Raw genomic sequence first — 72,089 nt, 5'->3', positions numbered from 1 at the left:
CACGCGGCCTGTGGGAAAGCACCTAAAAGGCCTTGGAAAGCCCCTGACAGACTAAATGACTAATAGAGCCCTTTTTTTTGGGTTGAACACCTGCTAGTTCAACCAGAGGACATACAGTTCGGATCAGGACACTTGATAGTTCATCACAGTTCAAATATGGACCTAAAAATTCTTCTACACCCCCCCTCAACGGGCGCCTCCTGGCGCCCGAACAGGTTTATCCGGGTGTCGGCGGTAGAAATCGGCCAGGAGGGCCGGGTCCAGGATGAAGCTCTTCTTCACCCAGGAGCGTTCTTCGGGGCCATACCCCTCCCAGTCCACCAAATACTGGAACCCCCGGCCCATTCGACGGACGTCCAGGAGCCGGCACACTGTCCAAGCCGGCTCCCCGTCAGTGATCCGGGCAGGAGGTGGCACCAGACCGGGAGCACAGAGGGGTGAGGTGTGGTGTGGTTTCAGTCTGGACACATGGAAAACAGGATGGATCCGCAGTGAAACTGGGAGTTGGAGCTTCACTGCGGCAGGGCTGAGGATCTTGAGGATTTTGAATGGTCCGATGAACCTGTCCTTCAACTTAGGGGAGTCCACTTGGAGGGGGATGTCCTTCGTTGATAACCACATCTCCTGCCCGGGCTGGTATGCAGGGGCCGGGGACTGCCGGCGGTCTGCATGGGCCTTAGCCCTCGTCCGGACCTTTAGCAAGGCAGAACGGGCGGTACGCCACACCCGACGGCACCTCCGCAGGTGGGCCTGGACCGAGGGCACACCGACCTCTCCCTGCACCACGGGAAACAATGGGGGTTGGTACCCTAGACACACCTCAAATGGGGAGAGGCCGGTGGCAGAAGACACCTGGCTGTTATGTGCATACTCGATCCAGGCCAGATGGGTACTCCAGGCCGTCGGGTGCGCGGATGTCACACAGCGGAGGGTCTGTTCCAACTCTTGGTTGGCCCGTTCTGCCTGTCCGTTCGTCTGTGGGTGGTACCCAGACGAGAGGCTCACGGTGGCCCCCAGTTCTCTGCAGAAACTCCTCCAGACTTGAGAGGAAAACTGGGGACCACGATCCGAGACTACGTCAGTTGGTATCCCATGCAGTCGGACGACGTGGTGGACCAGGAGGTCTGCTGTCTCCTGGGCCGTTGGGAGCTTCGGGAGGGCCACGAAGTGGGCCGCCTTGGAAAATCGGTCCACTATCGTGAGGATGGTGGTGTTGCCCTGGGACGGCGGGAGGTCCATGACGAAATCCAGGCTGATATGGGACCAGGGGCAATGAGGCACAGGAAGCAGCTGGAGAAGTCCTTGGGATCTTTTGTGGTCTGCCTTGCCCCTGGCACAGGTGGTGCAGGCCTGGATATACTCCCGGACGTCGGCCTCCATAGACGCCCACCAGAAGCGCTGCCGGACAACTGCCACGGTCCTTCACACCCCTGGATGACAGGAGAGCTTGGAACCGTGACAGAAATCCAACACTGCAGCTCTGGCCTCTGGTGGGACGTAAAGTCAGTTCTTCGGCCCAGTTCGGGGATCCGGGCTCCGTGCCAGGGCCTCCCGGACGGTCTTCTCCACGTCCCAGGTGAGGGTGGCCACGATAGTGGACTCCGGAATGATGGGCTCCGGTGGATCCGACAGCTCAGTTTTGACTTCGTCTTCGTGTACCCGGGACAAGGCATCCGATCTCTGGTTCTTGGTCCCGGGGCGATAGGTGATCCGGAAGTCAAAACGTCCGAAGAACAGTGACTAGCGGGCTTGCCTGGGGTTCAGCTGCTTGGCGGTCCTGATATACTCCAGGTTCCGATGGTCAGTGAAAACCGTGAATGGCACAGACACTCCCTCCAACAGATGTCTCCACTCCTCAAGAGCCTCTTTCACCGCAAGGAGTTCTCGGTTGCCAACGTCATAGTTCCGTTCAGCCGGGGTCAACCTGCGGGAAAAGTAGGCACACGGGTGAAGAACCTTATCGGTCTCTCCACTCTGGGATAGCACGGCTCCTATCCCTGAGTCAGAGGCGTCCACTTCAACCACAAACTGGCGGCTAGGGTCGGGCTGCACCAGAACTGGTGCAGTCGAGAACCGTCGTTTCAACTCCTTGAATGCGGCTTCGCACCGATCCGACCAGGTGAAGGGGACTTTTGGAGAGGTCAGGGCTGTCAGGGGGCTAACTACCTGACTGTAGCCCTTAATGAACCTCCTGTAGAAATTAGCAAAGCCAAGGAACTGTTGCAGCTTCCTACGGCTTGTTGGTTGGGGCCAGTCTCTCACCGCCGCAACCTTGGCCGGATCAGGGGTGACGGAGTTGGAGGAGATGATGAACCCCAGGAAGGACAAAGAAGTGCGTTGGAACTCGCACTTCTCGCCCTTCACAAACAGCCGGTTCTCCAACAACCGCTGCAGGACCTGACGTACATGCTGGACATGAGTCTCAGGATCCGGAGAAAAGATGAGTATATCGTCCAGATATACGAAGACAAATAGGTGCAGGAAGTCCCGCAAGACGTCATTAACCAAACCTTGGAACGTCGCGGGGGCGTTAGTGAGGCCGAATGGCATGACCAGGTACTCAAAATGACCTAATGGGGTGTTAAATGCCGTCTTCCACTCGTCTCCCTTCCGGACCCGAACCAGGTGATACGCATTCCTGAGATCCAACTTTGTAAAGATTTTGGCTCCATGCAGGGGGGTGAACACGGAATCTAACAAGGGCAACGGGTATCGATTGTGAACCGTAATCTCATTCAGCCCCCTGTAATCAATGCATGGACGGAGTCTGCCATCTTTCTTGCCCACAAAAAAGAAACCTGCACCCATCGGGGAGGTGGAATTCCGGATCAGCCCGGCAGCTAATGAGTTCCGGATGTAGGTCTCCATTGATTCGCGCTCAGGTCGTGAGAGGTTGTACAGCCTGCTGGACGGGAACTCCACGCCTGGAATCAAAGCAATGGCACAATCGTACGGACGGTGCGGGGGAAGGGTGAGTGCCAGATCCTTGCTGAAGACGTCAGCAAGATCGTGGTACTCAACCGGCACCACCGTCAGATTGGGAGGGACTTTGACCTCCTCTTTAGCCTGTAAACCGGGAGGAACCGAGGAACCTAAACACATCCGATGGCAGGTTTCGCTCCACTGAACCACCACCCCAGACGGCCAATCAATCCGGGGATTGTGTTTCAACATCCAGGGGAAGCCCAAAATCACTCGGGAGGTAGATGGAGTCACAAAAAACTTGATCTCCTCCCGATGATTTCCAGACACCACCAGAGTTACAGGTTGTGTCTTGTGCGTGATTAAAGGGAGAAGGGTGCCATCTAGTGCCCGCACCTGCAATGGCGAAGGGAGCGCCACCAGAGGGAGCCCTACCTCCCTAGCCCATCTGCTGTCTAGCAGATTCCCTTCTGACCCCATGTCCACCAGTGCTGGGGCTTGAAGGGTTAAATCCCCGCTCAGGATTGTAACTGGGAGTCATGTGGAAATATGTGTGTGTCCCACGTGAATGTCTTGGCCCACCCTAAGCCCAGTTTCTAGGGGCGGGCGTTGTTGTTTAAACCGCTTGGGGCAGTCTCTCTGCGGGTGCTCACTCGAGCCGCAGACAAAGCACTCCCCGCGGGCCAGCCTCCTCTGTCTGTTAAATGTGGCCCTGTTTGTGTCCATAGCTTCATCAGCAGGGGGAGCTGTTGCCACACGGAGCGCTGAGGCTGTGGAGAGTGGGGAGGGCGGAACCTTTTCGGACCCGGAAGGGAGAGGGATGGCGCGTGCCCGGCCACGTCCTTCGTCTCGCTCCCGACGGCGTTCCTCCAACCGATTGTCTAACCGTATAACGAGATCAATAAGCCCATCTAAATCCCGCGGTTCGTCCTTCGCTACCAGGTGCTCCTTCAGGACCGACCGCACCCTGCTCTTCCATTGGCTGTTCAACAGATGGGTGACGCCCCTCGGGATCCATGACGCTGGCCGAGATATCCTGTTGGGAAAGTGTAGTGACACGGACCCACAACAGGGGGCGTAAATGAACGGACAATGAAAGAGTCGAATATGAACACTTTACTGTTGTGAATGAGCACAACCACAATACAGAGGAATACAGAATTTTGCAAACAGTCAATCCACAACGGTGACGTGTGGGCAGGCTCGAGGATAGAAGACGTCTGTCCTGAGAAGAACCGGAACCACACGATTTCCTCCGCCACTGAACCTGGAGAATACTGGAGCCGCCAAGTCCCGAGTCCCCAGGTGGCCACCGTCTCCGAATGTCGGATCTGGTACTGCTGGCGAGGAGCAGAAACAATAAGAAGTGGGTGTGTGTACACCCAGTAACGACAATGGTGGAGATTCCACCTCCACCTCTCACACACACTCGTGCAGCTCCTGTCTCAACACTTATCTGGCTGGGGTGTGAAGCGAAGCCGTCGCTGATTACACCAACCTCACTGATAAGGCACGCCACAGGAAAGCAGCTGCAAAATGAATTCAGACTAAGACACAATTAGCTTCTGGCTGAGGATATTACCTTCACATGTAGATGATATCTCGGCAACGAGGTGGAGATGACGTCTGGGTTTTATGGAGTAGTATGATGAAGTGTAGATGGGTGACAGCTGTCATGAGATAATGAGTGACAGCTGTCACCCCCGGCTGTGTCCATGGCGGCAGCGCCCTCTCGTACCTGAAGCCTGCACTTCAGGCAGGGCGCCCTGTGGTGGTGGGCCAGCAGTACCTCCTCTTCTGGTGGCCCACGCAACAGTTTGCACTGATATCATGGATTTTACCAATAAAAAAGGACCACAAGTTCAGTGGGTTTTAAAGGGTGTGGTTTTAATACACAAACACATTAACGCACAGGTGTGGTAATCACAGGTAATTGGAAACGAGTGAAATCAGAGTTGGCTGCAACAAGTAGTAATAAAAGAACAAATCACAACAGGGCAACAGAGAAGAACTAACATTCAGGGTTTTCACGTATCCCATAATCCCTTTCACGCCAGAGAGTCGCTGCAGTCAAAACAACAGAGAGAATCCACATGATGACAATTGTAAATGAATATTATACTACTATTATACTACTACTTATACTACTATTATACTACTATTTTTATGCTTTTCATCACATTCATAAGAGACTGCTGCATGATACCCTGAAAACTTGCGAAAACAATTATAACAAATAATCCATGTCTGCTACGTTTAATCTGCGTGGAATTTAATGAAACCGAATTTCAGACATATTATATATATTAGTCTGGAACAAAGAGGACAAACAGTGTTGTAAAGAACAATAATCAAGATGTTAAAAAGCAAACTTCACTTTACCCCAGAATGACATGATCAGGACGCGAGCATAGCTCACAGCAGCTCCCATTGAAAATAATGGAGAGACAGCCTGTGATTCTCACATGTTTACATAAAACAAATGCAATAACAACATCTATAAACTCAGAGAATATATTCATGAGAGTTTTAGGCACAATATAAAAATAGTTTTAATGTTGTGATGTTAATGCTGTTGTCCATGTGCAGCGGTTAAAGTGCAGCGTGATCAGAGCATCTCAATGCAGTTCTCAATGTTACTGAGATCTCACAGCGCGGCGACCTCTGAAGTTTTGCGGGATTTGAAACCTGAAAAGGGTGGATAAGCAAAGGTGACTGAAGCATGAACTGCACAAATGACTAGTGAATCTACAACATAAAAACTCATTCTGAATTGAAGACCTAAACAGGAAGGTTATCAAACTGAGAGACAAAAGAAATAACCACAAACAACAGACTCAACACAAAAATTCAAATACATGATCACAGAAAAGACAGTGTGACAAACGCTGCAAAACTAGAAAGCAACTGGGTGTTATATCACAAATGAAGGAGACAGACAAAAGAGACATCACATGCAACAGACTGGGGAGACTTTAAATGACAACTGACAGAACAGACCTAACAACAACTTGGCACACCAGGGGCCTGTACTATGAAGCGGGGTTAACTTACTCAGATGTAACCCAGGGTTAACTCCTTAAACCGGGGTTGACAAAACCTGGTGTTCTCAAGTGGTGTTAATCGGTACTACGACGCTGATTAAGATGTTGATTTGTTGAACCTGTGTTAACCTAATTGGAGTTTGTGCGCGTTCACTTAAAATGGGCAGGTTGCAGCGCACGTCAGCATGTTTCAATGATGGCACGGTCACCTTACTTTACCGTAGAAGAATGCACGATTATTATTCGGAGCTACGAGCAATTTAAATTAACGTTAAGGGGGAAATCGAACACATCGTCTGCCAATAAAGCAAGACAGGCTTGTTGGCAACGTATTGCTGATCGGGTAAATGCGTAAGTACAATTCAATTGTTCTCCAAATCTGTTACAGATGATTAACCTATGGAATGTCTGATATGTGTAAAATAATGACCTTCTTTCATTAATTACGCCCAGATGCAACACGATTCAGAAGTGGGCATAGGCCTACTAATAGATGTTAGGTTAATTTAATGTTTCCTAAATAGGCTACCTATCTAAGGATTTAAAGCCATTAATGGTCATTCTGTTAACATAGTTACATATATATCACTTTGGCATGAAGGTTATCCAACAGGACAGCCCCATGTGGAGAGAAAAAGAATGTGAAATATGTAATTATAGTAATTGTATATTAGAATATTTAGAAAAATCACCCAAACCAAAGCAACCCTTATGTGGCTGAAATAAGTGAAAAGAAGGTGAGCTTAGAGTGGACTACACGATAATGGGTATATGAAACAGGCTGAATAGAACGGCTATACCTGCACATTGATACTGTGAAAAGATTTGCGATTGACATAATCGCCCTCGTGCTCTCCCAGGGGTGCACTGATTGGGATTTGCGTGCCATCAATGGCTCCTATTACTCTTGGGAAACCTAGGAGAAATTGTTATTGATAAGCCCCCTTCGCCTAATTAATGGACATGCATTAGACCTATTTTGATATTAGTAATTACCCGCGATTGCATAAAACCCTGCTTTGATTTGCACTGCGGATAAATGGCCAGGGAAAACGACAAATGCATCCAACAGTTTAGATAGAGCAAGTACTACCTTGCGAATCATACGACATACAGTATTCTTGCTCAGATGTTCAGCATCACCGATGGAATACATAAATTGTCCACTGGCAAAATATCTAAGCGCAAGGCACATTATCTGCTCGATCGTCAGGGCATTGCTACGATGGGTGATGTTACAGACGTCTGGCCCGATCAGCTGACAAAGATAACGAATTCCCTCGGCTGAGAATCTGTATCTTTCATGGAGAATATCGTCCAGGTATGTCAGCGGATTCTGGCGGTCTTTAAAAACCCTCACCCTGCGACGAGAGCCCCTCACAATTTGTACCCCAATATCAAACGGATCATCCAGGTAGGCCGGCATTGTCTTTGAAGTGATTGACGGTGGATGGGCGGTACTTATAAAGGGAGTGGTTAAGCGAAAACCTCAAGCTAACCTAGAACATAACCTGCTCGGAGCAGGTTTGGCACGCAGCGTAAATTGCCATGGCAGCATACCTTGATCAAAACCTATCCACCTTCCGTAGTACGGGTTAACCGGGAAGTTACTCCACACGTCATCAACTTACTCCCGAAGTTACCCTGATAAGCCAGTAACCCCGCTTCGTAGTACAGGCCCCAGATATGGTTAAGAGCAGCAACAACATGCACAGCACACAAGCTCAATAACAACTTGACACACCAGATATGGTTAAGGGTGGAGACAACGTGTACAACACAGACAACACAGCAGGAAGGTGAAAGCAAACAAGGGAGGATACCTGACAACAGTGGTGGGCACAGATAACCAAAAAATTAACTTCGATAACAGATAATCACAAGTTATCTTTTATAAAGCTAAACTGATAAACCACCCAAAAATGTATCGGGAGCAGTGATGCCGGTAACGCGTTACTTACTAACGCGTTACTCTAATCTGACCACTTTTTTTTAGTAACGAGTAATCTAACACGTTAATCTTTCCAAATCAGTAATCAGATTAAAGTTACTTCTCCATGTCACTGTGCGTTACTATTATTTTTCATTGTGGGTCGATATCAGCATTAAACTTGGTCTGTGGACAGGAGGTCGGGGTTCGACTGAACTGCCCACTTTCAGTGAGCTGTGAGCTTTTCATCCACGGTTTTTTGCAGCTGCTCGACTCGTCCTCACCTGTTAAAGCGCGGTGATCAGCACACCTGCACTGAGCTTTACAAAGACATGTTTATACTTTTTTTCCTCCTTTATTTAGAATTCTGAGCTGAGCCACTCCGTATCGTCTCGTTAAAAACAGCTGATACTCCGCGACGCGTCGACAACTAACACTATTTTCCACTTAAATGCACCTAAACTCTCTTTCTGAGGACCACATGATGTGAAAACGCAATAAAACTTTCTTACCTGTAAATCTGGTCATGTTTTCTGCATAAATAAATGTTATCCATTCCTTGTGCTCAAACGCCAAAGCAGGGGCGAATCCAGATGGAATGGGGGCGTGGGGCAAGGATGTGCCCCCCTCCCCCACAACATCCCTAGATTAAAGGTCCAGTTTTGAAGCCGTTTTTTACTACAACTACTAATATTGCTTAAAATAATAATAATTTCAACAAGTAAAATGTTTAGAGAGTTAGAATTTAATAGTTACATTTCTAAACAATGTAGGTTTGAAATTGCAAGTTTTACTGTTACAGTGCTGTCAACAGTTAAATATGAGGTCAAGAAAGAGGTCTTTATTTTACTTTTTATAAAACAAGTATTTATTTTCATTGAAGTCAAGAAAGGGTGACTATAAAGTGAGTTGTTGTCGGCAGCTGTGGAAAGTAACTAAAAAAGTAACTAGTAATCTAACTTAGTTACTTTTACAATTGAGTAATCAGTAAAGTAACTAAGTTACTTTTTCAAGGAGTAATCAGTAATCAGTAATTGGATTACTTTTTCAAAGTAACTGTGGCAACACTGATCGGGAGTTACAGATAACCGATAAATTCCAATATTGTCTCTGGTACACTTGCAACTACTAACAAGCTGATTTTGAGTTTTAACACCACAATCGCTTCTGGTAGCATCAAAAGCGACAACAGACCCAAACAATGAGCCAGCACTTCTGTCTTTGAACATCTTGCCCCCTGCTGGAAGCTCCTGTTTACTGCATGGTAAAAACGTGGTGTAGAGCTGCTCAACTCGGCGTAGACAGTACGTCACAATACACAGCTCTACGTTTGCACCAGTGTGAAAGGGGCTTAATACGGTCATTCATCCAGGGGGAGGAGTAACTGAAAGGGACATGTCTGTTTTTAAAAGGAGTCACTCTGTCCAAAATAGACAGGCAATGATCATTAAAAGAATTAACTAAAATATTTACGTCATCTGAAGCAAAAGTCTCATTGAGACTAAAAGCAGCAGAAAATGCAGCCGCAGAAAGATGATTATAAATGTGAGAGCAGATCACACATGGAGCAGACAGACACAATACAAACATGATCAGAAATAAGAAAGTGCCCTCAGAATAAATAGAGTCAATATTTAGGCCAGGAGTAAAAACAAGATCTAAAACGTGATCTTTGCTGTGTGTGGGACCAGACATGTTGGATCAGATTAAAAGATTCCATCAGACTGATGAATTTAGCATCACGACCATCTCCTGATCAGCGATCATATGGTCAGATGAAAATCAAACCTGTTTGATATTCTGGTCGGCTGTCGTGATGGTATCCCGCATCTCATACTGTGCCTGTGCAAAAACCGCAGACCTGTCTTGTAATGGTTTTTTTTTTTGTTTTGTTTTTTAACTTTGATGTCTCCCATGGAGAGTTTTTGTAAATTAAGTTTGAAAAACAAAAGCTTCTGTTTACGTTTTGCTTCTGGAAACACGAGTCTGACGTGGTTTTTGAATGTACAATGTGTGTGAGAGCATAAATCGTGCGCTCTGAACTTTTACACCATGCAGTTCTGTGGTACAGTTTGAGCTGGAACCGAGCACAGTGATTGAAAAGATTGTACGGTGTCTGCCCAGCTTCAGTTTGAATACTGCCATGAACACCATGTGGGATAAACTGTTACACCGGTACAACAGCAAAACACACCCCAGGACTCAGACTTGGCAGGTGCACAGAAGGCAGGCAACAAAACAACAGTCTCATTGTTTTTCATACTTTAAGGTGACACTTTAATGAGGAGCTCTTTATTTTATATGGATATATGGTTTTACTGTGGGCTTAATTGTGTATTTGGTTAAACAGTATATATATAATTAAGCACTGAAAAGACATCTCTAGCAATGTTTCTTTGACACCCACTTTCACATCAAAATGGGAATTGTGACACTGTGGCCATCTCTCCCAAGATGAAAGTCTGAGTAGAGAAAGAGTGCATCACTTTTTTGGTTGCTCGCTTCCATGTAGGCTACTGTGCTTTATTTACATTTTTGAAACAACACAATGTGCACATGTATCCTTTGGTATCACGCCTTCACATATTGTGTATAAATAATCATGGTGGGCCACCATCGCCAGTTTTTGGTCCCAGTCCTGCCCTGACTACAGCACTGAGATTAGAAAAAGATACTATTATATCATTACTGGGATTTCTTATTTCAGTAAATCTGAATAAAGTCTCAGTTACTTTTGATTTATTATTATATAATTTCAGAGATTTTTTTTTATTCCAATAAGTTTGAATTAAGTCTTAATAACTTTTTTATTTATAGTTTGTAGTGCCACCAAAACCACCTCACACATCAGTGACCTCCCTTTGGTTGTACTACAACACTTAGATCAGAAAAATTATATATATATTATATATTTGCCTCTACTGGTGGTTGGCTCTCACTGCGGTATTGTATCACTTCCTGTTCTGGAGCACAGCGGTGTTTTGCTGTATCTGTTAGCTGTTTAATCTGCGCAGTTAGGTTGATCTAGATAACAATTTGTTTCACAGTGTAATCTTCACGTGCCTTAACTAAAGCACTCCCTCTGCCGAATCACCTCTAAATTATTTACACATTATTCACTTTGTGTGTTTTTAGGAATCCGCTAGCTTAGCGCAGCTACTACCTCTTAGCCGGTTTAGCATGGCGGCTTCTCCTGTCTCTCCCGCACTTTTCTACTCTGGGTGTGAAATGTTTAGTTATTCCTCGGCCTCCTTTAGCAGTAATGGTACTTGTAATAAGTGTAGCTTATTCGTAGCTTTGGAGGCCAGGCTGGGCAAACTGGAGACTCGGCTCCGCACCGTGGAAAATTCTACAGCTAGCCAGGCCCCTGTAGTCGGTGCGGACCAAGGTAGCTTAGCCGCCGTTAGTTCCCTTCCAGCAGATCCCGAGCAGCCGGGAAAGCAGGCCGACTGGGTGACTGTGAGGAGGAAGCGTAGCCCTAAACAGAAGCCCCGTGTACACCGCCAACCCGTTCACATTTCTAACCATTTTTCCCCATTCGGCGACACACCCGCCGAGGATCAAACTCTGGTTATTGACGACTCTGTTTTGAGAAATGTGAAGTTAGCGACACCATCAACCATAGTCAATTGTCTTCCGGGGGCCAGAGCAGGCGACATTGAAGGAAATTTGAAACTGCTGGCTAAGGCTAAGCGTAAATTTGGTAAGATTGTAATTCACGTTGGCAGTAATGACACCCGGTTACGCCAATCGGAGGTCACTAAAATTAACATTGAATCGGTGTGTAACTTTGCAAAAACAATGTCGGACTCTGTAGTTTTCTCTGGGCCCCTCCCCAATCGGACCGGGAGTGACATGTTTAGCCGCATGTTCTCCTTGAATTGCTGGCTGTCTGAGTGGTGTCCAAAAAATGAGGTGGGCTTCATAGATAATTGGCAAAGCTTCTGGGGAAAACCTGGTCTTATTAGGAGAGACGGCATCCATCCCACTTTGGATGGAGCAGCTCTCATTTCTAGAAATCTGGCCAATTTTCTTAAATCCTTCAAACCGTAACTATCCAGGGTTGGGACCAGGAAGCAGAGTTGCAGTCTTACACACCTCTCTGTAGCTTCTCTCCCCCTGCCATCCCCTCATTACCCCATCCCCGTAGAGACGGTGCCTGCTCCCAGACCACCAATAACCAGCAAAAATCTATTTAAGCATAAAAATTCAAAAAGAAAAAATAATATAGCACCTTCAACTGCACCACAGACTAAAACAGTTAAATGTGGTCTATTAAACATTAGGTCTCTCTCTTCTAAGTCCCTGTTAGTAAATGATATAATAATTGATCAACATATTTATTTATTCTGCCTTACAGAAACCTGGTTACAGCAGGATGAATATGTTAGTTTAAATGAGTCAACACCCCCTAGTCACACTAACTGCCAGAACGCTCGTAGCACGGGCCGAGGCGGAGGATTAGCAGCAATCTTCCATTCCAGTTTATTAATTAATCCAAAACCCAGACAGAGCTTTAATTCATTTGAAAGCTTGACTCTTAGTCTTGTCCATCCAAATTGGAAGTCCCAAAAACCAGTTTTATTTGTTATTATCTATCATCCACCTGGTCGTTACTGTGAGTTTCTTTGTGAATTTTCAGACCTTTTGTCTGACTTAGTGCTTAGCTCAGATAAGATAATTATAGTGGGCGATTTTAACATCCACACAGATGCTGAGAATGACAGCCTCAACACTGCATTTAATCTATTATTAGACTCAATTGGCTTTGCTCAAAATGTAAATGAGTCCACCCACCACTTTAATCATATCTTAGATCTTGTTCTGACTTATGGTATGGAAACTGAAGACTTAACAGTATTCCCTGAAAACTCCCTTCTGTCTGATCATTTTTTAATAACATTTACATTTACTCTGATGGACTACCCAGCAGTGGGGAATAAGTTTCATTACACTAGAAGTCTTTCAGAAAGTGCTGTAACTAGGTTTAAGGATATGATTCCTTCTTTATGTTCTCTAATGCCATATACCAACACAGTGCAGAGTAGCTACCTAAACTCTGTGAGTGAGATAGAGTATCTCGTCAATAGTTTTACATCCTCATTGAAGACAACTTTGGATGCTGTAGCTCCTCTGAAAAAGAGAGCCTTAAATCAGAAGTGCCTGACTCTGTGGTATAACTCACAAACTCGCAGCTTAAAGCAGATAACGCGTAAGTTGGAGAGGAAATGGCATCTCACTAATTTAGAAGATCTTCACTTAGCCTGAAAAAAGAGTCTGTTGCTCTATAAAAAAGCCCTCAGTAAAGCTAGGACATCTTACTACTCATCACTAATTGAAGAAAATAAGAACAACCCCAGGTTTCTTTTCAGCACTGTAGCCAGGCTGACAAAGAGTCAGAGCTCTATTGAGCCGAGTATTCCTTTAACTTTAACAAGTAATGACTTCATGACTTTCTTTGCTAATAAAATTTTAACTATTAGAGAAAAAATTACTCATAACCATCCCAAAGACATATCGTTATCTTTGGCTGCTTTCAGTGATGCCGGTATTTGGTTAGACTCTTTCTCTCCGATTGTTCTGTCTGAGTCTTACAGAGATTAGAGCATGCCATAGGTATTAAAGGCACTGCACTGCGGTGGTTTGAATCATATTTATCTAATAGATTACAATTTGTTCATGTAAATGGGGAATCTTCTTCACAGACTAAGGTTAATTATGGAGTTCCACAAGGTTCTGTGCTAGGACCAATTTTATTCACTTTATACATGTTTCCCTTAGGCAGCATTATTAGACAGCATTGCTTAAATTTTCATTGTTTGTTGGGGAAAGTGTAGTGACACGGACCCACAACAGGGGGCGCAAATGAACGGTCAATAGATGAGCCAAAAGGTAACAATTTAATGTTGTGAATGTGCACAACGATTATACAGACAATCACAGAATCTGATAGCAGTCAATACACAAAGGTGACGTGTGGGCAGGCTCGAGGATAGAAGACGTCTGTCCTGAGAAGAGCCGGAACCACACGATTTCCACCGCCACCAAACCTGGTGAATACTGGAGCTGCCAAGTCCCGAATTCCCAGGTGATCACCGTCCCCGACTGTCGGATCTGGTACTGCTGGCGAGGAGCACAAACAGTGAGATGTGGGTGTGTGCACACCCAGTAACAAAACAGTCAGTAGGTGGAAAGTCACCTCCACCTCTAATCACACACTCGTGCAGCTCCTGTTAAATCACTTATCTGGCTGGAGTGTGAAGCGAAGCCGTCGCTGATCACACTTTACGCCAATCCCACAGATAAGGAAACGCCACAGGAATACGGCTGCAAAGAAGTTCAGATTATTACTCAATGTTTAAGTCAGCAGAGACAATTACCTTCACAGGTAGATGATATCTCAGCAGCGTGGTGGAGATGACGTCCGGCTTTTATGGAGTGGATTGATGAAGTGGAGATGGGTGACAGCTGTCATGAGTTGATGAGTGACAGCTGTCAACCCCGGCTGTGTCCGTGGCGGCAGCGCCCTCTCGTGCCTGAAGCCTGCACTTCAGGCAGGGCGCCCTCTGGTGGTGGGCCAGAAGTACCTCCTCTTCTGGCGGCCCACACAACATTGTTACGCAGATGATACCCAGCTTTATCTATCCATGAAGCCAGAGGACACACACCAATTAGCTAAACTGCAGGATTGTCTTACAGACATAAAGACATGGATGACCTCTAATTTCCTGCTTTTAAACTCAGATAAAACTGAAGTTATTGTACTTGGCCCCACAAATCTTAGAAACATGGTGTCTAACCAGATCCTTACTCTTGATGGCATTACCCTGACCTCTAGTAATACTGTGAGAAATCTTGGAGTCATTTTTGATCAGGATATGTCATTCAATGCGCATATTAAACAAATATGTAGGACTGCTTTTTTGCATTTGCACAATATCTCTAAAATTAGAAAGGTCTTGTCTCAGAGTGATGCTGAAAAACTAATTCATGCATTTATTTCCTCTAGGCTGGACTAAAGTTCCCTAAAAAGCCTTCAGTTAATTCAAAATGCTGCAGCTAGAGTACTGACAGGGACTAGAAGGAGAGAGCATATTTCACCCATATTGGCTTCTCTTCATTGGCTTCCTGTTAATTCTAGAATAGAATTTAAAATTCTTCTTCTTACTTATAAGGTTTTGAATAATCAGGTCCCATCTTATCTTAGGGACCTCAGAGTACCATATCACCCCAATAGAGCTCTTCGCTCTCAGACTGCAGGCTTACTTGTAGTTCCTAGGGTTTGTAAGAGTAGAATGGGAGGCAGAGCCTTCAGCTTTCAGGCTCCTCTCCTCTGGAACCAGCTCCCAATTTGGATCAGGGAGACAGACACCCTCTCTACTTTTAAGATTAGGCTTAAAACTTTCCTTTTTGCTAAAGCTTATAGTTAGGGCTGGATCAGGTGACCCTGAACCATTGAATAAAATCTCAATAACGTTTTATTTAAAGCTTGTAGTGCAACTAAACTCACATCACACATCAATGAGTTCTCTCAGTTTGGACAAATGTGATTGTGAAAAATTTTGGAGAATTTTTCATTGTTTAAAATGTCAAGAGTGTCATTGTTATAGTGTCATTGTTATGAAGTGTTTTGACACGAAATCCACAACACACATAAATGGTCTCCTGTTGGTTATACAACGGCACTCAGTTTGAAAAAACATCAGTGTGAAAAAGTTTGGAGAATTTTTCATTGTTTAAATATTCAGTTGCATCAATGCTCTGAGGTGCAGTGACACAAAGTGTACACAGTAAATTTTGAAAAAAAAAAAAAAAAAATCAGACTGAATTCAGACTGACAGTGTACATATGGTCCTACACTGACCCAGTGTGGGACCATATGTACACTGTCAGTTAGTTTAACATGGATGATGTTGCTGTGTACACATCAGTGGTCTCCTGCTAGTAGTACTTACAGCACTCAGTTTGGAAAAATTGTCGTGAAAAATTTTGGAGAATTTTTTATTGTTTAAATATTCAGTGTAACAAAATTTTATGTCAAAGCTTTATTCCAGAATGGAGAAAATTTATTTTTTTCCCTCAAAATTCCACTCACAGCACCATAATGACAACACGAAAAAGTTTTTTTTTTATTTTAGCAAATTTACTAAAAAAAAAAAAAAAACAAACAAACAAAAAACTATGAAATCACATGAATGTAAGTATATTCACACCTTTTGCTAAAGACTTTGCTGATGCACCTTTGGCAGCAATTACAATTAGAAGTCATCTTGAATATGATATCACAGGCTTGGCGCATCTATCTTTGGGTAATTTTGTCCATTCCTCTTTGTACCTCCTCTCAAACTCCATCAGGTTGGATGGGGAGTGTCGATGTTCAATTGGGTTCAAGTCTGGGCTCTGGCTGGGCCACTCAAGGACATTCACAGAGTTGTCCTGAATCCACTCCTTTGATATCTTGGCTGTGTTTAGGGTCATCGTCCTGCTGAAAGATGAAAAATTTTGAGGGGGGGAAAATAAATGTCATCCATTTTAGAATAATAATATAACAAAATGTGGAAATAGTGAATACTGTGAATACTTTCTGGATGCACTGTACATTGTGAGTGACTGGAGCAGTGGTGGGCACAGCTAACCAAAAAGTTAGCTTTGATAACCGTTAATCCGCTAACTGAAAATGAACTTTTAAAAGCTAAACTGATAAACCACAATCCAACTTTAATTAAATGCACATATAAAAGAATGTATAAACAGGCTGGCGTACCTTGGTGTGTGGCTCTTGTCGCATTGCAGGGTCACACACACACACACACACACACACACACACACACACACACACACACACACACACACACACACACACACACACACACACACACACACACACACACACACACACACACACACACACACACACACACACACAGAATTGTAGAATTCAATGTAGAATTCATCACAAAACATGCCAAAAGCAAAGTGCCTGAATTTGAAATGGAAAAACAATCAGGATTTTTTTTTCCACATCAGAAACACTTTGAGCTTCTGATGCAGATGGAAAAGTGCTACAGTATATAAATGCAGTCCATCACTGGCAGTTCTACACTGAATTACTCCACAGGCGAGAACCCCTCTGAGTGCCCCCTCCCCCAAGAACTAAAAGTTTCACAAACAGCCATTTTTATTTTTATTATTATCTTTTAATATTTAAGTGTCCCTGAAATTGGAGTTGACATCGACATCAACAGACTACAAGTTACAATATAACTCTTATACAAAACATCCATGAATTTCAAATTTGAATAAAGATGTCCTTACATGCTAAATGTTTGTCATTAGATGCGATACTAATCTTTCAGGGAGGAACAATTAGCTCCTTGGTTACTGTCTCAAATTCTGTGCTTGGGACACTTTTAGTTATGACTGGTTAAATTATGCTTTGTCACAAAATAGAGTTGTAGCAAATGGCAAATGTTTGTCTTTGAAACTACTTACAGATGTAAAAATTCTGTTGGCTAATTGCAGGGCCCAGTGTTACCCCAAATGATGGATATAAATAATAAATGAACTTTTAACAGTTTTGTTGCTGTTGTGAAGGTGTAGTGACACGGACCCACAACAGGGGGCGTTAATGAACGGACAATGGATAAGCCAAAAAAGTAACAATTTAATGTTGTGAATTGCACAACGGAATACAGACAATAACAATAGAGGAGTACAGTCAATCATACACAAGGTGACGTGTGGGCAGGCTCGAGGATAGAAGACGTCTGTCCAGAGAAGAGCCGGATCCCACACGGCTTCCATCGCCAGCGGATCTGAAGAACACCGGAGCCGCCAAGTCCTGAGTCCCAGGTGGCCACCGTTTCCAGCTGTCAGACCTGGTACTGCTGGCAGAAACAGAAACAGTTAATGGTGGGTGTGTGAAGACACACCCAGTAATCTCTTCTTGCTCAGTTCCTCCGGGAGGTTCCTCCAGAAACAGCTTCACCCGTGCAGCTCCTGTCAGTCTCTTCCCTGGAAGGAGTGAGAGGCGAAAAACGTCGCACTCCCACTATCCGCCAATTCAGCTTCAGACTGTGTCCACAGGAAAACGGCACACAGAACAATGTTTAGATACAACAAAATCACCGCAGAGAAGGTTACCTTGAGTGGTAGCTGATTTCTCGGCGAGGAGGTGGAGTTGCAGTCCGGCCTTTATAGTGATGGTGATGAGTTGGATGAGTGACAGCTGGTGCTGATAAGTGACAGCTGTCACTTCCAGCGGCTCCGACGCCCTCTCGTGCTTGAAGCCCGCACTCCAAGCAGGGCGCCATCTGGTGGTGGTGGGCCAGCAGTACCTCCTCTTCAGCGGCCCACACAACAGGACCCCCCCCCCCCCCCTCAACGGGCGCCTCCTGGCACCCGACCAGGCTTGTCCGGGTGCCGGGTGTAGAAGTCGGCCGGGTCCAGGATGAAGCTCCTCTTCACCCAGGAGCGTTCTTTGGGTCCGTATCCCTCCCAGTCCACTAAGTACTGGAACCCCCGGCCCTTCCGACGGACGTCCAGGAGCCGGCGCACAGTCCAAGACGGCTCCCCGTCAATCCCCGTCGATCCAGGCAGGTGGCGGCGCCGGTCCAGGGGTACAGAGCGGATAGGTATGGCAGGGTTTGAGGCGTGACACATGAAGCTTCAGCTTCACTGCTGGACTGAGGACTTTAGTGATGGTGAAGGGTCCTATGAATCTGTCCTTTAGTTTCTGGGATTCCACTTGCAGGGGAATGTCCTTTGTAGACAGCCAAACCACCTGCCCAGGCTGATACGTAGGGGCCGGGGCACGCCGGCGGTCTGCATGGGCCTTAGCCCTCATCCGGGCTTTGAGCAGGGCAGAGCGGGCGGTACGCCACACCCGACGGCACCTCCTCAGATGGGCCTGGACCAAGGGCACCCTGACCTCTCCCTCCACTAGCAGAAACAATGGGGGCTGGTACCCCAAACATACCTCAAACGGGGAGAGGCCGGTGGCAGATGAAACTTGGCTATTATGAGCGTACTTGATCCAGGCCAGATGGTTGCTCCAGGCCGTCGGGTGCGCGGAGGTCACGCAGCGGAGGGCCTGCTCCAGTTCCTGGTTCGTCCGCTCTGCCTGCCCGTTCGTCTGGGGGTGGTACCCAGACGAGAGACTTACGGTGGCCCCCAGTTCCCTGCAGAAACTCCTCCAGACCTGGGAGGAGAACTGAGGACCACGATCTGAGACAATGTCCGATGGAATCCCATGCAGACGCACGACGTGGTGGACCAGGAGGTCTGCAGTCTCCTGGGCCGTCGGGAGCTTCGGGAGGGCCACGAAGTGGTCCACCTTGGAGAACCGGTCCACTATCGTGAAGATGGCAGTCATGCCCTGGGACGGCGGGAGGCCCGTGACGAAGTCCAGGCCAATGTGAGACCAGGGGCGATGAGGCACGGGCAGAGGCTGGAGGAGGCCTTGGGTCTTGTGGTGGTCGGCTTTGCCCCTGGTGCAGGTGGTGCAGGCCTGGACGTACTCCCAGACGTCGGCTTCCAGAGATGCCCACCAGAAGCGCTGCCAGACCACTGCCACGGTTCTTCGCACCCCCGGGTGGCAGGAGAGCTTGGAACCGTGACAGAAGTCAAGGACTGCAGCCCTGGCCTCTGGTGGGACGTACATCCTGTTCTTCGGTCCAGTCCCCGGGTCCGGGTTCCGTGTCAGGGCCTCCCAGATGGTCTTCTCCACGTCACAGGTGAAGGTGGCCACGACAGTGGACTTGGGGATGATGGTTTCTGTAGGGTCTGACAGCTCGGTCCTGACTTCCTCCGCGTGCACCCGGGACAGGGCGTCAGACCGTTGGTTCTTCATCCCGGGGCGGTATGTGATCTGAAAGTCAAAACGCCCGAAGAACAGTGACCAGCGGGCTTGCCTGGGGTTCAGACGCTTGGCGGTCCGGATGTACTCCAGGTTCCGATGGTCAGTGAAAACCGTGAATGGTACCGAAGCTCCCTCCAACAGGTGTCTCCACTCCTCCAGAGCCTCCTTCACCGCAAGAAGTTCCCGATTGCCGACGTCATAGTTCCTTTCAGCCGGGGTCAACCTGCGGGAAAAGTAGGCACATGGGTGGAGAACCTTGTCGGACTCCCCGCTCTGGGATAGCACGGCTCCTATCCCTGAGTCAGAGGCATCCACTTCAACTATAAACTGGCGATTTGGATCGGGCTGCACCAGGACTGGCGCAGTCGAGAACCGGCATTTCAACTCCCTAAACGCCGCTTCGCACCGATCTGACCAGGTGAAGGGGACTTTTGTGGAGGTCAGGGCTGTCAGGGGGCTAACTACCTGACTGTAGCCTTTGATGAACCTCCGGTAAAAATTAGCAAAACCGAGGAACTGCTGTAGTTTCCTACAGTTTGTTGGTTGGGGCCAATCTCTCACCGCCGCAACCTTGGCCGGATCAGGGGCAACGGAGTTGGAGGAGATAATAAACCCCAGGAAGGACAAAGAAGTACGGTGGAACTCGCACTTCTCGCCCTTCACAAACAGCCGGTTCTCCAACAACCGCTGCAGGACCTGATGTACTTGCATAACATGAGTCTCAGGATCCGGGGAAAAGATGAGTATATCGTCTAGATATACGAAGACAAACCGATGCAGGAAGTCCCGCAAGACGTCATTAACCAAGGTCTGGAACGTCGCGAGCGCATTGGTGAGGCCGAACGGCATGACCAGGTACTCAAAGTGACCTAACGGGGTGTTTAATGCCGGCTTCCACTCATCTCCCTTCCGGATCCGAACCAGGTGGTTCGCATTCCTAAGATCCAGTTTTGTGAAAATTTGGGCTCCATGCAGGGGCGTGAACACTGAATCCAACAGAGGCAAAGGGTATCGATTGCAAACCGTGATCTCGTTCAGCCCTCTGTAATCAATGCATGGACGGAGTCCGCCGTCTTTCTTGCCCACAAAAAAGAAACCTGCACCCATCGGGGAGGTGGAGTTCCGGATCAGCCCGGCAGCTAATGAGTCCAGGATGTAGGTCTCCATTGATTCTCGCTCAGGACGTGAGAGGTTTTACAGCCTGCTGGACGGGTACTCAATGCCCGGGATCAAATCAATGGCGCAATCGTACGGTCGGTGCGGGGGAAGAGTGAGTGCCAGATCTTTGCTGAAGACATCAGCAAGATCATGGTACTCCTCCGGCACCGCCGTCAGATTGGGGGGAATGTTGACCTCCTCACTAGCTGTCACACCAGGCGGAACCGAGGATCCGAGACATTCCCGGTGCCAGGTTTCGCTCCACTGAGCCACAACCCCAGACGGCCAATCAATCCGGGGATTGTGCTTTATCATCCAAGGATAACCCAAAATCACACGGGAGGTAGAAGGTGTTACGTAAAACACAATCTCCTCCCTGTGATTACCAGACACCGCCAGTGTCACTGGCGGTGTCTGGTGTGTAATTAGTGGAAGAAGGGTGCCATCAAGTGCCCATACCTTCAAAGGTGAAGGTAGAACCACTAGAGGGAGCCGGACCTCCCTTGCCCATCTGCTGTCCAGCAGATTCCCTTCCGACCCCGTGTCTACCAGTGCTAGGACGTGAAGGGTCAGATCCCCACTCAGGATCGTAACTGGGATGCGTGCTGATTTACGGGGTTTCCCCGCATGCGTGTTATGGCCCACCCTTAGCCCAGTTTCTAAGGGCGGGCGTGGTTGTTTAACCGCTTGGGGCAGTTCCTCTGTAGATGCTCACTCGAGCCACAGAAAAAACACTCCCCGCGGTTATTTGATTTAACTTTGGCCCTGCTCATGTCTATAGCTTCGTCAGCAGGGGGAGCTGTTGCCACACAGGAGTCACGGGCTGTGGAGCGTGGGGAAGGCGGCACCCTTTCGGACCTGGAAGGAAGAGGGACGGCTCGTACCCGGCCACGCCCCCCGCCCTGCTCCCGACGGTGTTCCTCTAATCGGTTATCTAATTGTATAACCAGATCAACAAGCCCATCGAAATCCTGCGGTTCGTCCTTAGCCAGTAGATGCTCCTTCAGGACCGGAGACAGTCCATTTACGAAGGCGGCGCGGAGCGCAACGTTGCTCCAGCCGGACCTCGCTGCTGCGATGCGGAAGTCGACTGTGTACTCCGCTGCACTCCGACGCCCCTGTCTGATTGACAGCAGCAAGTTTGACGCAGGTTTGCCTCTATGGGGGTGATCAAAAACCTGTTTGAACTCCCTCACAAACCCAGTATACGTCGTTAGGAGCCGTGAATTCTGCTCCCAGAGCGCCGTAGCCCAGGCGCGTGCCTCTCCTCGAAGCAAATTTATTATGTAAGCCACCCGGCTGGCGTCTGATGTGTACATGACGGGACGCTGTGAAAAGACGAGCGAGCACTGCATTAAGAAGTCCGCACACATCTCGACACGGCCTCCATACGGCTCCGGAGGGCTTATGTATGCTTCAGGGGATGGTGGGGGGGTTCGTTAAAAGACCAGCGGAATGTCTGTCTCAGGCCTCCGGTCACCAGGAGGAGGTGCTGCAGCAGCGCCCTGAGCATGCGCTTCCACCTGGGCGGTGAGAGCCTCCATCCTCCGATTGAGAATAACATTCTGCTCAGTGACTAAGTCCAACCGAGCAGTGAAAGCGGTTAAGATTTGCTGCAGCTCACCTAACACGCCTCCTGCTGACGCCTGTTCACCTCGCTCTTCCATTGGCTGTTCAAGCGATGGTTGACGCCCCTCAGGATCCATGACACTGGCCGAGAAATCCTGTTGTGAAGGTGTAGTGACACGGACCCACAACAGGGGGCGTTAATGAACGGACAATGGATAAGCCAAAAAAGTAACAATTTAATGTTGTGAATTGCACAACGGAATACAGACAATAACAATAGAGGAGTACAGTCAATCATACACAAGGTGATGTGTGGGCAGGCTCAAGGATAGAAGACGTTTGTCCAGAGAAGAGCCGGATCCCACACGGCTTCCACTGCCAGCGGATCTGAAGAACACCGGAGCCGCCAAGTCCCGAGTCCCAGGTGGCCACCGTCTCCAGCTGTCAGACCTGGTACTGCTGGCAGAAACAGAAACAGTTAATGGTGGGTGTGTGAAGACACACCCAGTAATCTCTTCTTGCTCAGTTCCTCCGGGAGGGAGAACCTCCACCTCCAGAAACAGCTTCACCCGTGCAGCTCCTGTCACTCTCTTCCCTGGAAGGAGTGAGAGGCGAAAAACGTCGCACTCCCACTATACACCAATCCAGCTTCAGACTGTGTCCACAGGAATGCGGCTGCACACAGAACAATGTTTAGATACAACAAAATCACCGCAGAGAAGGTTACCTTGAGTGGTAGCTGATTTCTCGGCGAGGAGGTGGAGTTGCAGTCCGGCCTTTATAGTGATGGTGATGAGTTGGATGAGTGACAGCCGGTGTTGATAAGTGACAGCTGTCACTCCCAGCGGCTCTGACGCCCTCTCATGCTTGAAGCCCGCACTCCAAGCAGGGCGCCATCTGGTGGTGGTGGGCCAGCAGTACTTCCTCTTCAGCGGCCCACACAGCAGTTGCAAGTATGAGTCATTCTTCTATTGAAGCATTGTCAGAGTTGTTCAGGGTTGGACCTGAAAAGAACAACTGTTTACACACAGAAATGATCACGCAAGAGACACTGAATTTCTTTGTCCTGTACAGGAGAGGGCCAACAAGAAGCTCCTTCAGAAAGAACTGTCGTCCGTCCTAAAGGTCCCGCCCATTTGCCTCTCCTTTTTATTGAATATCGTTACATACAGCATATAGGAGTGACAGTATTACAAAACAATGGAAAGACACAAAGTCTCACATTGATATGAAAACTGTTGTGGCTTTTGAGCCCTCAGTCTCCTAAGCTTTCCATAACAATGTCCAGCCCTTGAACCGTGTTCCAGTTACAATGCTCTTCTTCAAGGCTGAACCATTAATCAAAAGTACACATCTGCGATTAGCCAAACATGACCCTAGCCAACCAGTCTGACATTCTGGCAAAACAATCTGCACATTGAATGGTCAAAGATCATCTGCTCACTTTTCTTGTTTGACAGTCTTAATGATCACTTGAACCATTCAGCGTATATGATTGCTTTTGACACTAAGTAATTATTTAAAGGAATAATGGTACATGAACTTTCACACATGCATATACGTATATATGAAAAATAGAGAACAGAATCAAAGACATGATAATACATGTATTGATAATACAGATAATAATATTGATAATACATATATTGACAATATAGAGAAAAACCCTGTCAAGCATGTCTTAATTTTACACACATTACAACTTTAATATTTGAGATTTCTCTCCTAATATATCCACCCCAAAATAACAGCAATTTATGTTTGCACTAGTTAAAGGCCTCTTCACACATAACACAAAGTTGGGTGAATGAGGCTGAAAATGGCAGACAAGGCCAAATTGGCTTACCTCAAAAAATTCCAGCTGCTGTCGGGAGGTACAGACGGTCGGATTGCCGTGTACGGATGCCATACAATCCCATAGCAACAGTTTTGTGCACGCTTGTGTGCACACGCACAAACGCAGTGTGACCACGTGAGAGGTGTCAATCAATCAATCAATCATTTTTTTTATATAGCGCCAAATCACAACAAACAGTTGCCCCAAGGCGCTTTATATTGTAAGGCAAGGCCATACAATAATTATGTAAAACCCCAACGGTCAAAACGACCCCCTGTGAGCAAGCACTTGGCTACAGTGGGAAGGAAAAACTCCCTTTTAACAGGAAGAAACCTCCAGCAGAACCAGGCTCAGGGAGGGTCAGTCTTCTGCTGGGACTGGTAGGGGCTGAGGGAGAGAACCAGGAGGTGTGATACCACATTGTACTCATACAGCAGTGGAAGCAATTAAATGTTGTACAAATGTACAGAAATCAAAGAAAATGTGTAAGGACCAAATAATGAGAGAGCACGGAACATCATAAGAATAATGAATGTACTGTTTAAATGTAAGACAATTATGTTACTGGTAATGATGTGTAATTGATGCTTGATGACTTGACGGTCTGTGTTGTAATTGAGGAAACAAATGTATTTAGTTAAAATATTTAATGTTATGTTTGGACGCGGGTTGAGGAGCGAACCAGCGTCTGACAAGGACCCAGCACTAAATAAACAGAGAGCGGTTCCAGAAAACAGATTTATTTTACAAGTGCTATGTATAAACAAAAGGTGAATTAATGGCCTGGCGGGGTGGAGGACGACATGCTCTTCCTAGCGCCCAAGGGATTGGAGCCCGACAGTTCTGGACTCAGAAATTCCCGCCGGCACCCCCCAGGTGGTTAATGAATCGGACAGCGCCTGTTAAGGACGAGAGGTGAGGTAAGTCACTGTTCACACAAATACTGTTTAGGATTCACACCATCAGCAAACACATTCAGGTTCTACTTCAGACTCAAATTAAAGAGACAGCTCTCAGCCTGTGGAGGACCATCAATCCGCACGCCACAGCTGTGAAGAGCGAATTTACACAATTATCAGAGTAGCTCAAATATTGCTGCGTGCAAGACGCCAAATTACTACTGTTAATTACTCAAAGTCATTTAAGCTTTAGTTACCTCTGAGGTGTGCTGATGGAGCGTGTCCCTCACCCATCTCCTTAACAGGCACGGTGCGTCAAACCTGAAGCGATCCTCGGCGTCACAGTGTTGGACAAATGGTCGTCACACAGAAGTGACAAGGTTGAGTCCCCAGCACCTTACACAGAGCAGTCATGGCTTAAATGTAGTACATCATTAGGATATCTACTTCAGCTGGAAGTCCTTTGGAACTGCACGTGAACTGCTGATCAGGATATCCACTTCAGCTGGTAGTCCTTTAGCTCTGCACGTGAACTGCTCATCAGGTGCATCCTCTTCAGCTGGTAGTCCTTTAGATCTGCACATGAACTGCTCATCAGGTGCATGGGTTTGGCGTGATGACAGTGGAGGGTGAGAGACACTTCATCCATCATCACAGCTTCAGACACGCCCCCCACAAACCACACAAACAGTATCTTGGCCAGCCAACCCCCCCCCCCCCCCCCCCCCCCAACACATAACATTTAATTTGTGTTTTAAAGAGCAGACAATACAAGAATCACTGTCCTTCTGTTCTTTTTAGCTCATAAACCATGGCCGTGGGCGCAAACAAGGAATTAATGAACTGACATGAATGAATTCATGCGCTCACATCATGAACACATCAGCCAGCCACACGGGGGCTCTGTGCGTTGAGTTGCCTCTGGCCAATCGGCACGCCAAAGGACACCACGTCATGTGGACTATAACTCATGTGGTGGACGTGAAATTTGCCTCGCCAGCTGGCCGTTCATATGATCATATGGGGTAGCCTGGCTGATGGTGTCCAAAGTGCACACTCAACGCATTCCAAAGGTGATATGTGTTTTTATTTTTCACCATGTCATGAGAGTCTGCCACCACATGTGCTTCGTGGTGGCGTGTTGAGAGGTGATGTTCTTCATGGCACGATATGTGTTCTCCAGCTTTGAGTAGCGATGACACAGTGGTCAGGAGTAACATGATGATCGCCTTGGTGAACGCACATGTGATCATTTGATGGCTTCAGTGCACCAGCATGTGGTGGCATCATCTGATTGCCTCGGTGGGTGCGCCTGGGCTGTGATCATCATCATCAATCACACGTCACGTGATGTGGTTGTCTGGTCGGATGGCGCACTGGTGCTATGACATGCAGATGGAGCACCTGGGTTTTTATTTTTATCTGTGTTGTGGTGGTGTGGGCACACTGCTGGCCAGTGATTCCACCTCCATGGGCATGCTGGATATGCCATGATGGGTGTTTCACAGCTGTCAGCTGTTCCATCATGGACATGCCAACCGCCCAGATGTGCGCGCTACGCTGGACAGCAATCGCACTGCACTCCAGCCACCGTTCGAGCCTTCACCACCTCAGCTGCACCTCGACAATGTTGGATGGGGGGGACAACATGACACACTCCCATGCCATTGGTGTTGCTCGGGGGTGGTGAGGGTGACATGACACACTCGCACAGCATTTGTGTTGCTCAGGGGCAGACACAACACAACCTTTGAGCTTTTGACACCTTGACCGCACCTCCACAGTGGTGTCCTGCACACTACATTTGTGCTGAGTCTGAATCAGAGCTCAGATTTCCTCTAGCACATCACTTTTTTTGCAATCTGCATTTTCCCTATTGATGGATTATGCAAAAATTGCTCATTCACTCACAAGTTGGACACCACTAATCACCCACAAAAGCAGTTTCAAAAGCATAGTTTTACACCAGGTGTTGTGTGGGCTGCTGAAGAGGAGGTACTGCTGGCCCACCAGAGGGCGCCCTGCTTGGAGTGCGGGCTCCAAGCACGAGAGGGCGCCAGACCCAGAAGAAGTGACAGCTGTCACTCATCCTCTGCACCAGCTGTCACTCGTTCATCATCACCACCATAAAAGCCGGACAGCAACTCCACCTCCCCGCCGAGAAATCGACTACCATTACCAAGGTAATTTCTCTGCTGACTAACATTGTGTGTGTAATAACTTGAACTTCTATTGCAGCTGTTTTCCTGGAGTGTTGCCTTATCTAGAGGATTGGCATTTGGTGTGACAGCGACGGCTTCGCCTCACACCCCATCTCAGATAAGTGGTTGACCAGGAGCTGCACGAGTGTGTGTGATTTGGAGGTGGAGGTGCTCCCTCCTAACTGTGTTCGGACTGAGAATTACTGAGTGTGCGGACTCACACTCACTCATCATATTTCTGCCACCTGGGGATTCGGGACTTGGCGGCTCCGGTGTTCTTCAGACCGTTGGTGGTGGAAGCCGTGTGGGACGCGGCTTCTCTCTCGTCGGGGGTCTCCTATCTTCGAGCCTGCCCACACGTCACCTGGAGTTACATTAACTGTGCAAATTACTGTACGTTTCGTTGTGTATTATCACAACATTAAATTGTTACCTTTTTGGCTTATTCATTGTCCGTTCATTTGCGCCCCCTGTTGTGGGTCCGTGCTACGACACCTTCCCAACACCAGGTCCACCAAACGTGAACAAGAACCTTAATGTCATTTATGGTGCAAAAGAGGTGTGCAAGACTGCAGCTTTTGCTTCAATGCATGATACAAAATTATGTTTTCATATCTCAGAAACATGATGTGATTGGCAAAACTAACACTAGATTCAGATTCAGCAGCCCCAAATTACCCCATATCTGTTGAAAAACTCCATGCAAGAAAAATTGTGTTGACGAGTGTTATTTTATTTACCTGTAACTTGGCTTCAGCCAATTTACCTCACAATGTCTCATGAATAATTTACAATAATAATAATAATTATTATTATTATTATTATTATTGTTATTAGTGCATCCCTCTGACAAAATCCAGTTCATGCCATTTAGCAGTGTGTAAAATAATAATTTTAAAAAGCCTGGCAATTTCTCTGACCATTTTGAGTTCAATTTTATTGTTAAATTTGATCTTGTGTTTGTTGACTTTGGACCTTATTCTTGTTATATAAGCATACCAACTTAATAAACATCATAGCAAGAAGGCCAACAAACGTGTTCCACCACCAATTAACTTTAGCCCTTCATTCCTGACATGGATGCTGTAATCATACAGACAGAACACGAACACTGTTACATACCTTTATTCTTTGCTTGTTTTCTTTTTTTTCTAAATTGGGCACCTGATGGCTTTGACCATTTTCTGCTGTCACTGTGGTGGAGGTGTATTCAGTTCTACAAACAGTCTGCTTGCAGCAACAGGACAAGTAGACAGGTTGAACAGTCCAGAGAGAACAGAGGTGTTAAGACTCTGACTGCTGGTGTCAAGGGTGTTTTGGGCTCTGGTTCAGTACCTGGCCAGCTGAACGTAGAGCAGCAGATACAGAGCATGCCTGCTGTGTGATGTCATGAGGAGGCTGAAACCCATCTTCTGCTGGTACTGTTGCTGCTGTTTGTGTTGCATGTACAGGTCCACATGCCCAGCTGACTGTGAACCCCAGACTGATGATGCAGAGCATGCATTGTGTCTCCACATGTGGAGAGGTGGCTGGTACATCTCTGTGGGGGTGTAGGCAGCTGGTGCAGGAGCAGGAACTGTGGTGAATCTAGTAAGTTCTTCCTCTTCACTCTCCTTGTCCATCAGCTCACTGAGGATGATGTTTATGCGTGACCATACCTTCTGGAGCTTTGACATGCTGACCAGGCTGTCACACACGTTATTGGCAAAGACTGCAGTGGCTGTGATGAGCTGAGGCTGTATGAGACCTTTGAGGATCTCCCCAGACTTGTACATCCTCTTCTGCAGTGACTGTATCAACTGGTCATCTTCCTGACCACACTTGCCCTTGGGCAGTGATGAGTATAAGGAGGGGATAGGGGTGTGTGTGCTGTCATAAGCTACCATGACGTCTGCACAGGCAGCCTCAAGGTCCCCGCTATGTGAAGCAATGGTTTCCTTCAACTGCAATTATGAGAATTGTTTAACCTCCTAAGACCCGGAGGTTCTCATGAAACAAAACTTAGTATTATGGTCTAGACAACCAAAAATGTCATGTACACATATGTGGATGCCAGGCCCTAGGAGGTTAAAATACAAGGCAAATTCAATGATTTGTCTTCACAATAAAATTATTATAAAGGGAGTGCCTATTCGCAAGTAGGGATGGGTATTGATAAGATTTTATCGATATCAATGCCATTATTGATTCCGCTTATCAATCCGATTCCTTATCAATTCCCTTATCGATACGGCCTGTGAATTTTCTGTGTACTAAAAGCAGGCTTTACAGGTTTTCTGTGTCAACAACATTTTATTCAGTCTTAAAGTAAGTAAATATGAAATTGGTCACTGGATCCTTGATCTCTGGACATAAATAAAAATAAACTAAATCTGTAGTTTTTGTCAAAAGCATTTCCTTTCAGACATTAATGGCATGAATGTCTCTCCATACCTCTGAACTGAGCTCAGCCGGCTGTTGCACATCAGCGCAGGACATCTCATTTTGGGAGGAAAAAACATTTTGTGCTCCACTGGAAGCTGTTTCATAAAGAATTAAACTTCAGTTCATGTGCTGAGGATCAGGGTCACGTCTTTCATTTAAAAAAATCTCCTTTAACAGTGGAATATCCGGATAAAATGCTGAAACCAACTTCTTCTGAAACTTCTCTGTTCTCTCACGACGTCCTGGATCAATAGAGCCTGAAATGTGGAGGTTTTCAGCTTGAAATAGGCTGACGACGGCGCCTGAGAGCGCTGCGCGACGTCTCGCACCGTGGGAAGTCCTTAAAGCGACAGTATCACCTCAAAATCTCTCATCAGCCATTACAATTTTCACTGAAAACCAGCTTAATTAATCAAACAAAGCGCCAGTCTCTCAGCAACTTCTCAGACAAAGGAATTCCGACAAGGGGCTGGACGACTCCTCCCACAAGGAGTGCTCACAGGCGAATGACGTCACCGACAGGCGTGGAAAAACTCACGCATGCGCACGAGGGTTCAAGCATGTCTGACGTAAAAACATATGAATGAAATCCATATAGTTTTTGAAAAAAATAAAAAGGACCTATACTTTATTGACAGACCTCGTATGTAGCGCCTTGAGGCAACTCTGTTGTGATTTGGTACTATATAAATAAATGAAAAATAAATACATAAATACTAAGGTATATCTAAATATCTAAAAAAAAAGAAAAGAAGTGTAGAATAGAAGAGTAGAAGAGAGTAGAGTAGAGCCACTTAGGGTTATACTTGTATTATAGAGTGAATGTTGTGTGTTGGGGGGGCATGGCTGGCTGTGTTGGTGTTCTTTTCTTTTCTTTGCTCTCCAGGTGGCATGAGGGCTGATTTGTCTGTGGAGAATGTGCTGGCTGAAGAGTCCTCACCCTTATTAGCGTCATGTGGAACACCTGTGGCAGGGGCTCACGTGCGGCCTTGAAGACTTGCAGCTGGAGCAGATAATTGGATGGCGTTCTGCATATAAGTCATGTGTGATTTGAGCAGAACTGCCGGGAACTCGACCTTGTGACGTTTGTTTGTGAGACGCTGAGGACCGCGCCTGGGTTTGACATATCGAGCCCGTGAAGCAGGGAAGGGTGAGGACACATGCTGTCAGCACATGCTAAAGGTAATTAAGTGATTAAGTAATTGTTGATAGTATCTTGGTGTTTTGTTACACAGTAAACTGAGACTGTGAAGAGAATTGTGCAGCTTGCTTCTCACTGCGGTGGCGTGCAGGATAAGTGTTCCTCCACTTGTTGTGAGAGGCTGCTCATTTGCATAAAGTTAAAAAGAAACATTGACCTGAGTGTGTTGCTGATAGCGTGTGTTATGCGAAAGATAGAGTTGTATCTGCTGACTCACCTCACCTTCTCTTTGCTCCACAGAGAATCGGTTCGTTGTGTCCACCTGGGGGGTGTTTGGCGGTGGTAGTGAGTCCAGGAGCGCCGGACTTTAATCCTTGCGGGCGCTGGAGAACGAGCCACTTATCACTCCACCAGAGGGACGCTTTTTATGTTTTACATTTGTAAGCACAGGTGAAAAATAAATTGTTTTCTGTTGGGAACCGCCTTCTGGTTATTTTAACCGCTGGGTTCTGTCAGACGCAGGTCCGTTCCTCAACCCGCGTCGACACATAACAGTAGTTCCCGGCCGGCAGAGGCGGTTCCTTTTGCCGAAAAGATGCAGGAACACTTGGAGAAGATATGGGAGCAATTACAGCATCTCGCAAATCGACTTGAACAAACAGACGCCCGTGTTGCGGAGCTTGCAGCGCAGGCCGTTCCGCTTCCTGCAGCTCCAGCTGTGGCATTAAACGAATACCGGGGCTCAACGGTTGCTGAATCTCAGGCAGGGGAGGCGGAGTGCAGCGGAGTATTCCGTGGACTTTCGGATTTTTTTTCTGCTCAATCCGGTTGGAATGCCGTAGCTTTACGGGGCGTGTTTGTAGACGGGTTAAATGAGGCACTAAAAGACGAGCTGGCGGTCTGTGATGAGCCAAACGATTTAGATGAGCTAATATCGTTGGTGATTCGTCTGGATGATCGGATGAGGGAGCGTGGACGCGAGAGAGGACGCCCATCAGAGCGGTTTTTTTTGTCTCGAGGCTTTCCCCGACACAGGTTTGGGCCGCCTCTTCTTCGCCCCACTGAGGCTCCTCCGATGGGACCTCCAGCTCCTCCTGTTGACGAGCCCATGCAGCTCGGAGGAGTAGAGATGTCTGTATCGCCCCGACACGTAAGCGTCAAGAGAAATAACGGCGACGTAACTCCAAGTGTTCTGGGACAGGCAAAATAACACAATAAAAAAAAAAAAAAAAAAAAATTTCTAGCACAAGTAAATGTTTTGTTTTCTTTAATTAGGGGTTATGAGTGTTTGGGGAGTTAGGGGCGTATCTGGTGGAGTGATTGATGGGCTCACTTAATTGTCAAGTTTGTATGTGGTTTAGGTATTTTTTGTTTGGGTTGTTGGGTCGTTTTATTTTGTTGTTTTTATTTCTCTACACCCCTAATCCCGACCTCACTTGCCCCAAGCCTGTTCGTCTTGTGGGTTGTGGGGTGGTGCAGGTTGGTCACGCTGAGCATTCTCAGAAGACCTCTGCACCTAGGGGGGGGGGGGTGTTGGAGGCGTTTCTTTGGTTTGGTTAGGGCCCGGTTCCACTCCGGCCTCGGTGAGCCTTTGTACCGTTCGTCATTGGTGTTGCCGGGGTGTGGTGCAGCAGAGGCTTACCTCAGTCGGAGGGGTGGACCGATCTGTTGCCGTTCGCCATTTCGGTAGTTCCACCCCTCCCGAGCGGCTGGGGTATGGTCGAGTTGTGGCACTGGACGCATTTCCAGTTCTCTGCTGCGCCTTGGGGTTGAGCTGGGTTAGTTTTTTCCTTGTTCCCTTCTCCGGCTTACTATTTTGGGCCGTTTGCCAAAATTGAGCCGCCGGGGGGCTCTGGGAGGGACCTGGGGTCTTTCGGGGTGCTGGGGAGGGTAACGGGATTTATGGTCGTTTCTATCCCCCCGGGGTTGTTTTTGGTTGTCCTCCGGGGGTTGGTTTTTGATTTCGTTTTGTTTTCCTTCCGGGTTCCACCTCTGGGGTTGATGGGACGGTCCCCTGGGGGGGAGTTGGCTTGGGACCGACCAGCCATGTGTGACCAAGTCTGGGGTTCCAGGGTTGTGGGTTGGGTTCCTCCTGGGGTTGATGGTACGGTCCCCTGGGGGGGGCGCCGTGTTGCTCCATGTGCACCTGGGGACCTTTGTTGGGCTTATGGTTTTGGCTGTTCCTCCTGGAACTGGCAATGAAGGCCTTCTGGGGGGGGGGGGGGGGGGTTGGGCTCTGCAGGTCATTCTGGGGGGGTTGTTTGTTATTTTTCTTTTATGCATTTACGTTTGTATTGTGTTTGTGGGACTGTGTTGGGGGTTTTGCGTTTGGGAGTTTTTTCTTTTCTTCCCGGGGTTGATGGGACGGTCCCCTGAGAAGGTTGTTGGGTGGGTTTTTGTGTTTTTTTTTCTGTGTGAGTGACTTCGTTTTTGGGGAATGTTTTAGGGGGCTTTTGTTGATTCCAGCCGGCCTTCCTGCTGCGGTGCCTGTCCTGCTTCCTGACGTGGACCCTGGAGGGGGATGCTGTTCTCGGGCCTGGTTGGTTCGGTCACCGGGAGGCTTCCCGTTGATGGGGGGGTACTGTTGTGTGTTGGGGGGGCGTGGTTGGCTGTGTTGGTGTTCTTTTCTTTTCTTTGCTCTCCAGGTGGCATGAGGGCTGATTTGTCTGTGGAGAAAGTGCTGGCTGAAGAGTCCTCACCCTTATTAGCGTCATGTGGAACACCTGTGGCAGGGGCTCACGTGCGGCCTTGAAGACTTGCAGCTGGAGCAGATAATTGGATGGCGTTCTGCATATAAGTCATGTGTGATTTGAGCAGAACGGCCGGGAACTCGACCTTGTGACGTTTGTTTGTGAGACGCTGAGGACAGCGCCTGGGTTTGACATATCGAGCCCGTGAAGCAGGGAAGGGTGAGGACACATGCTGTCAGCACACGCTAAAGGTAATTAAGTGATTAAGTAATTGTTGATAGTATCTTGGTGTTTTGTTACACAGTAAACTGAGACTGTGAAGAGAATTGTGCAGCTTGCTTCTCACTGCGGTGGCGTGCAGGATAAGTGATCCTCCACTTGTTGTGAGAGGCTGCTCATTTGCATAAAGTTAAAAAGAAACATTGACCTGAGTGTGTTGCTGATAGCGTGTGTTATGCGAAAGATAGAGTTGTATCTGCTGACTCACCTCACCTTCTCTTTGCTCCACAGAGAATCGGTTTGTCGTGTCCACCTGGAGCGCCGGACTTTAATCCTTGCGGGCGCTGGAGAACGTGCCACTTATCACTCCACCAGAGGGACGCTTTTTATGTTTTACATTTGTAAGCACAGGTGAAAAATAAATTGTTTTCTGTTGGGAACCGCCTTCTGGTTATTTTAACCGCTGGGTTCTGTCAGACGCAGGTCCGTTCCTCAACCCGCGTCGACACATAACAGTGAAATCAGCTCTACAGTCTTGTCAAATCAAGTGTTTCTACTCCAGTAAGAGTTGATTTTACACTGTGATAGAATTGATTTAGCACTGTGATAGAGTGTATTTAGCTCTGTTTGGACTGGGACCAAATGTTATCCAAGCAGAGTAAATTTTACTCTGCAAAATTTACTATGTATGTAGACAGGTGTGTGCCTTTCCAAATCATGTCCAATCAACTGAATTTATCCAAGGTGGACTCCAACTAAGATGTAGAAACATCTCAAGGATGATCAGTGGGAAAAGGATGCACTGAGCTCAGTTTTGAGCTTCATGTCAAAGGCTGTGAACACTTATATACCTATGAGCTCTTAATTTGCTCTTAGTTTGCTCCTCTTTCCATGACAAAACTCCTGTAACAGTGGAATGTGCCGTTCATTTCCAAACTGAACGCTGTGTTGATCCGGGACATCGTCTGACTACCACAGAAATTGCAGAAGACGTGGACATCAGCACATTTTCGGCACATTGAGACAGACGTGCGGAGAAATTCACGCGTCGGGACGGAGCCGCATGGCGCAAAGCAACGCCGTGATGAAGCCTCACAGGACATGTTCTGGCATGTCCAGCTCATCCACAATTTCTCGGATAGTCACATGACTGAAAAGCCACCAAAAGCCGTCTGAAAGCCGTCTGAAAGCCGTCCTGTGAGACCAACATGGAGGTGCTTTTGTCCCGCGCCATGAGCAGCTCCGTGGCGCATCCCTCTGCTTCTCTTTCCATGACAAAAACTCCTGTAACAGTGGAATGTGTCGAAAAAGTGCTGATGTCCACGTCTTCTGCCATTTCTGTGGAAGTCAGACGACGTCCCGGATCAACAAAGCCTTCACTTTGGAAATGATCTGGTTGTTCCAGCGGGGTGTCAGCCTGTCGATCGGCGCTCGGAGTGCGCCGCGCTCTCAGACGCTGTGGGCGGTCTTTAAACCGGCTGGAGCACTCCTTAATCTGTGTAATCCCCATAAAATCGTCCCTGAAAGCCATCTGAATTTTCCGAATGGTTACCACCTGGAGGTCTCTCACAGTTTCTGGAAAAATTTGATGCAGCAAAGCTCCAAATCATTCAGTCATTTATTCGCAATAAAAATCCGACGAGAGGGGTGGACCACTGCTCACACAAAGCCTGATCACAGGCGAATGACGCAACCGACAGGCGTGAAAAAACTCACGAATGCGCACGAAGGTTCAAGCTTGGCTGATGCAATCACACGTGATTCAAATCCATTTGGTTTTTGCAAAAAATAAAAAGGTCGGATAGTTTTCTAACAGACCTCGTTCTCCTCCTCTTACTCTCTGTAACTAATAGTGCTTTCATACAGTCAATCCAGTGGTATCCAAAAATCCTTCAAATAGGCCAAATACTAATACCACAAACATCCAGTCGTCACTCTAGTTTGCTGTTTTGTGTCCAAGTCTCACACTTCTGTCCAGTGACATCACAGCCCCTTGGGATATAAAGGCGTCATAAACAAAGAATAATTTTAGCCATAGACATTTTGACAAGAAAGCCCAGGTGTCTTACCATATTTTCCAGAGTATAAGTCACACGGGAGTATAAGTCGGACCTTTATTCAGTATTATCAGCTCATTAATTTGGGATATTTGCACACTGGTGAAGTGTACTTATCATTGCCATTTATTTTTATTGGGGAGATGATGGTCTAGTGCTGGCCCAATCAGTCGATTGACACTGGTGCTGTAACGGACAGTGCTGCTATAACGGATTGATGCAGAAGGTGGCAGCACTGCACCAATAAGGATGTTGGTTTGTTGGGATGTTGATTAAAAACGATAAAAGAAGAAGGCTCCTTCTCCTTTTCTTCTATGGTGCAGGATGCAGAGGAAAAAAAATTAAAATGAGAAAAAAAAAAGTGTTTGAAGCAATATAACAGCTTAAAGAGCTGAAATAAGTTACACTGTGGACCATACGGTATGTAAGCAGTTCAAAACTCAGTATTTTTATGAATTTATTTGTTGTGTTTGTGAACACAAACAGTGAGCCGTTAGCTCAGTTAAACTGTGACTGCTTTTGTTAAAGATGATGACCGTGTTTAAGATTTTACTTTGTTTTATTTGTGTGTTCATTTTGTGTAATGTTTACAAAAGTGACACAGGTGAGCCGTTTCTGTAACAGTTTATAAATATAATACAGAGATAAACTGTGACTATTAATACTGTGATTGCCTGCTTTTTCAAAAGATAACTGTATGGTTTTATTTTATTTATTTTTTCCTTATTCCATGTGCAGCTGGAGGACTGCTGCACACAGACGTTAGGTGGCTCAGCAGAGGTAAATTTCTGTAACGGTTTAATTAATTGTTGCCCAAAATTAAAAAAAAAATCTGAAACATTCAAACCATGCTGAATATGCACAGCTTTTGGATTTAGCCCTTCTTATTTCTTGCATCCTCTCAGTGCCAGAAGTCCTATTAAGGTAGGGAACAACTTTTCCAACTTTAATTAGGCGTTGTGTAATTTGACTTGTTCGTTGTTGTGTTGTTACAGGCCAGTCCAAAGCCTACTTGTGCTTATTCTTTGCACATTTACTTCAATAATGCATTATTATTGTTAGAACTTTATCTTTGTGCCAGGAAATTGTGTTAATATATTGGTGCACAATAAATTGCGGCTACGCTATGGTGGTCGATATGGCTTGGTAGATGTCGATACACTGTCAACTTTAAAAGTAGCTCTCAGTTCAAAAAAGGTTGGCACCCCTGGTCTAGTGGTTAAGGTGTTGGGCTTGAGACCAGAAGATCCTTGGCTCAAATCCCAGCTTGACTGAAAAATCACTAAAGGCCCTTGGGCAAGGTCTTAAATCCCCTATTGCTCCCAGTGTGTCGTGAGCGCTTTGTATGGCAGCACCCTCACGTTGGGGTGAATATGAGGCAATATTTGTAAAGTGCTTTGAGCGTCTGATGCAGATGGAAAAGTGCTATATAAATGCAGTCCATTTATCATTCTGTTACTATTGCAGTTTATTTTGTTTTGTGCTTTGATTCCTGTTAAAGTCCAATATAAATAGTTACTGTAGTTATTATTATGAATAACAAACATTATTTTTTTGCTATATGTTGCACTTGAGCATAAGTTGCAGGACCTCCCAAACTAGGAAACAACCCAACAAGACTTATACTCTGGAATAATACATTATATATGTTGCTTGTGATTTTAAATTGCTATTTATATGCTATTTGTTTGTCCCTTTTGAGAGGGGCGTCCCTCCTTCATACTCCTACAAATCATTTGCAGAAGCACTCGGTGTCTCACACAGCCGAGAGTAGTCAAGATGTGGAATTCTATGACAAATATGTCACACAAGTATATCATGCTGAAAAGGATTCTCATTTAATTTGATGAGCTGAATTCATTTCTGTCAGTTACAGGATCTTTCTACTCCACTGATTTCACAAGCATTTTCTTGAACTTCTCCAAGTTAATTTTCTTAATGATGTAGGCCTTGTGTTTCTTATTGAGCAGCTCCATGTAGTCCACGACCATCATGCCTCGGGTGTGGGTGCCGTCCAGTTCCACTGACACTGCAACCTGCAGAATAAAATTAAGTTGCTGCCATCAGGTGATTTGAACTGAATAATGGAAGACTGAAAAGATCTGACAGCAGTTATTTCTTACGTGGTCACTCTCTGTCACCAGTGTGTCATCGATGGCAGCAGCCACGGCATACGTGTCACAGGAGTTGAAGCCTTTTCCTGCTATTACCTCCTTTTGATAGTCTGCAGACTTGGCTTTCTGTCACAACATTCCAACATTATTCTTGTAACGTTTTACTTTAAGCAACTTTATATGGAAATGCAGTAGACATTTGAACTGATTAAAGGTAATTTTTTTCAAAGATTTTAACAAAGGTGTATATAAACGTATTAGCGTGTTGCTCGTGGGGATCCATGGGCTCTAGTTTGGGTAGTGTTTATAAAATAGGTAGCTTCGAACAAGGGTGGTAATAAAATCTGCAAGTTACTATTATGAGTGAATGTTCTTAGAACCTTAGACCTCAACAGTTTTTAGAAGAACCCCCCCCCCCCCTTTTTTTTTTACTGTTAATTACATAATAGTTTTAATGTTACTTTACTGCCTTAATGTATTATAAAATGTTTAGGTTCTTGTTATCATATACACACTATGTGTGTGTGTGTGTGTGTGTGTGTGTGTGTTATCATCACTTACACTCTTACCTTTGCAGAGAAAGCTGATATCTCTTTCATGAAGACAGCCTTGTCAGTTTTTGGGGCCAGAAAACTGTCGTAGAATGTCTGAAACAGGACATTTGAGTCATTATTGTGCAAATACTGTCAAGTTTGAGTACTTCTGTCATGATCACAGGTGATTTCTCTGAGGCTGCAAGGGAAGTTCAGCTTCTCCTAAAATGTAAAAAAACAAACAAAAAACAAAAACAAAAACAAAAGAAATGGTCAAATATGTACAGTTTGTTAACATTTTATTGACTATAAATATGTTAGAACACATTCAACTTGAAGACAGGTTCATTTAGAATCAGCTACTTATCACAAATTGATAAGTAGCTGATTTTGTTAACCTCTCAAATCTTTTTCTTATAAGGTCTGTGGTCAGTGCATTTGCCTGGAGAAGTCGAGTCATCATTCACTTCAATAGGACTGCCTGGAAAGGTTTTTTTCATTGCCATGTGTCATTGGATAAATGACACGATTTTGTCACCCCCCAGATGCTGGACCTCCACACAATTGGACGATCAGTGGAAAGGCTGAATCCTGTTTTGATTGACAGCTATTTTGACATATTATATGCATGTAAGAACTAATTTGCACATTGTTACGTATTTATGCATTTTGAAATTTCTGCCAAAGTGTTTTGTGTGAGCTATAAATCAGTCTGTTTTAAAGGTGCATGTTAGATATCATATGTTTATACAGTGCTACCAAACTAAAACAAAACAAAACAAAAAAACAAAAACTTTGTACCACAACAAACAAAATTAGTCAAAATCTGGGGAAAGACAATAGAAATGGTCGAAACTGGTGATTTTGATGCCAGGAACATTCACAGAGAAGCAGGCATCAGGTACCAGATTCGACATTGTGGGGAGAAGATCCAGGTGAGTTATTCCAGGGCTGCCAGCTCTCACGCATCTGGCATGACACTCATGCTTTCAGCATCAGTCTCACCCTCTCTCGCACAAGCATGAAATATCACGCCAAAAATAAAAATTTCTCCCGTTCATTTTCTGTTGATGACTAGATCACACTAGAGCAGGCCACAGTGCATTGACTCTTAATAAAAGGAGAGGAGATTATCGCCCACACCTGAAACAGCTGTTAACATCTGCTTACAATGTTCTCACTGCAGTATTCTCTGATAGCTGGTTCACTGGAAACTTTGCACCTGATACCTCAAATGTGTGTGAAGAGTTCAGACAGAGTTCGAGCATAGGTTCGAAGCTTGTGGTTCTGAGTCGGCCAATGATGTGTGATAGAAAGTTTTGAGTGACAAGGTAAGACAATAAATAGCCGAATTAATCAAATAATCTATTGTCTAATAAAATTGGACCCCTTGTCACTACAGATGTAGCCTAATCAGTCTAATTGTGTGATGAGACAGTAGGCCAGATAGTTTGAAGGACATGTTGTATGTTATTTAATGTCTGGGTTAGCAAGTTTTCATGATTGTAAGTCTATCATGCACATGCACCAAAAATTTGTCATCCCTGGTGTATTTAATTGATAATTATTAGTTCAGGACATACCGAAGCATTTTGAACCACTGAATCAATATGAAGCATTTGTGTTGAAATGGTTCAGTGTTTCAAAGCATTTGATACAATTAATAAATATGGCAACATCTGCTGGCAAATCTTTAACATGGCACTTCCATGGAACAATGAAATGGGCACTGTTATGTATGATAATAAAGGTTCTGTGTGCATCTTGGAAAATTTTTCACTATATTTTCATTTAAAGACATTAACACTATATTATATGTTTTATGATTGTGCCATCATAAAATACTGCATGTAATAGATATAAATTATGAATGCTTTTGCAGCTAGGGACTGTTGTGATCATAGTTGAACAAAATGAAAGGGATTTGGGGCTTCTAAGGTTTTTATTTAAAAAGAAGACCATTTCAGCAGTGTTAGGCTCACGTCTGTTCCTCTTCTCTCCAGACGTTGCTGCCATATGAAGATGGATTTTGTCCAGCTTGTAAAGAATTGGATAAATACCTGCCTCCATCTTCCCTATCTCTCCTTCCAAATTCACTGCAGAAAATGGATCTGGAGAGCATTAGCATGGCTAAACCCTTCAGCTACATATAAATAAATTGACAAATTTTATGACGTAAGCTGAGAATGCGCTTCCCCTCTTTGAAAGACCGGCAGCCGCCACTGGTCATGATCCTACTACTCACTCCCAGCCTCATTCTCCAAGCTTTTCCTAAGAGATAATAATACTGTGCTCACCATATTTGCTGACATTTCATGTCATGTCATGTTCCTGCTCCTGCTGCAGTTGTATATGAAAACCAGCCGCATTTTATTGTGTTTGTTTTTTTTTTGCCATTTGCTGTTTGTATCGCTGACTCAAGTCAAGTCTGGGCACATGTGCTGGTGAGATCTGGGAAGAGACACATTCTACATGCTGTCGCAGAAAACGAGAGCGGCACGATGAGTAGGGTGGTGAAAGTAGTCCAGCGAGCTCAATCTGTGGGCGAGCTATCCCACAATGCCAAAATAGCAGAGATGGCGGTCCAATGAGACCAGCACTCTGAGCAGGGTGCAGGGAGTATTGAGGACTTTAGCATAATGGAACGCAGCTCTTTGTCGGGTTTTTTTCACACTACAATGGGAGACGAAAGACCATTTGTCTTAAAATGTTGGCAGCGGACAACATGAAGCCAAATAAAGGCGTCACTTAAAAACATTACACCCCAATCACGCAGATAAGCTGCTTGAGTTTTTCAATGAAAACATGCCGAATATTGCTAGAAATCATCCCGATTTGTGAATGCTGCTTTAGGAAACCAGCGAGCGCCGTTAGCATCATAGCACCATAGCAGAGGGGCTGAGCAGCAGTAGACATGGTCTCACACTCTCACGAGCGCCACTAGCTTAGCTTATGACAAGCTAAAAATGGACACTCTCGTTATGGCCGAACAGCTGTCCAGTTTCTGGGTATTCTGTGTTAGTACGCGCCCACGGCTGACGTGCTTGATGAATTCCTGCGCAAAAAGTAGTTCCCAGATAATTTTGATATATTCCTGTGAGATAATGAGTATATTTCATCTAAATTCATTCTAAAATTTACCAGTAATAAAATTATAAAGATAACTGAAGTTTTAAGAGTGGCCATAATAAATATTTAAGAAACTTAGTTTATGAGAATTGTAAACATTGACACGATAGCGTTTCATGCGGAAGAGTTCAGAAAGATACAATTGAAATGTTTTGATTACCATTTACAGTTGGCAATGAAAGACTTGGGTGTTAACGTCGTGTTAAAATCAGAACAAGAAGCTGCACTGAAAGAGATCTATCTGGGACAAAGGGACACATTCTGTGTGTTATCGCTCCGAGAACGCCACGCTGAGCAGGGTGGCGAAAGTAGTCCGGTGAGCTCAATCTGTAAGCGCAAGCTACCCCACAGTTCCAAAATAGCAGGGATGTCGGTCCACTGAGAGCAGCACTCTGAGCAGGGTGACATGGTCTCTGTCATGCTGCAAGTGCTGCAAAAATTAAAAACTAATAAAAATAAATAAATAAAAATCACAAAAAAATAATCATTAAAAAATCAGCACAAATTGTTTTATTAATTTTTGTTTTGTCTGTTAAACTGTTTTATATATTCAAGTTGAATTTATTATTATTTATTGATTTTATTTAATTTTGTTTTTCAATATCAAATGGCAGTCGGTCAAAAAAATGTTATAGTTTAAGGATGAATTTTTTTTATTTCAAGCAAAGTGATGCAATTTTTTTTCTGTTACAAACTAAAAAACAATGTTAATAAAGTTATTCTTTGCTGAAAGTTGACCTAAAGTTATATCTTTTTTGTTTCATTTAATGTTAATAAGGATACATGTTATGCAGAGGTGTACTTATAACAATTTTATGGACAAATTATACTATTTATAGTCACTACAGAGAGTTGGGGGGGGGGGGGTGTTTTCTTCTTCCTTGGGGGGATAACACAAAATAGCTGAGAAGCACTGCTCTAACCCATTAACTAACATGAAAACTGCCTCTGGTAACAGGAATCCAGTTACTTAGGGAAACTCAGATGAGGTGCGCAATGTTATGTGTCGACGCGAGTTGAGGAGCGGACCTGTGTCAGACAGAACCCAGCGCTGAAAATAACCAGAAAGGGGTTCCAACAACAGAAACAATTTATTTTTCACCTGTGCATTATAATGTGTACAAAACTAAAAGAACGTCCTTCTGGTGGAGTGACTGTTGGCACGCTCTTAAGCGCCCAAAAGGATAGAAGCCCGGCGCTCCTGGACCCAGTACCACCAGACAAACACCTCCCAGGTGGACACGACAAACTGACACTCTGTGAAGCAAAGAAGAGGTGAGGTAAGTCAGCAGTTACAACAATATCTTTCAAAAGACACACGCTATCAGCAACACATTCAGGTCTGTATTTTTTAACTTTATGCAAATGAGCAGCTTCTCACAACAAGTGGAGGATCACTTATCCTGCACGCCACAGCAGTGAGAAGCAAACTGCACAATTCTCATCACAATTCCAGTATACTGCGTAACAAAACACCAAGTTACTATCAACAATTAGTCGAACACTTAATCACCTTTAATGTGTGCTGACAGCAAGTGTCCTCACCCTTCCTTGCTTCACAGGCTCGATGTGTCAAACCCAGGCGCGGTCCTCAGCGTCTCACAAACGGACATCACAAGGTCGAGTTCCCAGCAGTTCTGCTTGAATCACACATGCCTTAAATGCAGAACGCCATCCAATTATCTGCTTCAGCTGAAAGTCTTTAAGGTTGCATGTGAGCACCAGTCACAGGTGCTTCACATGATGTTGATGAGGGTGAGGACTCTTCAGCCAGCACCTTCTCCACAGACAAATCAGTTCTCATGCCACCTGAAGAGCAAAGAAAAAAGAACACCAAAACATCCAGCCACACAACACGCAACTTTCATTGTGAAGAAACGTCACACTGTGGTGCACTTTCCTGAGTAATCCATGGAGCTGTATATGAGAAATATAACCTCTTTGGAGTAATCACAGTAGACAAGTCCGATGTATGACATCAGCAGGATCACATCCACCTGTTTCTTTGGTAAAAGGTGCTGTTAGCAGGAATTGGGGTGGGTTGCTTTGTGTTGGGGATTTTAATGTATATAGAGATTCTTCAGTGAATCAAGCCGTTGGGTTTTTTCCTCAGCATTAATCACTTAATCTGCATGTTAAAACATAGGACAGTTTTATAACAACAAAATTCTTATCTGATATGCTAGCTACCCTGACTTTTAGAAAATCAAAATATATTTTTCATTAATGTAAATTAAATTTGCAAACATGACAAAAAGTATGAGAGAGCATGAATAAAACAATCTGGATATGAAAACTTTAAACATTTAATAAAAAAAAAAGCCCACAGATCCCAGATAGCACTGACAGAAAGAAATTTGTGTGACTGCATGAGGATGTCTGGAGTAGCAGAGAAGTACTGTATGTGAGGGTAGTGCAGGACATGTACAAGGATAGTATGACAGCAGTGGGAATTACAGACTCGTTCAAGGTGGAGGTGGGATTACACCAAGAATCAGCTCTGAGTCCTTTCTTGTTTGCAGTGGTGATGAACAGATTGACAGATGAGATCAGAGTGGAGTCTCTATAGACAATGATGCATGCAGATGACATTATGATCTGTAGTAAGAGTAGAGAACAGACTGAGTCTTGCGTGAAAAGGTGGAGATAAGCTCTGGAAAGAAGGGGAATGAAAATCAGTAGGAACAAGACTGAGTACATGTGTGTGAATGTGAGGAAACCCAGTGCAGTTACAAGGAGTAGAGGTGGTGAAAGTAGATGAGTTTACATACTTGAGGTCAACTGTCCAAAGTAATGGAGAGTGTGGTCAAGAGGTGAAGAAGAGAGTGCAGACAGGGTGGAGTGGGTGGAGAAAGGTGGCAGGAGTTTTTTGTGAATATATAGAAAAATATATGCAAGCGTGACAAAGAAAGTTTACACAATTGTAGTGAGACCAGCTATGTTGCACGGCTTAGAGACGGTGGCACTAACAAAAAGACAGGAGGTAGAGCTGAAGATGTTGTGATTCTGTTTGGGAATGATGAAGATAGACAGGCTTAGGAATGACCACATCAGAGGGACAGCTCAGGTGGGATGGATTGGAGACAAAGTTAGAGAGGTGAGATTGAGATGGTTTGGACATGTGCAGAGGAGGGACCCAGGGTATATAGGGAGAAGGATGCTGAGGATAGAGCCACCAGGCAGGAGGAGAAGAGGGAAGCCAGGAGATTTTACAGCACTTCATACTTCAAGATGCTGATTTCCTTTTACAGCAGGACTTTGCACTTCCCCACAGTGCCAAAACCAATTATGTGGTGTAGAAATTAACATAGTTTTCAGAATTTTTTTTGTAGCATAATTGCTTTTTTTTAACTGACTGTATGAAATATTCCAATATTTTGAGATACACATTTTCTAGTTTTTGGCACTGTAGGCTGTAATGATCAAAATTAAAATTTCAAAAAGCTTGAAACATTAGTTTATATGTAATGAGTCCAGAATATATACAATTTTAATTTTCTGAAATACCTGCCAAAAAGATTTTTTTAGATGCAGATGTATAAGTTGACTTTTTTCTCGTTTAGAAGGTCCTTCGACTTATTCTCTCGTGTGACTTCTTTACAGAAAAATCACATATTTGTTGATAATAATAATAATAATTTATAAAGGTCTTTCCCAGGAATCAAACTTCTAAACAAAATAAACTCCAATAATAAAAGAACAAATGCCAATAATAAAACTATACTACAACAATGCACAAAAATAAATTAAATAACTGCGATTTATACTCCGGTGAGATTTATATTCTGGAAAATATAGTAGATTAATGAACGATGCTGTTGATATAATCTCTCTTACTGTTCTGAAATGGTTTCTGGTCCCTCACGTTTGTCCTTGGTATAAACACAAATCTGTCAATATGCATTTTTAAAAGTTGTGTGTTTGGTCTCACCCATGGCAGGCTGTTTTCACAGGTGAACTCCCAGGTAGCAATGTAGGTGGGACATTTGTATCGATCCAGGACAATATGGGCAGCTTCGGAATCAGCCACAAAGTTAAACTCTCCACACACTGAGGTGTTTCCCCTCGCTGCACACAGACCACACAGAATTGCAGGAGAGCTCAATGGTTAGACGTAACACATACTGTACTTTGAAGTGAATTAGAGGTCAACATACATTCGGTGTTGCCTCCCATGATATAGAGTCCTTGCAGTTTCTCAGGGAGGGAAGGGTCCAGTTGCACTGCCACAGCCAAATTAGTGAGAGGCCCCACGGCAACAAGTCTCACCTGCACAAGTGATAAAAACAGCATTTTTACCAGACGTTATCAAATATGGCCATTGGGTATAATGAAGACTTTGCATCAAAGACAAAATCAGAAAGAAGCAAACACATTTTCACTGCACTGCATGCTGTGACAGGTTGTGGAATGCTGAAGGAATCTCACTTTCAAGTATGCAAAAGGAAATGCAGTTACTTGTGGCAGGCCTGTCTTAACTTGTGTTCCTGGGTCTAGAACTTGTGTAACAATATAAAAATGTTTTTTCAGTTGCAAAGAGATACTGATCTAATCAGTAACCATAAGCATGAGCCTTGGGTTCTTGTCTGAAATTACAGTTGTGCTCAAAGGTTTACATACCCAGGCAGAATTTTTTTTTTTTTTTTTCCCCCTTTGACAATTTTTCAGAGAATATGAATGATTATGCACAAACTTTTTTCACTCATGGTTAGTGGTTGGGTGAAGCCATTTACTGTCAAACAACTGTGCTTATTCATTTAAAATCAAAATGACAACAGAAACTACCCAAATGACGCTGATCAAAAGTTTACATACCCCTGTTCTTAATACTGTGTGTTGCCCCCTTAAACATCACTGACAGCTTGGAGTCTTTTGTGGTAGTTGTGGACGAGGCTCTCTGATGGTAAAGCTGCCACTGAATATGTCTTGGACTTTATTTACATCAATTACGAAGAAATCCAGACAGTATGGCACTCTATGGAGCAGACTGTTCTCAAAAACTGAGTGACTGTGCAAGAAGGAGAAGAGTGAGGAAAGCCACCAAGACACCCAGACAACCAGGAAGAAGTTATAGGCTTATGTCATTGCAATTGGATAGACTGTGCACAGTGCAAGCTTTGCAGTTTGTATGCCCAGTTATACAGTTTCATGATGAAATGGTATAGAGGAAGATTTTCTTTAAAAGAAGACCTGAAACTTTAGCTACGATTTGTCACAAGGTACATCTGAGTTGCAAGCCTAGATTTGATTTGTTTTGGTGAAAGAAAATCCTTCTCTACTCCACTATGATGCTAAGAGTGGTGATGCAAAATTTAAAATTGTGCATCATGTATTTCTTCGTAATTTATGTACAGTGAGGAAAATAAGTATTTGAACACCCTGCGATTTTGCAAGTTCTCCCACTTAGAAATCATGGAGGGGTCTGTCCACTGTGAGAGACATAATCAAAAAAAAAAAAAAAACACAATGTATGATTTTTAAATTATTTATTTGCATGTTACTGCTGCAAATAAGTATTTCAACACCTGTCAATCAGCAAAAATTCTGGCCCTCAAAGACCTGTTAGTCCGCCTCTAAAAAGTCCACCTCCACTCCACTTATTATTCCAAATTAGAAGCACCTATTTCAGGTTGTTAGCTGCATAAAGACACCTGTCCACCCCACACAATCAGTAAGACTCCAACTACTAACATGGCTAAGACCAAAGAGTTGTCCAAAGACACCAGAGACAAAATTATAAACCTCCACAAGGATGGAAAGGGCTACGGGGCAATTGCCAAGCAGCTTGGTGAAAAAAGATCAACTGTTGGAGCAATTATTAGAAAATGGAAGAAGCTAAACATGACAGTCAGTCTCCCTGAGACTGGGGCTCCATGCAAGATCCCACCTCATGGTGTATCAGTAATCCTAAGAAAGGTGAGGAATCAGCCCAGAACTGCACGGGAGGAGCTGGTCACTGACCTGAAGAGAGCTGGCACCACTGTTTCCAAGGTTACTGTGGGTAATACACTAAGACGTCATGGGTTAAAATCATGCATGGCAGAGAAGGTTCCCCTGCTTAAATCAGCACACGTCCAGGCCCGTCTTAAGTTTGCCCATGACCATTTGGATGATCCAGAAGAGTCATGGGAGAAAGTTATGTGGTCAGATGAGACCAAAATAGAACTTTTTGGTCTTAATTCCACTCGCCGTGTTTGGAGGAAGAAGAATGCTGAGTACCATCCCAAAAACACCATCCCTACTGTGAAGCATGGGGGTGGAAGCATCATGCTTTGGGGGTGTTTTTCTGCACATGGGACAGGACGACTGCACTGTATTAAGGAGAGGATGACCGGGGCCATGTATTGCGAGATTTTGGGGAACAACCTCCTTCCCTCAGTTATTAGAGCATTGAAGATGGGTCATGGCTGGGTCTTCCAACATGACAATGACCCCTAACACATAGCCAGGGCAACTAAGGAGGGGCTCCATAAGAAGCATTTCAAGGTCCTGGAGTGGCCAGGCCAGTCTCCAGACCTGAACTCGATAGAAAATCTTTGGAGGGAGCTGAAACTCCAAACCTGAAAGATCTAGAGAAGATCTGTATGGAGGAGTGGACCAAAATCCCTGCTGCAGTGTGTGCAAACCTGGTGAAAAACTACAGGAAATGTTTGACCTCTGTAATTGCAAACAAAGGATACAGTACCAAATATTAACATTGATTTTCACAGGTGTTCAAATACTTATTTGTAACAGTAACATACAAATAAATTATTAAAAAAATCATACATTGTGATTTCTGGATTTTTAAATTTTATTTATTTATTTATTTATTTTTTAGATTATGTCTTTCACGGTGGACATGCACCTAAGATGAAAATTTCAGACCCCTCCATGATTTATAAGTGGGAGAACTTGCAAAATCGCAGGGTGTTCAAATACTTATTTTCCTCACTGTAAATAAAGTCCAAGACATATTCAGTAGTAGCTTTACCATCAGAGAACCTCATCCACAATGACCACAAAAGAGTCCAAGCCTTCAATGAAGTTAAAGGGGGCAACACACAGTATTAAGAACAGGGGTATGTAAACTTTTGATCAGGGTCATTTGGGTAGTTTCTGTTGTCATTATGATTTAATACAGTTGTTTGACAACAAATGGCTTCACCCAGCCACTAACCATAAGTGAAAAAAGTGTTTGTGTTATTATTCATATTCTCTGAAAAATGGCCAACAATAAATAAATAAATAAATAAATTCTGCCAGGGTATGCAAATGTTTGAGCACAGCTGTGTGCCAAAACATCAAATGTTTCAGCTCATGATTTTACATATTTATTTTAGTCAAACTGTTGATATCAGAAACAAAATTACCCATTGTTTCCTAAGGGCCCCTTCACACATAGTGCGAAGTTTGGACGAAGTGCACACTTAGTGCGCATGACGCAGGAATCATGTGCAAACCGTGTAATGTCGTCCCTGTCTTCAATGCCTCAACTACAACTATTTGCACACACAAGCGCCTGAAAGACAAAAGTGTGGCCTGTGCGAACCCATTGCACCCTCTCGCGGCAGGTGCCGGCCAAATTCCAGGTGACAAGCATGAACATCTAACACCGCTCGCATGGCACTTAGAAAATGTGTGGCCATTCACACTTTTGGCATGATAACAGACTGCAGACAATCACTGTCGTACTCGAAGTGAAATGTGTCTAAGTCCCACACAAGTGTGGCTTTGGTGTGTGCACTGAGATGACAGGAGGTGTGTCCTCCCACTGAAGCGGCTGTGGAAATCTGTAGATCTGGACATTCCAGCCGGACACCATGTACTGCGTTTGGACAGACATGCACAAACAACTGCCCACTGTGATGCGCGTGTGTCTGTTTGCTGTTATCAAGTGGACATAAATAAAACGTATATCACTGTGGTGATGTGCTGCAGAGAGTGAGCGGGTGCACGGCGCGCACATAGACAGGCTGCTCCCAGGATGAAACAGACTGTCAGAACAGAACACGCAGCAGGCGATCTCACTGTCACGTCACCCACGTGAGCTCTGTTCCACATGTCGCGGTGTCCTGCGGCGCATCGTCCACAAGACACACGTGCGTGGTTGGTTGGAGACACGCCAGCAGACATGGGCATGAATGAGATGAGCTAACTGCTTCTCTTTCATGTCATTTCATGACTGTATGTCTGTGACCATGGGTGATTTGGAACAGACAGACCATATTTGTATTGCTCGCTTGATAAATGCAGTGTTTTTATATGGTGTGTGATTTTAATTTTTTTTTTTGTTATACTTTCATGTCCTTCCTGATATGAGGCAGATTCCTGCAGCTTTCAAAGAACAGCTCTGTAGCTCAGTGGTAAAGTCTCTGACTGGCAATCAGAGCTTTTGGAAGGCGCGAGTTTGCGTCCAGCGGGTTGTGTGTGTGTGTACATATATATATATATATATATATATATATATATATATATATATTTTTTTTTTTTCACATAAGCGGCGCAATGTGGTCCCACAGGTACCGGCTGGTTTTTTATATTTCCTCCACATAAGCGGTGCGATGTGCCGCAGCTGGTACTGTGTGTTCCTGCCCGAAAAACACCGGCGTGTGCATGAACTCTTGCACCAGATTCGTGCACGCCTGCCCATCGGTGCAATGTTTCGTGGTGTGTTAATTTCGAACTGTTTCGCGCTGTTTCGCCGTTTTCGTCCAAATGCCAACCAAACTTTGCACTTTGTGTGAGGGGGCCATAATCTAATCTAATCTTTGTTCGAAAATTCATTGGTGTCATTGAATGTGTCCCTGATTCCAGACCATTTCTGTCTGATTCTAGCAGTTTTATTTTTTAAGGAAAATAAAAAAATTTAGGCAGCCTTTCCCACATAATTTCTCATCTGGAAAAATGTTGGCTCTGATCTGGCAGAGGAGACATTATTTTGGCAGGTCTCATTATAAATGTACCGCTAGAAAATTCTAAAAGACTTTTTGTTTTAAGTCTTGTAAGATTGTACACACTGTACAAGCTTGGGTTCTTTCTAATGAAAGAATAAAGAGAAATAGGTGTTTTGGTGTTGCTTTCTCTCACCTCCCCAGGGTTCTCATTGATGATCCTGATCATGGCCTGCACAGCTCCTTCCTTCTGCAGGTAATCCAAGCCTGGAGCATTTTTATCTGGGACATCGCCCAGCCCGTCAATCCCGTGATAATCTCCAGCGTGGCGTTTTTGGGCCACCAGGGGAACAGAGCAGCCACGGTACACTGGGATTTTCTGTGAAGGATTTATTTAGAGTGAGGAACATAAGTATTTTGATAGTATCACAAGTTCTTGTAATTTCACTTCTGTGCACCACCACAAAAGAGATGAAATGACACAATCAACATGTGCCTGTAGTGTTGACTTTCAACTGTAATTCAAGGGCTTTAACAGAAATATCACATTAACCATTTAGGAATTACAACCATTTTATACCCAGTCCCGCCATGTTCAGAGCCCATAAGTAATTGGACAAATGAAATATAAAGATTATTTTGAAGACAAATCATTTTGTTTACCACCACTTTTCCTGAGACGGGTCAGGGGAAGGAGACATGAACATTTCCCACACTCTTAAAAAAATGAACCACTGTCTCAATGAGAAAAAGTGATCTAATAATTTGCATAGAGTTTTTTCAAGTTATTTCCAGTTAACTAAAGTTATTTCAACTTAACTAGAAGAAGTCTTGTAACATTAACTCAGTTGAAAGTTGAAATAACTAATAGAAATAACTTGAAACAAATCTATGCAAATTGTTGTTGAGACAGCAGTTCCTTTCTTAGAGTGCAGTCACTGAATATGTCTTTGACTTCATTTACATCAATCATTAAAAAGTACAGACAGCGTGGCACATAGTATGCTAAATCTGTCTGGAGGAGGCCATTCTCATAAGCTGAGTGTTCGTGCAAGAAGGAGACTAGTGAGGGAAGCCATCAAGACATTCACAGAAAAAAACTTGCCTTGGGAAAAAAGAAAGAAAAAAAATAAACATAAGGCCAGAAATATACTGGAACAAGATAAATACTCATTATTATCAGCACTGAATATAAATGGAGCTGGTTAAAGGTGTTATACTAAATGTATATATTGACAAAATTATTGGTTAATTGGAGCTAAAAATGTTATTCAGTAGAAGAGAATAGCAACTCTACATTAACAGCTGGGAAGCTTCAGTTGCACAGTGTGCTGTTTTCCCAGAGAGAATGTGTCACATCTCTCTGGATTTTTTGGAGGCCCTATCTTTTTGTTGTTGTTTATTAGTTCTAGGAAGATGCTTATTGTTTACCTTTTGCACTGGTTAAGGTTTGTTATAGTTGTTTTGAGTTTTAAAAGGTGTAGAGTAAATGGATGTCGACTAAAATTAGGAAGAGGTAAATGTAAGGAAGAGGTAAAATGTCCAAAGTTTAAACCATCCCATCAAGAAGAAGAAGATACTGAGCCAACTGAAATGACGACAGTGTTCTATTGCTTTAACACAAGAAATTTAGTGAAGAGTGAACATTAAAAACTGAAAAGCGATTAGGTAAACCAGGTGTTCCGTTCCACATATGGCGAGAAAAGGGGTGTGGCTTTGTTAATTAATGAATTGGTACCATTTTCATTCATTGATCTACAAAAACACAATAAATCAATAACACTAACAACACTGTTATACATGAACCACAATAACAACATTTAAAACCTCAAAACCCTGAACTCCCATGGTACATTGCAGCACTATGTCCATTGTTCACTGTTGTTAGCTAATATCGCTAATTTCTCAAAAATATTAGTACGATTAGGTTTCCATTTTCACATGACCCAAAAGACATAAGCATACCAAGCAGAAAATGTCAGCTCTCCCCAGATTCTCCATGATCTAAGCCATGTACACACAGACCACTTGGTGATTATAAAATAGATTTGGAAAGTATATAATGGTGGTGGGTTTCGTAGGTGATATAACTATTTCAATACTAAACATCTATGCCCCTAATGAGGAGGGGATTCTTCAGAAATATGGATAATGTAATAAGCAATGGAAAATGTATGATACTGTATTTGAAAACAGCACAAAATGGAAAACTAGTTTGGTTACCATCAGAAGAAAAAAAATCTAGAATGTGAATAGTCTTATTAAAGACTTAGGCCTTAATGATCCCTGGAGAGATAATAATTCCAGAGGAAAGCACATTACCTTTCATTCAAATCCACATGGCAGTTATTCGAGGATATTTTTTTCTGGTGTCTCAATAATACATACAAAAAGCCATGGATTGTAATATTGAAACCATAACTACAAGTGACCGCCTCTATCAAGGTGACGGTGGACTGATAAAGAGTCCTTCTTTAAATATTGTACACTAAATGTATATTTTTTTTTTATCAAATAAGATGGTATGTTGTGTGGGCCGCCCAAAGAGGAGGTACTGCTGGCTCACCACCAGAGGGCGCCCTGCCTGTTGTCGGGTTTCAGGCACTAGAGGGCGTAGTCGCCTCACAGGAGCACCGCATCTGACAGCTGTCACCCATTATTCATCAGCATCATCCATAAAGGCCTGGGAGAGACACCATACCTCTGCTGAGTTATCTGCTTACCCTCAAGGTAAACAACTCAGCTGTTTTGTGCCGTACGCACACGTTTTTGCATCTGAGCTTTTTGCAGTCGTAACCTTTTGTACACTTGCAGCTTGTAGCCGAGTTTGTGGAAGCTGGAGGAGTTGGCGTCTCCACTCCTCACTGCAGACTTGATTTAAGTGATACATAAGGCACTGCACGTACTCTGTGTTCCTGTGTTTGGAGGTGGAGGTTTTTCCCTCAGGAAGGAACTGTATTTTTGCTGACTGTTTGCTGGGTGTTCACACACCCACCTTTAACCTGTCTCTTTTCCTGCCAGCAGTACCGGATCTGACAGCTGGAAGTGGCCACCTGGGGACTCAGGACTTGGTGGCTCCGGTGTGTTGCAGGTCTCCGTTGGCAGTGGAACCTCGTGGGTCCCGGCTCTTCTCTGGTTAGGCGTCTCCTACCCTCGGGCCTGCCCACGCGTCACCGACTTTTGTGATTGACAGACAAAACGCATATCTGGTTGTTTGTGCACATTTGCAGAATAAATTGTTATTTATTCTGACTTCCTATTGGCCGTTCATTTACGCCCCCTGGCGTGGGTCCGTGTACTTCACTTTCCCAACAGGATAACTCGGCCATGTCATGGACTCCGAGGGGCGTCTTCCACCAGTTGAACCACCAATGGAAATGCAAGGTGCGCAGGCTCCACCAGGATGTGAGTTGGGTGAGCTGCAACACATTCTCACCAACTTTATTGCTCAGTTGGATCTGTTAACCGAGCGGGATATTCACCTCACCCGTAGGATGGAGGCTCTCACCGCTCAGGTAGAGGCACGCACGTCAGGCGCGGCTGCAGCCCCTCCTCCTGCTGGCCTGGCGCTTCATTATGATGATCCAGTGGTAGTTCAAAGGGCTCCCCCCCCGTTGCCCGAAGCTTACATTAGCCCCCCGGAACCGTACGGGGGTTGTGTCAAAACGTGCGCGGACTTCTTGATGCAGTGTGCGCTCGTTTTTTCACAACGCCCCGTGATGTACGCGTCAGACCACAGCCAGGCGGCTTATGTGATTAATTTGCTTTGGGGCAAGGCACGCGCCTGGGCTACGGCACTCTGGGAGCAGAATTCACGGCTCCTGTCGACATACACTGAGTTCATCAGGGAGTTTCAACAGGTGTTTGATCATCCTTACAGAGGCAAATCCGCTTCAAGAGTGTTACTGTCAATCCGACAGGGGCGCAGGAGCGCCGCTGAGTATGCAGTCGACTTCCGCATCGCGGCAGCGATAGCCGGCTGGAATACGGTAGCGCTCCGCGCCGCCTTTGTAAACGGGCTGTATCCTTCACCTGGTGGTGAAGGATCAGCCGCAGGATTTAGATGGGCTTATCGACCTGGTTATACGGTTAGACAACTGATTAGAGGAACGTCGACAGGAGCAAGGCGAAGGACGTGGCCGGGAACGTGCCGCCCCTCTCCCTTCTGGGTCCAAAGCAGCGCCGTCCTCCCCCCGCTCCAAAGCCAGAGCACTCCGTGTGACAACAGCTCCCCCTGCTGACGAAGCTAATGACACGAGCAGGGCTAAAAAGAGATTTGATGACAGACAAAGGAGGCTGGCTCGTGGAGAGTGTTTTACTGCGGCTCTAGTGAGTATATGCAGAAAACTGCCCAAGCGGTTAAAACGCCAACGCTCGCTCTTAGAGACTGGGCTAAGGGTGGAGTCATAATACTCACGAGGGAACACCACGTAAATCCACACGACTCCCAGTCACAATCCTCTGTGGGGATTTAACCCTTAATGCCCCAGCACTGATTGACACGGGGTCAGAAGGGAATCTACTGGACAGTAGATGGGCTAAGGAGGTAGGGCTCCCTCTGGTGGCCATTCCTTCACCATTGAAGGTACGGGCACTAGATGGCACCCTTCTTCCACTAATCACACACCAGACACAGCCCTTAACACTGGTTGTCTCTGGAAACCACAGGGAGGAGATTGTGTTTTTTGTAACACCTTCTACCTCCAGGATTATTTTGGGTTATCAATGGATGATGAAGCACAATCCCCGGATCGATTGGCCGAGTGGGGTTGTGGCTCAATGGAGCGAAACCTGCCACCGGGAGTGTCTAAGATCCTCGGTCCCACCCGGTGAGACTGCTAAAGAGGAGGTCCGAGTCCCCCAATCTTACAATGGTGCCGGCTGAGTACCATGATCTTGTTGACGTTTTCAGCAAAGATCTGGCACTCACGCTTCCCCCCGCACCGACCGTATGATTGTGCCATTGATTTGGTTCCGGGCGCTGAGTATCCATCCAGCAGGCTGTACAATCTCTCACATCCTGAGTGCGAATCAATGGAGACCTACATCCGGGACTCTTTAGCTGCAGGGTTGATCCGGAACTCTTCCTCCCCATTGGGTGCAGGTTTCTTTTTTGTGGGCAAGAAGGACGGCGGACTCCGTCCATGCATTGACTATAGAGACTGAACGAGATCAGGGTTCGCAACCGATACCCGTTACCTCTGTTAGATTCGGTGTTCACGCCCCTGCATGGAGCCAAAATATTCACAAAACTGGATCTTCGAATGCTTATCACCTGGTTCAGATCCGGAAGGGAGACGAATGGAAGACGGCATTTAACACCCCCTTAGGTCACTTTGAGTACCTGGTCATGCCGTTCGGCCTCACCAACGCGCCTGCGACGTTCCAAGCATTGGTTAATGACGTCTGCGGGACTTCCTGCATCGGATCGTCTTCGTATATCTAGACGATATCCTCATCTTCTCCCCGGACCCTGAGACCCATGTTAAGCATGTACGTCAGGTCCTGCAGCGGTTATTGGAGAACCGGCTGTTTGTGAAGGGCAAGAAGTGCGAGTTCCACCGTACTTCTTTGTCCTTCCTGGGGTTCATCATCTCCTCCAACTCCGTCGCATCCGACCCGGCCAAGGTAGTGGCGGTGAGAGATTGGCCCCAACCGGTAAGCCGTAGGAAGCTGCACCAGTTCCTTGGCTTCGCTAATTTTTACAGGAGGTTCATTAAGGGCTATAGTCAGGTAGTTGGTCCCCTTACAGCCCTGACCTCCACAAAAGTCCCCTTCACCTGGTTGGATCGTGCCACGTTTAGGGAGTTGAAACACCGGTTTTTCGACTGCGCCAGTTCTGGTGCAGCCCGATCCTAACCGCCAGTTTGTTGCTGAAGTGGATGCCTCTGACTCAGGGATAGGAGCCGTGCTGTCCCAGAGCAGGGAGTCCAATAAGGTTCTCCACCCTTGTGCCTATTTAAGGCATTGCACGTACTCTGTGTTCCTGTGTTTGGAGGTGGAGGTTTTTCCCTCAGGAAGGAACTGTATTTTTGCTGACTGTTTGCTGGGTGTACACACACCCACTTTAACCTGTCTCTTTCCTGCCAGCAGTACCAGGATCTGAAGCTGGAGCGTGGGCCACCTGGGGACTCAGGACTGGCGGCTCCGTGTGTTGCAGGTCTCCGTGGCGGTGAGAACCTCGTGGGTCCCGGCTCTTCTCTGGTTAGGCTTCTCCTACCCTCCGCGCCTGCCCCACGGCGTCACCGAGTTTTGTGATTGACAGACTAAACGCATATCTGGTTGTTTGTGCACATTTGCAGAATAAATTATTTATTCGGACTTCCTATTAGCCGTTCATTTACGCCCCCTGGCGTGGGTCCGTGTACTTCACTTTCCCAACATGGTAAATTAATTAAAACAATACACAAAGGAATACTTTCAAATAAATCACAATTATGGGAGGGTGGGAAAGCAGTAATAAGAGGGAAAATAATAGAAATATCATCCAGACTGAAAAAAGCACACTTAGAACAGCCAAGAATGATAGAGAGTAAAATTAAAGACTTGGAGATAGCATTGGTACCACAGTCTCTTGTACAAAGAGATTGGTAGCGTGTTTTTGAAAACATGGCGTGTGATGGTCCATCTGATACGTCGGCCGCTATTGGCTATCACGCCACCCTCTGTGACTGGCTGTGGTGTAACTGCCGAAAATGGAAAAACAACCGGAAAAGACTTGAAAAGTGTGACAAACTAGTTGCAAAATGTCGGGGGTGGAAACCAGGTATTTGCTTTGTGTGTCTGGAATTCACACGTCAACCGAAAACATTTGGAGGTTTGAAACATTGTAAACAAAGGCTGCAGCCAATCAGAGAGCGGTGTGTCTCAGCCAATCAGCAAAATGTTAGAATCCTGACTAAAAGTCACGTGGCCAAATAACGCTATACCGACTCCCTTGCCTTGGCTGGAGGAGTGGAACCAACTTAACTTGGAGATAGAACATAAAAAAATCAGCCAATTCTACATTACTTGAATTGAAAAAAGACCGGCAGAAATTGGAAGAGAGGGAGCCTTATAGGTTTACAAGCAAAGGTACTTTGAGATGGATATAGGGCCCGGCCGATTACTGCCATATCTACACACAGATATTTTGGGATTGCCCAAAGCTACTGAATTTTGGAGTGAATTCAAAGGAGATGAAACAGATTTTGGGTATCAATTTTACTTTAGACCCAGTACTTTGTATATTATGTATTGTATGAGTGATGAAAATTGATTATTTGTTGAGAATTTGGCTTTTAATTGCAAGAAAACAGTGACTGCTTCCTGTATGAAGCGGAAGCTTGCCAGTCTAATGACGTGGAGAGACAGATGAAGAAGGTCTTTGTATAGACAGAATCACTGCAAAGATTACAACTGAAACAGACAGGTTTGCTGATATATGGGCACTGATGATACAGGCAATACCAGACCTCTAATCACCTCTTTTATTTCTGTTTGCTTTGGTGTTGTTATTTTCTTTGGTTGTATCATTTTAAGAGTTACTTCAGCTTGTATCTGTGACTCTATGAAGGTATGTACTATGTATTGGTTTATTTATTTTAGGTTATTTATTTTTTGACATATGCATCTGTTGTTTTGTTATTGTGTGATAAACTGAAAAATAATAAAAGAAAACAAAAACTTACTTTGAGTTGGCCGCACTTGTCGAGGACACGGAGTGTGTTTTTGAGGACATTCTCCAGTGGCGTGTTTCCATGGGTACATGTGATACCCAGAATCTTCACATCAGGGGCAGCAAGCGCCACCATGATGGCCTGGGCATCATCTACACCTGTGTCCACATCAAGTAGCAGCTTCTTCTTCATCCTACACATGAAGTCAAATGTTGTGACACAGCGCATGTTTAAATAAGTATTTTTCAGTTAATAAAGAAAAGCTGCTAAACAGTAAAAATGTAAACAAGCAACAGCGGCCACTAGGACACTGCGATTAGAAACATGGCTTTAAAAGCCATTGCAATGACCTGTCTACTTTTATATTATTTTGTCTTAAAAAATACCAACATGGACCAATAAAGGAGGTTCAGTGGTCCTCACCTGCATCTATCAAAACCCAAAATGAAACCTAGAACTTAACGTGCATTAGGTTGGCAAGCCCACTCATTGATTGACTGACTGGCTGACTGACAGACTGACTGACTGACTGACTCCATTAATCATTGTACTTGTAAGTTATGCACTGCAGAAATCTCTTTACATGTTATGTTAACCAAACACTGATGACAGGGAAATATAAAATTTCAACAATGGTCAGTGGGTGCAATCCCCACTGACAGCTGAGCAATCAAATGCCCTTGATGAAGGCACTGAGCTGTAGACCTCTGAGGATTGTCTGAGGCACAAATCTACAAAGGGTACATTTTTGCTGCTTTGAAGGTCCAATGAGCCACAGTGGCCTCCATCATCCCAAAAATGGAAGATATTCAATTGGGGAGGAGGACCTTAGTCAGGAGGTGAGCCAAAACCCATAGTCACATCTGTCAGAGCTCCAGCATTCCTCTGTGATTTGAGGAAACTTTCCAGAAGAACACCATCTCTGCAGAAATCCACCAATCAGGCTTGTATGGTAGTAGGCCAGACAGAAGCCACTCCTGTGCTTCTGTCTGGCTTCTGTGGGCTTCCATGTGCCAAAGCCACATGAAGAAGCCCACCGGAGTTGCCAAAAGACACCTGAAGGACTCTCACCAGGAGAAACAAATTTCTCTGATCTGATGAGACAAAGATTGAACTCTGTTCCCTACAGTGAAGGGTGGTGGCAGCATCATGCTGTGGATGTTTTTCAGTGACAGGAACTGAGAGACTAGTCAGGATTGAGGGAAACATGAATGCAGCAATGTACAGAGACATCCTGGATGAAAACCTGCTCCAGAGCGCTCTGGACCTCAGACTGGTGCCAGTTCTTTCAGCAGGACAATGACCCTAAGCACAGAGCCAAGATATCAAAGAAGTGGCTTCAGGACGACTCTGTGAATGTCCTTGAGTGGCCCAGCTAGAGCCCAGACCTGAATCCAATTGAACATCTCTGGAGAGATCTGAAAATGGCTGTGCACTGACACTCCCCATCCAACCTGATGGAGCTTGAGAGATGCTGCAAAGAGGAGTGGCAAAACTGCCCAAAGATAGGTGCACCAAGCTTGTAACATCATTGAGGCTGTAATTGCTGCCAAAGTGCATCAACAAAGTAGTGCACAAAGGGTGTTAATACTTATGTACACGTGAGTTCTTTTTTTTTTAATAAATTTGCATACATTTTTTAAAAACTGTTTTCATGTTTTTTCATGCTATCATTATGGGTGTTATGAGTAAAATTTTGAGGACAAAAATGAATGTTTTCCATTGTGGAATAAGGCTGTAACATACAGTGCCCTCCAAAAGTATTGGAACATTTAGTATTTCACACATCCATCCATCCATCCATTTTCTTCCGCTTTATTTTAATTTTTTATGCCATTTCAAACAAAAATAAAAATCCTTTAAACTCAAACTGAAAACAAATCTCTGCAACTTGATATAAATTAAATATAAAAGCCAAGATGATGGACTGCATAAGTAATGGCACACTTTGGTATAATACCCGTAAATAATAAATCAAATCAAATCAATTTTATTTATATAGCGCCAAATCACAACAAACAGTCGCCCCAAGGCGCTTTATATTGTAAGGCAAAAGCCATACAATAATTACAGAAAAACCCCAATGGTCAAAACGACCCCCTATGAGCAAGCACTTGGCGACAGTGGGAAGGAAAAACTCCCTTTTAACAGGAAGAAACCTCCAGCAGAACCAGGCTCAGGGAGGGGCAGTCTTCTGCTGGGACTGGTTGGGGCTGAGGGGAGAGAATCAGGAAAAAGACATGCTGTGGAATGCCGTGTTCACACCGGGTGTGACGCGAGCGACTGCAGCCACAGGTTGCCATGTAATCCCTATGTAAGGAGGAGTTTTGGCGCCAAACTGCGCAGCGCAACGCGATGGACGCAAGTGAAGCGATTTTGAGCGTTTTGCGCGTTTGTGGCGCGATATTGCCTCGCGTCACGTCGTGTTGCCCTCCTCCCCAAGTTAAAAAATCTGAACTTTTTCGTCTCATCGCGCCACGATGACCAATCAGGGACTGAATATGTAGTGACGTGGAGATGTCTGGAGTTTGACTGATGATACTCTCTGTATTGGGAGCTTTCCACAGCAACTCGCTCCATGTGATCAAGGTCCGTCATGTTAGCTTGACTGACAACCGGAGCCGGCGAGCGGAATGGAAGCTCCTCCTATTTGATGACGCACCGGGGCGAATTTTCGCAGTGAAAGTCCACCCAAGCAGAGCGACACACCGGGCGAAGGAGGCGTGTCCGTCGCCTGGTGACCCACGCGAATTTGTAGTGTCTGATCGCGCCCGGTGTGAACGCGGCAGAAGAGAGCAGAGATCAGTCACCAATGATTAAAAGCAGAGTGGTGCATACAGAGCAAAAAGAGGTGAATAAAAAGAAACACTGGGTGCATCATGGGAACCCCCCAGCAGTCTAGCAGCATAACTAAGGGATGGTTCAGGGTCACCTGATCCAACCCTAACTAGCTTTTTCAAAAGGAAAGTTTTAAGCTTAATCTTAAAAGTAGAGAGGGTGTCTGTCTCCCTAATCCGAATTGGGAGCTGGTTCCACAGGAGAGGAGCCTGAAAGCTGAAGGCTCTGCCTCCCATTCTACTCTTACAAACCCTAGGAACTACAAGTAAGCCTGCAGTCTGAGCGCAGAGCGCTCTATTGGGGTGTTATGGTACTATGAGGTCCCTAAGATAAGATGGGACCTGATTATTCAAAACCTTATAAGTAAGAAGAAGAATTTTAAATTCTATTCTGGAATTAACAGGAAGCCAATGAAGAGAGGCCAATATGGGTGAAATATGCTCTCTCCTTCTAGTCCCTGTCAGTACTCTAGCTGCAGCATTTTGAATTAACTGAAGGCTTTTCAGGGAACTTTTAGGACAACCTGATAATAATGAATTACAATAGTCCAGCCTAGAAGAAATAAATGCATGAATTAAGGATTATTAACAAACTGCGAGTTTTGTACAGGGAAATATCAGACTGATGTGTTGTCAGTACGGTCCGAGTGATAAGGGGGTCTGATATTTCCCCGTATAGACCAAGCAAGCGAGGTTAATACTTTGTTTATTATATGGCTATTTTATATATATATATATATATATATATATAATATATATATATATATATATATATATATATATATATATACAAGGTCTGTTAGAAAAGTAATGGACCTTTTTATTTTATGCAAAAATATATGGATTTAATTCACATGTTTTTACATCAGCCAAGCTTGAACCTTCGTGCGCATGCGTGAGTTTTTCACGCCTGTCAGTTGCGTCATTCGCCTGTGGGCAGGCTTTGAGTGAGCACTGGTCCACCCCGCTCATCATTTTTTCATTGCGAGGAAATGGCGGAATGATTTGGGCTTTGCTCTATCAGAATTTTTTCAGAAACTGTTAAAGACAGGGAGCTGGAAACCATTCGGAAAATTCATTTGGCTTTCGGTGAAAATTTTTTGGGCTTCACAGAGATTACGGAGTGTTACTACTGCTTTAAGGACGGCCCACAATGGTGCATGGCGCGCTGCGCTCCGAGCCGCGATCGACAGGCAAAATGACCATTTCATTTCTAAACGATGGCTGTATGGATCCGGGACCATCGTGTGCAGTTTCTCTGGTTATCACAAGAGCTGGACATCAGCCATTTTCCGTCAGATTTCACTTTTAACAAGAGATTTTGTCATGGAAAGCCGCGCGGAGGCCTTCGCGCGTTCACGACGGAGCCGCTGATGGAGCGAGACAAAACACCTCCGTTTTCGAGTGTCAGAGGACAAGTTGGGACATGCCTATCTCGGCTTTCAGTGGCTTACAAAAACTCTTGTTAAAAGTGAAAATCTGCTGGAAAATGGCTGATGTCCAGCTCTTGTGATAACCAGAGAAATTGCACACGATGGTCCCGGAGCCATACAGCCATCCGTTTAGAAATGAAATGGTTGTTTCTGCCTGTTGATCGCGGCTCGGAGCGCGCCGTGCGCCATTGTGGGCCGTCCTTAAAGCGGTAGTAACACTCCTTAATCTCTGTGAAGCCCAAAAAATTTTCACCGAAAGCCAAATGAATTTTCCGAATGGTTTCCAGCTGCCTGTCTCTAACAGTTTCTGAAAAAATTCTGATGGAGCAAAGCCCAAATCATTCCGCCATTTCCCTGACAATAAAAATCTGACGAGGGGGTGGACCAGTGCTCACTCAAAGCCTGCCCACAGGCGAATGACGCAACCGACAGGCGTGAAAAAACTCACGCATGCGCACGAAGGATCAAGCTTGGCTGACGTAAAAACATATGAATCAAATCCATATATTTTTTGCATAAAATTAAAAGGTCCGTTACTTTTCTAACAGACCTCGTATATATATATCTATATGTATGGTAACAGGTCCGGATATGGAAAAATATCCGACCAGTAATCAGCCATTCAGAGTGTGCATAGTATCACAGCCATATAATAATTAGTTTTATTGCCAGTTTTCTTCAGACAAGTCAAGGGATGGATACATGAACATTTCCAAGTCACTGAAATTGTCTTGGACTTTATTTACATCAGTTATAAAGAATTACAAATAGTATGGCATTCTATGGTAAATCTGTGTGGAGTAGACAGTTCTCAAAAACTGAGTGACTATGCAAGAAGGAGAAGAGTGAGGAAAGACACCAAGACACCCAGAACAAGTTATAGGGTTCTTTTGCTGTAATTGTGTCATGGTTTAAGATGGCATGGCACGAAAAGGAGGTGGACACAAAATGCAGACTCACAGGCTCAGGAACTGAGGTAATTAAAAAGGCTTTTATTGAATACACAGGCAGAGATTTGGTACACAGTTTGGCAGTCAGCGGTGCTGACGTTCCAGACAGTCAAGGGCAGAGACAAAGGCGTAATCCAAAATCACAAAGCAAGGTAAAAAAACATGGCAAACAGGACTATAACAAAGGGTGGAACAAAGACTCATAAGTCTAATGAACTGTTGAAGTTTGACAAACACACACGGCTTAAATAAGGAGTAATCAACAGGAGATAATTAATAAAATGAGACACAGGTGTGGATAATGCTCAGGAAGGGGGCGTGGTAGGATGAGATAAAGATGAGGGACGACACAGCAAGAGAAATCTTTGACAGAAGCAGGGTTCTAGCCAGAACCATTTTAGTGCCGGGTAAATTACGTGATCACGGCTCATGGGCCGGGGGTGCAGGGGCTCCCGGCGGGGGTCAAGGGGCAAAGCCCTCTGAAGTTATAGGGTTTTATACCTCTAAAATGTTATTGACAAGCCCTATTTTAACCACTTTTGAGTGGTTTTAGATACATTGAAAGGAAGAATAACAGACAAAAAAGACGTTTATGTTGCAATATTTGTAAAATCAAAGTTTAAAAGATTAAAAGCACATTAATATTTGATGGACATATAGCATTTGCTCTCTTTGTTCTTCTTTCATCCAGTGAAGCAGACAGAGTTTTTCTGTCATGACAGTTTTTTTTCCCAACATATTTGAGTGGGACTGCATTATTAAAAAAACATAAAACAATATAACCACTAACTGTCTTGTTTAAACAAAAGCTGAATGAGGCTCCTCTCTCCCTCCTCCTCCCCCATCTCTCTCATGTGTGCTCTATTCTGCTCCTCCCCCTCCTCCTCGCTTTCACCATTCCTCCAAGCTTTTTGGAAACAGGAGCCTTTAAACTGTAAAATAAACCCTAAACTTCTGAATGTGTCAACATCTACTGACACTGACACTCTGGATTATTTTAATGAAACATTATAATGGAGTTTTTTTCCCTTTAAATTAGAGCAGATTGACACGCACAGTGTCTCCGTTCTACTGCCGTTCATCTCCGCCACAAACTCTGCCGTTTTCAGCGGAGATATGAAGAAAATGAGAAATATATTTATTTCTTTAATTATTTGGTTGAAATTGCAAAATAAAACAAAAGTACGACACTATAAGCTTGAAATATGATCAATTGGTACATTTTTCAGCAACATTTCAGTTCATTTTTTTGGAAAATCTGTGCCAGGCGGAGAGGAAATTTGAACCCATGAGCCGGTGAAAATTTGCAGTGCTGGGCGGTACCATCCGGCGCCGCTCACCGTAGCTAGAATCCTGGACAGAAACATCAGCAGTGAACAACATAAAATGCTAAAAGAAAGATTAACCAAATGGAAGGCCTAATCAATAATAACATGAGAAGACCAAAGGAAAAAATTAGGAAACAAATGAAAAACTTGAAAAGAGATCAACAAGAAAATAAAAGGCAGAGACTAAACTAAAGCTGAACTGACAATGTGCCAAAGGTATAACAAATAAATAAAACCAACCAGTGACAGAAAATCAAAGACAGTGGACCGAAGCGGGGAAACAAGGACACAGACATGGGATACAACATAACATTAGCCCAGATATTGGGGAAATCTCAACATCACCACCCCCCCTCCACAAACAGCTGACACAGATGGCCGACAGAACCCCCCCCTCCAAAGACCAAAAGGAAGATGACCATGGGAGGGGGGAGGGGGACCCGAAGGTGAAACACCCAAAAAAGGACCACTGGTGGGAAGCCACAGCACTCATCCACAGTAAATATAAAGTATAAGACAAGCAGCCGGATGGCTGCGGTAGACAACCAGAACCAAGGAAACCCAAGGCGAAAGGCTGAATGGCCTGCCAGGTGGGTGACCATGCAGCAAAAGAAAACCGAGAGGGCGGTCCAAGGAAAAGCCCAAGGAACAGCCAAACGGCCCTTCAGGGACCATGGCAGAGTCCAGATAAAGGCTGTGCTGCAGATTACAGGCCATGGTAATGTCAGGGGCGGACCATGATGACCGCCAGGACGTAGTAGGTCCATGGGGAGTACCAGGGTCAAACACATGACGTAAAACCACAAAAAGTATTGTGTCGCCATCTGTTTATGAGATTTTATTTGTTTTGGTGTCTTGTCTGTTCTCTGAGTATCTGCTTTCCTGTTGCATGTCCAAGTCCTTTGTTTATGCCTGATATATCTGTCTCCTCTCCCGGCATGTCTGTGTCTGCATCAGCTGTCATGTCTGTCCACGTCGGTTGTCATGTGTCTGCAGATGTGTATGGGTGTGCATGCACCACTCTTTCCCTCTGCTGAGTGGGGGTGTGGTAGGCTTGTTGCCTCCGCTCAACCTCCTTGTCTGTTGTGTTTGTGTGCCGTCATGGCTGTGTCCGCGTCAGCTGTGTTGTCTGTCTGTTGTAGTTGTGTGGGTGCGTATATGCGATCGTATGTTTGTCATCCTGCGTGTTTCTGTCTGGGGTCCCATGTATGTCTGTCTTGTGGGTCCCAGTAGTGTGGGTGCACATCCCTTATGTGTGTCTTGGATGGGCGTGTCTCTCCGGCATCCCGCTCTCATGTGCGTCTCTGGTCTGCATGCTTGAATGTGGGTGTGTGGTCTAATAGTCACGCATTTGTGGGGAGGTGATGGTCTAGTGGTTAAGGCATTGGGCTTGAGACCAGAAGATCCTCGGTTCAAATCCCAGCCTGACTGGAAAATCACTAAGGGCCCTTGCCTTGGGCAAGGTCTTTAATCCCCTATTGCTCCCAGTGTATAGTGAGCACCTTGTATGGCAGCACCCTGACATCGGGCTGAATGTGAGGCATTATTGTAAAGCGCTTTGTACATCTGATGCAGATGGAAAAGTGCTATATAAATTCAGTCCATTTACCATTACCATTTGTCATCATTGACTATGCCTTATTTTCATGTGGGTTTTGTTTCAGTTTGTGTTAAGTTGTTTCTGATTAGTTATCTTTATTCTCCTCATTCTGTTCTCTTATTTCTTTATGGATTTAGTCTCAGGTTGTTGTTTATTTGTTGTTGTTATTTCTTGACTTTCAGTCTGCTGTGTATGTCTGAAATTTGTTGCCCCTTCTGTTTAGTTTAGTGAATTACATGTATGCTCTGATTACTTCACCTGCTGCTCTCTCCCAGCTGCTGCTCATTTGTCGGTTTATTTAAACCTCCTCGTTTGTTCCTTCCTTGGGGTTCATTGTTTGTGTTTTCTCGTGTGAGGTGCTATGTATAGTGCTGGTTATTGTCTTTGGGTTTTGTAGTATTTTCTTGTCAACCTTTGTGTTCAGGTAATTCCTTTGAACTTTAAGTATTTCAGTCTTTCTGTTTGCGCTCCTGATGTCATTGTTTTTTCTCCTCACCCTGCATTCAGGGTTGGGTTGTATTTTTGTTGAAACCATTCCCACTTCTGTTGTCTTTTGAATTCCACACCCCTAGTGGGGTTAAGACTATATTTTTGTTGTATCCTTCTCCACTCCTTTTTTGTGATTTTGACACACTGACGTCATTAAATCTTGGCTTCTATTTGGAACTTACATCTATGTTTTGACTGATCTGCATATTGGGATTCTACTCTGCCTACTCCTGTCACCTAATCATAACAAAAAGAACAAAACTCCCCCAGGGCAATGGATGCATTAAGGTGAAGGCGGTAGAAGGGAAAAGTAACCTGGAGAGGAGTGGACCTGCTTAAGGAACCGGACGTGCATATCGGGGCAGCTGATGGACCCAAAAAAAACCCCACCATCAAACAGCTAAACCAATAAAGCAACTGAGAGGGGAACCAAAGGATGAATGACAACCAGTGACAGAAAATCAAAGACAGTGGGCCTAAGTGGCGAAACAAGGACACAGACATGGGATCCAACATAACATTAGCCCAGATACAGGGCAAATCCTGACAGACTGGAGAAATTGTGCATCGTGCATGTTTTGCATTTTGTATCCAGAGTTATACAACTTCATGATGAAGTGGTATAAAGGAGGATTTTCTTCAAAAGAAGACCTGAAACTTCATCTACAGTTTACCAGAAGGTACATCTGAGATGCAAGCCTTAGTTTGTTTTGGTGATTGAAAATCCTCCTCTATACCAATTCATAATCCAATTCAGAAAAAAAACTTGTAAGTGCAAATTTTATAAAACACCCCTGCAATGATCTTTACATTTACCTCAACTTCTATTTCACTGCAGACAGTATGAACCCAAGATATTTCATGCTGTGTGGTCAACTTCATTTGTTATGAATTTTTGAGAGGATTCCAAATGCGTTCTCCACGTCATGAAGCACAGGAGAAAAGCTGCAGCTGTAGAACATTCCTCTGTCATTCCAGAGCGATTAGAGGTGTTTTCATCAGCCAAGTTATGAGAGCAAATGATTAATCTGCTAAGAAATTATTATTTTATATAATGCAGCATCCAGCGGAACAAAGCGGGTCGCATTGGCACGACAAACTGCGCGGCAGTGCGGAGTTAAATGCGTGCAAGTGTCAAGGTGCCTTTATTCTTACTGTTATTTGTTATTCTTTTATTCATAATCTCAGCTCTAATCTAATGTGTGTGTGTGTGTAATTTACAATTACTAAACAACAAAGATTCATTCCTTAAATAATTATGGAATAAAGAGTCTTTTAAAAACAGTTTTGTCTCCCACTGAGACGTGAGAGCAGAGCACAGTTAGCTAGTTAATTAGATATCCTGCCATTTATGTTTGCTTGAACACCTCATGAGAAAATGAAATAAATAAATCATATATATATCATATATATATATATTACTTACTTGGGATGCCGCTTCTGACAGATATCTACTGGTTTCTGCCTTGAAAGTGGAGTCGTGGCTACTCCCTTTGTAAATGTCTGAAACTTGAGAAGAGCAATTATTTGCAACAGCAACATGCAACCACAACCCAGGCAGTGGGTGTGGTTATACAGCCAGCGTGGTTTGACTTGCCCTGAAATTCTCGTTTTTCCTCTTCTCGATGAGGTACATCTTCATATATTTCAGCTGTTACCTCTGGCAGACTGCGTGCTTCAACAAAATCTGACTGTTTTATTGGTTTTTCAACCTTTTAAGAGTTTTATGGAATTTTCTGGTAACATTCTATCTGTAAGGATCTAATGGAAAAGAAAGCACATGTTGTGCCCTCTTCACATTTGTTCTGCAAAGTACAAGTACAGCGTGGTATCGTCTGCAATGTGAGGAGTCGACACGGGAGTCTGCAAATCACAGCCACATAGAGAAATATTACGACACGAAACTGGCCTAGAAAGCTCTATGAAGGCACATACTGGCATATTATTATTATAAAGTTATACATTTGTGAGAGAAAAACCTCTCAGTAACAGCTTGAACATGGCTGACTATTAATATTATCATATTAACTTTCATGTTAGCTCAACGAGAAGGAGTTTGGAGCATTTATGTTATGGAAACAGGAAAAAGAAGGAGCTCATCCCTATCTCTCTCTAACAGGCACAAAGCCCTCCTCAATTCAGAAACATAATTAATATGATATTGAGAGAGTGAGAGCTCATCCCTCATTCTCTTCAGAGTTTTTTCCCCTCCAAATATGCCCCAATTTCAATTCAATTTCATCAGCTTATAAAGTGCCAAATCATAACTAAAGCCATCTCAAGGTGCCTCACACAGAACAGTTCAATATAAAATTTTAAATATATAAGTAAAGATTAAAAAATTAAAATACATAATTAAAAACAGAAATAAAAGAATAAAACAGATAAAAAATAAAAGCTATTCATAAGAAAGAGAATAAAATAGGCTTTAAGTCTTGACTTAAAAATGTCCACGGACTCCGACTGCCTCACGGTCGCAGGAAGACCGTTCCACAGAGATCCCAGATAGCACTGACAGAAGAAATTTGTGTGACTGCATGAGGATGTCTGGAGTAGCAGAGAAGTACTGTATGTGAGGGTAGTGCAGGACATGTACAAGGATAGTATGACAGCAGTGGGAATTACAGACTCGTTCAAGGTGGAGGTGGGATTACACCAAGATCAGCTCTGAGTCCTTTCTTGTTGCAGTGGTGATGAACAGATTGACAGATGAGATCAGAGTGGAGTCTCTATAGACAATGATGCATGCAGATGACATTATGATCTGTAGTAAGAGTAGAGAACAGACTGAGTCTTGCGTGAAAAGGTGGAGATAAGCTCTGGAAAGAAGGGGAATGAAAATCAGTAGGAACAAGACTGAGTACATGTGTGTGAATGTGAGGAAACCCAGTGCAGTTACAAGGAGTAGAGGTGGTGAAAGTAGATGAGTTTACATACTTGAGGTCAACTGTCCAAAGTAATGGAGAGTGTGGTCAAGAGGTGAAGAAGAGAGTGCAGACAGGGTGGAGTGGGGGAGAAAGGTGGCAGGAGTTTTTTGTGAATATATAGAAAAATATATGCAAGCGTGACAAGAAAGTTTACACAATTGTAGTGAGACCAGCTATGTTGCACGGCTTAGAGACGGTGGCACTAACAAAAAGACAGGAGGTAGAGCTGAAGATGTTGTGATTCTGTTTGGGAATGATGAAGATAGACAGGCTAGGAATGACCACATCAGAGGGACAGCTCAGTGGGATGGATTGGAGACAAAGTTAGAGAGGTGAGATTGAGATGGTTTGGACATGTGCAGAGGAGGGACCCAGGGTATATAGGAGAAGGATGCTGAGGATAGAGCCACCAGGCAGGAGGAGGAAGAGGGAAGCCGAGATTTACAGCACTTCATACTTCAAGATGCTGATTTCCTTTTACAGCAGGACTTTGCACTTCCCCACAGTGCCAAAACCAATTATGTGGTGTAGAATTAACATAGTTTTCAGAATTTTTTTGTAGCATAATGCTTTTTTTTAACTGACTGTATGAAATATTCCAATATTTGAGATACACATTTCTAGTTTTTTGGCACTGTAGGCTGTAATGATCAAAATTAAAATTTCAAAAAGCTTGAAACATTAGTTTATATGTAATGAGTCCAGAATATATACAATTTTAATTTTCTGAAATACCTGCCAAAAAGATTTTTTTAGATGCAGATGTATAAGTTGACTTTTTTCTCGTTTAGAAGGTCCTTCGACTTATTCTCTCGTGTGACTTCTTTACAGAAAATCACATATTTGTTGATAATAATAATAATAATTTATAAAGGTCTTTCCCAGGAATCAAACTTCTAAACAAAATAACTCCAATAATAAAAGAACAAATGCCAATAATAAAACTATACTACAACAATGCACAAAATAAATTAAATAACTGCGATTTATACTCCGGTGAGATTATATTCTGGAAAATATAGTAGATTAATGAACGATGCTGTTGATATAATCTCTCTTACTGTCTGAAATGGTTTCTGTCCCTCACGTTTGTCCTTGGTATAACACAAATCTGTCAATATGCATTTTTAAAAGTTGTGTGTTTGGTCTCACCCATGGCAGGCTGTTTTCACAGGTGAACTCCCAGGTAGCAATGTAGGTGGGACATTTGTATCGATCCAGGACAATATGGGCAGCTTCGGAATCAGCCACAAAGTTAAACTCTCCACACACTGAGGTGTTTCCCCTCGCTGCACACAGACCACACAGAATTGCAGGAGAGCTCAATGGTTAGACGTAACACATACTGTACTTTGAAGTGAATTAGAGGTCAACATACATTCGGTGTTGCCTCCCATGATATAGAGTCCTTGCAGTTTCTCAGGGAGGGAAGGGTCCAGTTTGCACTGCCACAGCCAAATTAGTGAGAGGCCCCACGGCAACAAGTCTCACCTGCACAAGTGATAAAAACAGCATTTTTACCAGACGTTATCAAATATGGCCATTGGGTATAATGAAGACTTTGCATCAAAGACAAAATCAGAAAGAAGCAAACACATTTTCACTGCACTGCATGCTGTGACAGGTTGTGGAATGCTGAAGGAATCTCACTTTCAAGTATGCAAAAGGAAATGCAGTTACTTGTGGCAGGCCTGTCTTAACTTGTGTTCCTGGGTCTAGAACTTGTGTAACAATATAAAATGTTTTTCAGTTGCAAAGAGATACTGATCTAATCAGTAACCATAAGCATGAGCCTTGGGTTCTTGTCTGAAATTACAGTTGTGCTCAAAGGTTTACATACCCAGGCAGAATTTTTTTTTTTTTTTTCCCCCTTTGACAATTTTTCAGAGAATATGAATGATTATGCACAAACTTTTTTCACTCATGGTTAGTGGTTGGGTGAAGCCATTTACTGTCAAACAACTGTGCTTATTCATTTAAAATCAAAATGACAACAGAAACTACCCAAATGACGCTGATCAAAGTTTACATACCCCTGTTCTTAATACTGTGTGTTGCCCCCTAAACATCACTGACAGCTTGGAGTCTTTTGTGGTAGTTGTGGACGAGGCTCTCTGATGGTAAAGCTGCCACTGAATATGTCTTGGACTTTATTTACATCAATTACGAAGAATCCCGGACAGTATGGCACTCTATGGAGCAGGACTGTTCTCAAAACTGAGTGACTGTGCAAGAAGGAGAAGAGTGAGGAAAGCCACCAAGACACC

The 72,089-nt window shown here is 44.5% G+C and overlaps 2 protein-coding genes across 2 annotated transcripts in view; both read right to left on the bottom strand.

Moving 5' to 3' along the window:
- Positions 1 to 37,760: 37,760 nt before the first annotated feature.
- On the bottom strand, positions 37,761 to 68,473 carry LOC117513910 (inosine-uridine preferring nucleoside hydrolase-like). The gene is made up of 8 exons (XM_034174158.1): positions 68,322 to 68,473; positions 58,271 to 58,451; positions 50,797 to 50,979; positions 45,885 to 45,996; positions 45,659 to 45,795; positions 38,635 to 38,712; positions 38,075 to 38,191; positions 37,761 to 37,987 (listed from the first exon to the last, which is right to left on the bottom strand). The coding sequence occupies exons 1-8, from the start codon at positions 68,435 to 68,437 to the stop codon at positions 37,835 to 37,837; spliced, it is 1,077 nt and encodes a 358-aa protein (XP_034030049.1). The 5' UTR covers positions 68,438 to 68,473; the 3' UTR covers positions 37,761 to 37,834.
- A 2,432-nt stretch (positions 68,474 to 70,905) lies between these two features.
- Positions 70,906 to 72,089, bottom strand: part of LOC117513018 (probable uridine nucleosidase 1) — a 22,922-nt gene continuing 21,738 nt past the window's right edge. Inside the window, 3 exon segments of the mRNA XM_034173344.1 lie at positions 70,906 to 71,111; positions 71,201 to 71,264; positions 71,266 to 71,313. Of these exon segments, the coding sequence (XP_034029235.1) occupies positions 70,906 to 71,111; positions 71,201 to 71,264; positions 71,266 to 71,313 (318 nt within the window).

The sequence above is a fragment of the Thalassophryne amazonica genome, chromosome 1 (assembly GCF_902500255.1).
Source record: "Thalassophryne amazonica chromosome 1, fThaAma1.1, whole genome shotgun sequence".
Classification (NCBI taxonomy): Eukaryota; Metazoa; Chordata; class Actinopteri; order Batrachoidiformes; family Batrachoididae; genus Thalassophryne; species Thalassophryne amazonica.
The sequence above is the reverse complement of the archived record's forward strand: the minus strand, read 5'-3'. Positions and strand labels throughout refer to the sequence as shown.

Bases quoted from the DNA above. Each gene is read 5' to 3' on its own strand.
- LOC117513910 (XM_034174158.1), bottom strand. From the start codon at position 68,437: ATGTTGCTGTTGCAAATAATTGCTCTTCTCAAGTTTCAGACATTTACA. The intron at 50,980-58,270 runs GTAAGTTTTTGT...AATCCTTCACAG, and splicing joins ACAAGTGCGGCCAACTCAAA to AAAATCCCAGTGTACCGTGG. The intron at 37,988-38,074 runs GTAAGAAATAAC...TTTATTCTGCAG, and splicing joins TGGTGACAGAGAGTGACCAC to GTTGCAGTGTCAGTGGAACT.